Below are 72,089 nucleotides of genomic sequence, written 5' to 3' on the forward strand. Positions count from 1 at the left end.
ACAAAATTTTCTATAGAAATAGAATTTTGCAAAAAATTTCTATAGAAAAGCATATCCTATGCAACTAAAATGTTGACAAAATTTCTATAGAAATACAATTTTCACAAATTTTTCTATTGAATTAAAATTTTGACAAAATTGTCTATAGAAACAAAATTTAGCAAAAATTTTCTGTAGAAACACAATTTTGCAAAAATGTTCTATGGATATAACATTTTGTAAAAATTTTCTATAGAAACAAAATTTTGCAAATATTTCCTATAGAAACAAAGTTTTACAAAAATTTTCTATAGAAATAAAATGTGATAACATTTTCTATAGAAATAAAATTTTGACAAAATTTTCTATAGAAATAAAATTTTGGCAAAGTTTTCTATAGAAATAAAATTCTGCAATAATTTTCTATAGAAATAAAATTTTGCAATTTTTTCTATTGAAATAAAATTTTGACAAAATATTCTTTGCAATTAAAATATAGAAAAAATTTTCTATAGAAATAAACTTTTGAAAAAATTTTCTATAGAAAAAAATTTCGCAAAATTTTCCTATAGAAATAAAATTTTGACAAAATTTGCTATAGAAATAAAATTTTGATAAACGTTTCTATAGAAATTAAATTTTGACAAAATTTTCTATAGAAATAAACTTTTGAAAAAATTTTCTATAGAAATAAAATTTTTATAAAATTTTCTATAGAAATAAAATTTTGTCAAAATGTTCTATAGAAATAAAATATTGACAAAATTTTCTATAGAGATCAAATATTGACAAAATTTCTCTAGAAATAAAATATTGACAAAATTTTCTTTAAAAATAAAAATTTCATTAAAATTTTCTATAGAAAAAAATTTTGACTAAAAATTTCTATACAAATAAAATGTTGACAAAATTTTCTATATAAATAAAATTTTTACAAAAATTTTCTATAGATATAAAATTTTGATTAAAATTTTCTATAGAAATAAAATTTTGATTAAAATTTTCTATAGAAATAAAATTTTGACAAAATTTCCAATAGAATTAAAATTGTGACAAAATTTTCTATAGAAATAAAATTTTGTGAAATTTTTCTATAGAAATAAAATTTTGCAATATTTTCCAAAGAAATAAAATTTTTCTTTAGAAAAACATATCCTATGGAAATAAAATTTTCACCAAATTTTACAGTTTTCACAAAATTTTCTATTGAATTAAAATTTAGACAAAATTGCCTATAGAAATAAAATTTTGACAAAATTTTCTATAGAAATAAAATTTTGCAAAAATTTTCTGTAGAAACACAATTTTGTAAAAATGTTCCATAGATATAAAATTTTGTAAATATTTTCTATAGAAACAAAATTTTGCAAAAATTTCCTATAGAAACAAAGTTTTGCAAAAATTTTCTATAGAAATAAAATTTTGACAAAATTTTCTATAGAAATAAAATTTGGGCAAACTTTTCTATAGACATAAAACTCTGCAATAATTTTCTATTTTGGTTCTAATCTGGAAAAATTTTATACAGAAACAAAGTTTTGACAAAATTTTCTATAGAAATAAAATTTTGACAAAAAGATATAAAATTTTGACAAAAAAATAGAAATAAAATTTTGACAAAGCTTTTCTATAGAAATAAATTTTTGACAAAATTTTCGATAGAAGTAAACTTTTGAAAAAATTTACTATAGAAACAAATTTTGCAAAAATTTCCTATAGAAATAAAATTTTGACAAATTTTCCTATAGAAACAAAATTTTGTGAATTTTTTCTATAGAAATAAAATTTTGTGAAATTTTTCTATAGAAATAAAATTTTGCAATATTTTCCAAAGAAATACAATTTTGAGAAAATTTTCTATATAAAAAAAATGTTGACAAAATTTTCTATAGAAATAAAATAATGAGAAAATTTTCTATAGAAATAGAATTTTGACAAAATTTTCTATAGAAATAAAATTTTAAGAAAATTTTCTATAGACACAAAGTTTTGACAAAACTTCCTTTGCAAATAAACTTTTGACAAAATTTTCTATAGAAATAAAATGTTGCCAAATATTTCTATAGAAACAAAAATTTGACAAAATTTTTATCGAAATAAAATTTTGATAAAATTTGCGAAAGAAATAGAATTTTGACAAAATTTTCTATAGAAACAAAATTTTGATAAAATTTTCTACAGAAATAAAGGTTGGACAAAACTTTCTATAGAAATAAAAATTTTTGAAAAAATTTTCTACAGAAACAAAATTTTGACAAAATTTTCTATAGAAATAAAGGTTGGACAAAACTTTCTATAGAAATAAAATTTTGCAAATATTTTCTGTCGAAATAAAAATTTTCTATAGAAACAAAATTTTGCAAACATTTTATAGAAACAACATTTTGCTAAATTTTCTAGAGAAATCAAATTTTGCAAACATTTTCTATAGAAATAAAATTTAGCAAAAATTTTCTGTAGAAACAAAATTTTGCCAACAATTTTCTATAAAAATAAACTTTTACAAAAATTTTCCATAGAAATAAAATTTTGACAAAATTTTCTATAGAAATAAAATTTTGACAAAATTTTCTATAGAAACAAAGTTTTGAAAACATTTCCTTTGCAAATAAATTTTGAAAATTTTTTTTATAGAAATAAAATTTTGTCAAAATTTTCTATATTTTCTATAGATAAAACTTTGAAAAAAGTTTTGTACAGAAACAAAATTTTGACAACAGTTTTTATAGAAATAAAGGTTGGAGAAAACTTTCTATAGAAATAAAATTTTGCAAAAAATTTCTATAGAAATAAAAATTTTCTATAGAAACAAAATTTTGCTAAAATTTTCTATAGAAACAAAATTTTGCAAAAATTTTCTATGGAAATAAAATTTTGCAAAAATTTTCTAAAGAAATAAAATTTTGCAAAAATTTTCTGTAGAAATAAAATTTTGACAAAATTTGCTATGGAAATTAAATTTTGACAAAAATTTCTATGGAAATTAAATTTTGACAAAAATTTCTATGAAAATAAATTTTGCAAAAATTTTCTATAGAAATTTTGCAAACATTTTCTATAGAAACAACATTTTGCTAAATTTTCTAGAGAAATCAAATTTTGCAAACATTTTCTATAGAAATAAAATTTAGCAAAAATTTTCTGTAGAAACAAAATTTTGCCAACAATTTTCTATAGAAATAACTTTTACAAAAATTTTCCATAGAAATAAACTTTTGACAAAATTTTCTATAGAGGTAAAATTTTGACAAAATTGTCTATAGAAATAAAATTTTGACAAAATTTTCTATAGAAATAAAATTTTGACAAAATTTTCTATAGAAACAAAGTTTTGAAAAAATTTCCTTTGCAAATAAATTTTGAAAAATTTTTTTATAGAAATAAAATTTTGTCAAAATTTTTGTACAGAAACAAAATCTTGACAACAGTTTTTATAGAAATAAAGGTTGGAGAAAACTTTCTATAGAAATAAAATTTTGCAAAAAATTTCTATAGAAATAAAAATTTTCTATAGAAACAAAATTTTGCTAAAATTTTCTATAGAAACAAAATTTTGCAAAAATTTTCTATGGAAATAAAATTTTGCAAAAATTTTCTAAAGAAATAAAATATTGCAAAAATTTTCTGTAGAAATAAAATTTTGACAAAATTTGCTATGGAAATTAAATTTTGACAAAAATTTCTATGAAAATAAATTTTGCAAAAATTTTCTATAGAAATAAAAATTTTATATAGAAATAAAATTGTGAAAAAATTTTTTATAGAAAAAAAAAATTTGCAAAAATTTTCTATAGAAATAAAATTTTGACAAAATTTTCTGTAGAAACAAACTATGGTAATAAAATTTTGCAAAAATTTTCTAAAGAAATAAAATTTTGCAAAAATTTTCTGTAGAAATAAATTTTTGACAAAATTTGCTATGGAAATTAAATTTTGATAAAAATTTCTATGGAAATTAAATTTTGACAAAAATTTCTATGAAAATAAATTTTGCAAAAATTTTCTATAGAAATAAAAATTTTATAAGAAATAAAATTTTGAAAAAATTTTTTATAGAAAAAAAATTTGCAAAAATTTTCTATAGAAATAAAATTTTGACAAAATTTTCTGTAGAAACAAACTTTTGCAAAAATGTTCTGTAGAAATAAAATTTTGCAAAAATTGTCTATAGAAATAAAATTTTGCAAAAATTTTTTAAAGAAACATTTTGACAAAATTTTCTATAGAATTTAAATTTTGACAAATTTTATATAGAAAAAAATTTTCTCTAGAAATAAAATTTTCTATAGAAACAAAATTTTGCAAAAATTTTCTATAGAAATAAAATTTTGCAAACATTTTCTACAGATACAAAATTTTGACAAAATTTGCTATAGAAACAAAGTTTTGACAAAATTTTCGATAAAATATTGTCAAAATTTTCTATAGAAATAAAATTTTGACAAAATTTTCTATAGAAACAAAATTTTGCAAAATTCTTCTATAGAACTAAAATTTGGACATTTACGATAGAAATCAAATATTGATATAATTTTCTATAGAAATAAAATGTTGACTAAATTTTCTATAGAAATAACATTTTGACTAAATTTTTATTGGTTGACAGAGTTGACAAAATATTCGTTGGAAATAAAATGTTGACAAAATTTTCAATAGAACTAAAATGTTGACAAAATTTTCTGTAGATATAAATTTTTGTTCGGAATAATCATAAAATAGGTCAACAACACTCAGAAATAAATTTTTGGCCAAATTTTTCATAGGAATTAAATTTTAGCAAAATGTTTATCAAAATAAAATGTTGACAAAGTTTTCTATAGAAATAAAATTGTGATATAATTTTCTATACAAAATAAAATGTTCTATGGAAATAAAATTTTCACCAAATGTTCTTTGGTTGACAAAGTTGACAAAATATTCTTTGGAAATAAAATTTTTAGAAATTAAATTTCTATAGAAATAAAATTTTGAAAAAATTTTCTATAGACAAAAAATTTGACAAAACTTTATATAGAAATAAAATTTTGAAAATGTTTTTAAGGAAATAAAATTTTGATAAAATATTCTATAGAAATAAAATTTTGAAAAATTTTCCATAGTAATAACATTTTGACAAAATTTTTTATAGAACTAAAATTGTGTAAAAATTTTCTATAGAAATAAAATTTTTTGCAACATTGTCTATAGAAATAAAATTTTTTACAATAGATATAATTTGTTGACAAAAATTTCTATAGAAAATAAGTTTTGACAAAATTTCATATGCAAATAAACTTTTGAAAAAAATTTCTATGGAAATAAATTTTTGAAAAAATTTTCTTTGGAAATAAAATTTTGACAAAGTAAGATTTTTTGATTGGTAATTTTTGTGTAAAATTTTCTCCAAATTTTAGTAGAGTATTTATGACTTGATTGACAACAGTGGTTGGGTAGCCAATAGCTTCAAACAATGGTAATGTGGTGATGTATTTTTAGTAACGCTTTAGCATTTATGGGTAGGCTGTTTGCCAATATATTCCACCAGAGAATAATGTGGCAGGAAAAAATCACGTGCAGCCATGAAAGGAACCTAAGTCGAGTCGAGCCATAAGCAAAATATTTTTGCCAACACGCATACAAATCACATAGGAGGGATAATAAAGCGCGCGCATCAGCCAGCTAGTCAGCCATCCATCTGTCTGCCCGTCTGTACACCCGTCTGCTGTCTGTCTGCATGTTGGCTTACAAGAATATTATAAGCCTTGGCAAGGTACATCCTGGTACGGCACCTATTATAGTGCCTCCTTAACTTCATACACATACACACATACATGATTATCCAAGGAGTTTTCTTAACAACATCAACAAACCAGCTGGCTGGCTGATTTGATTTCCAATGACTTGAAATGCCTTTGCCAATTCTTGTTGGTAGGAGATTTGCCAGCAGACTTTAGTTTCGAACAACTACTTGAACGTAACACTCACTCTTCCACTTCCGGTAAAATTATCCTTGACAATAACAAGTCGTCCTCATAGACCAAACACACAATAAAATCTCATATTTTTATTTTCCAAGGATATTTCTTGATTATAATATTAATAATAAAAATCGCTTGATTGGATGGAGTGAAGGAGAACGGTTTCTCATCTGCAATATCCTGCCAGTGTTTTTCGAAAAAAATTGTTTCGTACCAATGGTCTGAGACCATCACATAAATGCATTACAAAGTAAAGTGATGATATAGTGAAAAAGAAAAATCAAATACAAGAAAAATACATGGAAAGGATCTAGGATGGGAATCAAGGACTTGTAATGTAACCTTTTTCAGTTTTGTCACCACAAAACCAAAAGAAGTGAAAAAAAACAGTTTCAGTTACAACCACAATGACGACCAGCGATGAAGCCTTCTGCCATGACCACATTCAACATCCCTTGATGTGGTGCGATGAGAAGCGCCGTCTTGTTGAACGTAAAAATGCTGAGGAGAGTATGCGTATGTGGCGTAGAAGGAAAACCGAAGAGATAGCACGCAAAGAAAAGGATAAACAGGAAGTGAGTATGAGCAACTTTTTATTGGCCATTGTGTGGGATTGTATCTATGCAAATGCGATGTAAGTGTTTGGATTAGTGTGTGTGTGAGTTATATGCATTATGCTGTGAAGAGATTTATACTTTTTGATGGGTGAAACTCGGGTAGGGAGATAATGTGGTTAGAGCATAAAGGTGTTAGCTGAAGACATATTTATTTTTAACAGGATAATTAAAAATACGATTTCCTAAGTGTAAGTTTGTGGTTGTGCATAATCACGCTTAGGAAAAAAGTACGATCATATTCATTGGCAATTTTCGAAACGATCGTATACAACGATTAACGAGATTCTTAGTGGGTGTTCTTCCCACGTCATTACTTTTGGTGTATATCACAAATGCTCGTCTTGAGATGAACGTAATGTTCACTCCATAAAATTTCTTTCGAAATGTTGTCACAAATTTTATATCCATAGAAAACTTTGTTCTTTGAAAATGTTGTCAACATTTTATTTCTATAGAAAATTTTGTCAAAATTTTATTTCCTAGAAAATGTTGTCAAAATTTTATTTAAATTCTATAGAACATTTTGCCAAAATTTTATTTCTGTAGAAAATTTTGTCAAAATTGTAGTCCTATAGAATATTTTGTCAAAATTTTATTTCTATATAAATTTTGTCAAAATTTTATTTCTATTGAAAATTTTGTTAAAATACTTTTCTATAGAAAATTTTGTCAAAATTTTATTTCTATAGAAAATTTTGTCAAAATTTTATTTCTTTAACAAATATTGTTGTCAATTTTGTTTCTATAGAAAATTTTGTCACAAATTTTATATCCATAGAAAATTTTGCCAAAATTTTATATCTGTAGACAATTTTGTCAAAATTTTATTTCTGTAGAAAATTTTGTCAAAATTTTAGTCCTATAGAGAATTTTGTCAAAATTTTATTTCTATAGAAAATTTTGTCAAAATTTTATTTCTATAGAAAATTTTGTCAAAATTTTATTTCTATAGAAAATTTTGTCAAAATTTTATTTCTATAGAAAATTTTGTCAAAATTTTATTTCTATAGAAAATTTTGTCAAAATTTTATTTCTATAGAAAATTTTGTCAAAATTTTATTTCTATAGAAAATTTTGTCAAAATTTTATTTCTATAGAAAATTTTGTCAAAATTTTATTTTTATAGAAAATTTTGTCAAAATACTATTTCTAAAGAAAATTTTGTCAAAATTTTATTTCTATAACAAATATTGTTGTCAATTTTGTTTCTATAGAAAATTTTGTCACAAATTTAATATCCATAGAAAACTGTGTTCTTTGAAAATTTTGTCAACATTTTATTTCTGTTGAAAATTTTGTCACAAATTTTATTTCTCTAGAAAATTTTGTCAAAATTTTATTTCTTAGAAAATGTTGTCAAAATTTTATTTCTTAGAAAATGTTGTCAAAATTTCATTTCTATAATAAATTTTGTCAATATTTTATTTCTATAACAATTTTTGTCAAAAATTTATTTCTATAGCAAATTTTGTCAAACTTTTATTTCTATAGCAAATTTTTTCAAAAATTTATTTCTATAGCTATAGAAAGTTTTGCCAAAATTGTATATCTATAGAAAATTGTCAAAACTTTATTTCTATAAAAAATTTTATCCACATGATGTAAGAAGAAAAAAAAACAAGTAAGTTCGGCCAGGCCGGATCTTATGTTCCTTCCACCATGGATTGCGTAGAAAATTCTACGAAAGAATGTCATCCAAATTTTATATCCATAGAAAACTTTGTTCTTTGAAAATGTTGTCAACATTTTATTTCTATAGAAAATTTTGTCACAAATTTTATATCCATAGAAAATTTTGTTCTTTGAAAATGTTGTCAACATTTTATTTCTATAGAAAATTTTGTCAAAATTTTATTTCCTAGAAAATGTTGTCAAAATTTTATTTAAATTCTATAGAACATTTTGCCAAAATTTTATTTCTGTAGAAAATTTTGTCAAAATTGTAGTCCTATAGAATATTTTGTCAAAATTTTATTTCTATATAAATTTTGTCAAAATTTTATTTCTATTGAAAATTTTGTTAAAATACTTTTCTATAGAAAATTTTGTCAAAATTTTATTTCTATAGAAAATTTTGTCAAAATTTTATTTCTTTAACAAATATTGTTGTCAATTTTGTTTCTATAGAAAATTTTGTCACAAATTTTATATCCATAGAAAATTTTGCCAAAATTTTATATCTGTAGAAAATTTTGTCAAAATTTTATTTCTGTAGAAAATTTTGTCAAAATTTTAGTCCTATAGAGAATTTTGTCAAAATTTTATTTCTATAGAAAATTTTGTCAAAATTTTATTTTTATAGAAAATTTTGTCAAAATTTTATTTCTATAGAAAATTTTGTCAAAATTTTATTTCTATAGAAAATTTTGTCAAAATTTTATTTCTATAGAAAATTTTGTCAAAATTTTATTTCTATAGAAAATTTTGTCAAAATTTTATTTCTATAGAAAATTTTGTCAAAATTTTATTTTTATAGAAAATTTTGTCAAAATACTATTTCTAAAGAAAATTTTGTCAAAATTTTATTTCTATAACAAATATTGTTGTCAATTTTGTTTCTATAGAAAATTTTGTCACAAATTTTATATCCATAGAAAACTGTGTTCTTTGAAAATTTTGTCAACATTTTATTTCTGTTGAAAATTTTGTCACAAATTTTATTTCTCTAGAAAATTTTGTCAAAATTTTATTTCTTAGAAAATGTTGTCAAAATTTTATTTCTTAGAAAATGTTGTCAAAATTTCATTTCTATAACAAATTTTGTCAATATTTTATTTCTATAACAATTTTTGTCAAAAATTTATTTCTATAGCAAATTTTGTCAAACTTTTATTTCTATAGCAAATTTTTTCAAAAATTTATTTCTATAGCTATAGAAAGTTTTGCCAAAATTGTATATCTATAGAAAATTGTCAAAACTTTATTTCTATAAAAAATTTTATCCACATGATGTAAGAAGAAAAAAAACAAGTAAGTTCGGCCAGGCCGGATCTTATGTTCCTTCCACCATGGATTGCGTAGAAAATTCTACGAAAGAATGTCATCCACAATCGAATTACTTGGGTTGTGGTATCTTAAAACTTCTTAACATCGTTTTCTAAATTGTGAGTTAGTCCATACGTGGTATATATTAGACAAAAAAGTTATGTATAGGTAAGTCTACAAATAATTTCGAATCGATATGGACTTTTTGCACGATATGTAGAGAGCCAGAATTGAAATATGTGGGGCTATACATAATTATGAATTGGTATGGATCAATTTTTGTGTGATTGGGATCGATTTATCTGAGGGCTATGTATGACTATAGACCGATATGGACCTAGTTAGGCATGGTTGTTAACGGCCATATACTACCACAATGTACCAAATTTCAACTCACTCGGATGAAATTTGCTCCTCCAAGAGGCTCCAAAACCAAATATCTGAATCGGTTATATGGGGACTATATTATGGGCTGATATGGACAACTTTTGGCATGGTTGTTAAATATTATATACTACCACCACGTACCAAATTTCAACCAGATCGGATGAATTTTGCTTCTCCATAAGGCACCGGAGGTCAAATCTGGGGATCGGTTTATATGGGAGCTATACATAATTATGGACTGGTATGAACCAACAACCTGCATGGTTGTTGGATACAATATACTAACATCACGTACCAAATTTCAACCGAATCGGATAAAGTTTGCTCTTCGAAGGGGCTCCGGAGGTCAAATCTGGGGATCGGTTTATATGAGGCCTATATATAATTATGGACCGATGTGGACCAATTTTTGCATGGTCATTAGAGACCATATACTTATACCATGTACCAAATTTCAGCCTGATCGGATGAAATTTGCTTCTCTTAGAGGCCCCGCAAGCCAAATCGGGGGATCGGTTAATATGGGGGCTATATATAATTATGCACCGATGTGAACCAATTTTTGCATGGTTGTTAGAGACCATATACTAACACCATATACCAAATTTCGGATCGGATGAAATTTGCTTCTCTTAGAGGGCCTGCAAGCCAAATTTGGGGGTTCGTTTATATCGAGGCTATACGTAAAAAAGGACCGATATGGCCCATTTGCAATACCATCCGACCTACATCAATAACAACTATTTGTGCCAAGTTTCAAGTCGATAGCTTGTTTCGTTCGGAAGTTAGCGCGATTTCAACAGACGGACGGACGGACATGCTTAGATTAGAGGTGTGCACGTGAGTTATATTTTGCTCACGCTCACGCACACTCACGACGGAGAAATCTTATTCACGATATTTTTGGTTAGGACTCACGCTCACGCACGCTCACGAAAAGAAAATTTGTACTCACGCACACTCACGCACGAACATCTTTTACATGTCGTGACTCACGAAAAATATCGTGACTCACGAACAATGTTGTGACTCACGAATAATTTTATGGGTAATTTACCTATAGAACCTGATTGAAAACATGAGTATGATTAAAATCGAGGGCGTTATAAAACTCTTTACACCTAGGGTGTCACTAAAATTATAAATGAATTCAACTCGTAAGCATTTTATGTTCGTACGCGGAATTAATTTTGTGAGTGTGTTTTTCCGAATTTCGTTACTCACGCACACTCACGAAGATATTATTTTAGTGACTCACGCTCACGCACGACATTTGGTTGGTTAATCACGCACACTCACGCCGTTGACGTCAGCGTGAATCACGACTCACGCGTGAGTCACGAAAATTTTCGTGAGTCACGACAATTTCGTGTCACGTGCACACCTCTAGCTTAGATCGACTCAGAATTTCACCTCGAACCAGAATATATATACTTTATGGGGTCTTAGAGCAATATTTCGATGTGTTACAAACGGAATGACAAAGTTAATATACCCCCCATCCTATAGTGGAGGGTCTAAACACAAAGCAAAGGCCAACAATCATAAAACTGTTTTCGGAAAGTTCAAGTGTGGTTCACTTTGGGTTTAGTCAACTACCCGAATTTATTCTGATAATTGGTTGATAGTTTTGATGCAAGTAGAGGATGTTGATGAGGAATGTGGTAATTCCGAAACGTGCGTCCATCCAATCATCTTGCAGTCTATAGGGCTTTGCCCAAATAAATTTGACAAACATTATTTCCTATGTTACAAGAGAAGTTTAGTCAACGCAAAGCTGATATCAAAACAACAAATTTTATTTCTATAGAAAATTCTATTTTTATAGAAAATTTTCTCAAAATTTTATTTCTATAGAAAAATTTTCCAAAATTTTATTTCTATAGAAAAATTTTCCAAAATTCTGTTTCTATAGAAAATTTTGCCAAAATTTTATTTTTTATAAGAAATTTTGGCAAAATTGTATTTTTATAGGAAATTTTGCCAAATTTTTAGTTCTATAGAAAAATTTTCTTTCTATAGAAAAGTTTTCTTTCTATAGAAAATTTTGTCAACATTTTTTTTCTATAGAAAATTTTACCAAAATTTTCTTTCTATAGAAAATTGTACCAAAATTTTATTTCTATGGAAAATGTTGCCAAAATTTTATTTCTATGGAAAATTTTGCCAAAATTTTATTTCTATAGAAAATTTTGGCAAATTTTTATTTCTATAGAAAATTTTGGCCAAATTTTATTTTAATAGAAAATTTTGCCAAAATTTTATTTTTTATAAGAAATTTTGCCAAAATTGTATTTTTAGTGGAAATTTTGCCAAAATTTTAGTTCTATGGAAAAATTTTCTTTCTATAGAACATTTTTTCAACATTTTCTTTCTATAGAAAATTTTGCCAAAATTTTCTTTCTATAGAAAATATTTGCCAAAATTTTATTTCTATGGAAAATTTTGCCAAAATTTTATTTCTATAGAAAATTTTGTCAAAATTTTATTTCTATAGAAAATTTTGTCAAAATTTTATTTCTATAGAAAATTTTGTCAAAATTTTATTTCTTATTTTATTTTATTTACCTACCACAAAAAATACCATTTTTGGTAGAATTCTATCTATCTACGTAATTGTAAGCCAAAACATGTGCAAAAATTCTACATCGTAATATATATTTCCAATACATTATTGATTAATCTTTATACCAAAGGGGGCACATAGCACAAAATGTCTAGACTAATTTGCCATTGCAAGGGAAAAAAATATTAATCTCTTGTATAAAATCAGATAGCATTCGATAAACAAATTTACATGTAGTTGATAGACTTCTAGTATTTCAGATTTCTGTTTCCGCTTTACCAAACATCTAAGCTCATTTTACAGGCAAGGAGGTTAATAACCCCATTTCTGTCTCAAATAGAAAAAAAAAACATTCTAGTCATAGGACAATATTTACGATTTCTTAGAGACAAAATTCTTAGAAGAGAAAAATAAAACATAGAAATGCTGCAGGAAGCAAAAACCCTAAACCTTCAAGCACATTATGCCAATTCAGCCATGGTTCTAACATACATGCCCCTGCCCAATATCAAATCGCATAAATACAAGGAAATTCCTTGGCAATGCCATACATTTCAACACTGACAATTTCCCTTAGTGGGTGTGGAGCTTTGGGAGACGAATGACTTTCCTCCTATCCTAACTTGTTCCACTTTTTATAAATTTTTGGCAAATTTGCGTGACTTGTGTTTATTCTATGAAAAGAAAAAAAGAAAAACGAAACAAAAATAACTAACTGGCGGTGAAAGCTTGTCTAGGTCGTATAGTAGAAACACTACACCATGAATTGTCGTCATGAAATTCGTGGAGGGTTAATAATGTTATTGCCAAATTTTTTGGAAAAGCAGATTCAACACTCCTGATTTTGCAAAATATTTCTCTCCAACAAAGACTCAACTACATCGACTCAGGGACACGGTTGCCACAGTCGGTAGAATTCTATCAAAAATCGTAGATTTTTTACTGTATGGTATATTGGTAGAATTTTCGATGTTTGGTAGATCATAAATAGAAATTGTCTACAGAAAAAAAAATTTGCCAAAATTTTCCGTGGAAAAAATTTTGAGAAAATATTCTATAGAAATGAAATTTTGAAAAAATTTTCTATAGAAATAAAATTTTTAGAACATTTTCTATAAAAATAAAATTAAAAAAAAAAAATTTCTATAGAAAGAAAATTTTGAAAAAAATCTATAGAAATAAAATTAAAAAAAAAAAAATTCTATAGAAATTAAAATTTGAGAAATTTTTCTATAGAAATAAAATTTTGAGAAAATTTTCTATAGAAATAAAATTTTGAAAAATTTTCCATAGAAATAAAATTTTGAGAAAGTTTTCTATAAAAATAAAATTTTGAGAACATTTTCTATAAAAATAACATTTTGAGAAAATTTTCTGTAGAAATAAAATTTTGAGAAAATTTTCTATAGAAATAAAATTTTGAGAAAATTTTCTATAGCAATTAAAATTTGAGAAAATTTTCTATAGAAATAAAATGTTGACCAAATTTTCTATAGAAATAAAATATTGGAAAATTCAAGCTAATCGGATTGAAATTATGACTTCCGGAAGGTCATACGAGTTTAAATCGGGCGAAAGATATATATGGGATATATATCTAAATCTGAGCCGATTGCAACCAAATTTGGCATGCATAGTAAAAATGTTAGATCTACTTCTTGTGCAAAATTAAGCAAGCCTGAGTAAAACTCTGGCCTTTGGGCTCATGGCTAGATCGACTCACGGACACATTTGCCACAGTCGGTAGAATTCTACCAACAATTTTAAAATTTTTTGTGTTTAGTAGATTTTGCAAAATATTTCTCTCCAACTAAGAGTTAATTCATAAATAGAAATTTTCTATAGAAATAAAATATTGACCAAATATTCTGCAGAAATAAATTTTGTGAACATTTTCTACAGAAATAAATTTTGAGAAAATTTTCTATAGAAATAAAATTTTGAGAAATTTTTCTATAGAAATTAAATCTTGACAAAATTTTCCATATAAAAAAATTTTGACAAAATAGAAATAACATCTTGACTAAATTTTCTATAGAAATAAAATTTTGACAAAATTTTCTATAGAAAAAAAATTTGGGAAATTTTTTGTAGAAATAAAATTTCGACAAAACTTTCTATAGAAATTAAATTTTGAGAAAATTTTCTATACAAATAAAATTCTGGGAAAATTTTCAATAGAAATAACATTTTGAAAAAATTTTCTGAAGAAATAAAAGTTTGACAAAATTTTCTATAGAAATAAAATTTTCTGCAGAAATAAATTTTGTGAAAATTTTCTACAGAAATAAATTTTGAGAAAATTTTCTATAGAAATAAAATTTTGAGAAATTTTTCTATAGAAATAAAATCTTGACAAAATTTTCCATAGAAAAAAATTTTGACAAAATAGAAATAAAATTGTGACAAAATTTTCTGTAGAAATAAAATTTAGGGAAATTTTTCAATAGAAGTAACATTTTGAAAAAATTTTCTGAAGAAGTAAAAGTTGGACAAAATTTTCTACAGAAACAAAATTTTAACACAATTTTCAATAGAAATAAAATTGTGATACAATTTTCTACACAAATAAAATTTAACCAAAATTTTCTATAGGAATACAATTTTCAGAGATTTTTCCATTGAAATAACATTTTGAGAGCATTTGCTATATATACTTTCTATAGAAATAAAATTTTGAGAAAATTTTCTATACAAATAAAATTCTGGAAAAATTCTCAATAGAAGTAACAGTTTGAAAAAATTTTCTGAAGAAATAGAAGTTTGACAAAATTTTCTACAGAAACAAAATTTTGACACAATTTGCAATAGAAATAAAATTGTGACACAATTTTCTACAGAAATAAAATTTTGCCAAAATTTTCTATAGAAATACAATTTTCAGAGATTTTTCCATTGAAATAAAATTTTTAGAACATTTGCTATACAAACAAAATTTTGAGAAAATTTTCTGTACAAATAAATATTTGAAAAAAATTTCCATTTAACTAAAACTTTGAGAAAGTTTTCCATAGAAATAAAATTTTGAGAAAATATTCTATAGAAATAAAATTTTGTTAAAATATTCTATAGAAATACAATTTTGATAAAATTTTCTATAGATATCAAATATTGACAAAATTTTCTACAGAAATAAAATTTTGAGAAAATTTTCTATAGAAATAAAATTTGAAAAAAATTTCCATAGAAATAAAATTTGAAAAAATTTTATATAGAAATAAAATTTTTAGAAAATTTTATATAGAAATAACATTTTGAGAAAATTGTATATGGAAATGATATTTTGAGAAAATTTTCTATAGAAATAATATTTGGGAAAATTTTCTATAGTGATACAATTTTGACAAAATTTTCTATAGAAATAAAATTTTGACACAATTTTTAATATAAATAAATTTTTGACACAATTTTCTATAAACATAAAATTTTGACACAATTTTCTATAAACATAAAATTTTGACAAAGTTTTCTATAGAAATAAAATTTTGACACAATTTGTAATAGAAATAAAATTTTGACACAATTTTTTATAGACATAAAATGTTGACAAAATTTTCTACAGAAATAAAATTTTGAGAAAATTTTCTATAGAAATAAAATTTGAAAAAATTTTCCATAGAAATAAAATTTGAAAAAATTTTATATAGAAATAAAATGTTGAGAAAATTTTATATAAAAATAACATTTTGAGAAAATTTTATATAGAAATACAATTTTGAGAAAATTTTATATAGAAATAAAATTTTGAGAAAATTTTCTATAGAGATAAAATTTTGACAAAATTTTATTTAGAAATAAAATTTTGAGAAAATTTTATTTAGAAATAAAATTTTGAGAAAATTTTATATAGAAATGAAATTTCGATAAACTTTTCTATAGAAATAAAATTCTCGCAAAATTTTCTATAGAAATAAAATTGAAATTTTGACAAACTTTTCTATAGAAATAAAATTCTCGCAAAGTTTTCTATAGAAATAAAATTTTGCGAAATATTTCCTATAGGAATAAAACTTTGAGAAACTTTTCTGTAGAAATTAAATTTTAGTAAATTTTCTATAGAAATAAAATTTGGACAAAATTTTCTATAGAAATAAAATTTTAACAATATTTTTCAATAGAAATATAGTATTGAGAAAATTTTCCATAGAAATAAAATTTTGAGAAAGTTTTTTATAGAAATAAAATTTTTTCATAGAAATAAAATTTTGATTAAATTTTCCATACAAATAAAATTTTGATTAAACTTTTTATAGATATTAAATTTTTGAGAAAGTTTCCTATAGAAAAAAAAAATTGTTTTTGAGAAAAATTTCAATTGACACTTTGTTAGATTATTTTTGGCTCGAGTGGCAACCGTACTCATGGTCCAACCCTGAGTATTATTGTCAAAGACAGCCTATGTCTATTTCGTTTCTTCTGGGTGTTGCAAACTTATGCACTTATTATACCCTGTTCCAGAGTATGGAGTGAGTGTTTGACAACAAGTCGATTATTTTTGTCCGTGCTGGTTGGTATCCTTTTTTGTGATAATTGGGCCAATACAGAGTTCTTCCAAATATTGAAATTTTAAGTCAAAATTGGCATGTCTGTGACTTGGAAATAAACATCTTGGGATTGTACAAACGATATGATAAAGTTAATACATCGCCTTTTTGTTAAGCATACAATTCGAAAAATAGTTCTCATTCTCATTTTGCCAAAGTCAGTGGGAAGAAAATAAAAAGTTTCAATCGAAACTGATTTGCAACTATAACAACAACCTATAAACGATAACAAACGATGCATGGATAAATTTAGTAACTTTTGCAACAATTATTTTTGGTCGGGAAGACCACTCAGCAGAAATTGGTGGCATTCAAGAAATATATGGCAGTAGAGTTGAAATGAACCACTCTTCACCCATATCCAATTTTCCATTGGCAAAAGAAAATAATAAAATAAAATAAAATAAAATGTTTTCTTCAGGCACTTGGCAAACGGAAAAGGAAGAAATGAAATCAATGATTTCCTCATAAAATGTTGCGCTACACGTTTTACCCATTTAGGCAAATAATTTTTGCCATCCTTTAACCTGGCAATGAACGATTAGGTCGGGATCGAGTTAATCAGATGGGAGTTTATTTTGAATAATGATTTTTGGTTGTTATTTATGAATTATTGCTTATAAATAAATTCTTAATTTAACGATAACAAATCGCTTATTTATTGCTCTTTGGTAATTTCTTGTGTTTTTGTTTTGTTTCCAGTACTTTGAGTTAATGGTTAAACACTGCCCATGGGGAAGACCGGGCGGAGGAGCCCCCAATGTTGATGTTCGACGTAAGGATATTACAGCTGCTGGTCTACATTCCACACAACCTATAGTAAGTAAAACCTTTTGGATTTTAGAAAGTTATGTGGGAATTTGTTGGAAAAGAAACTTTTTGTTTTTCATGAAAAGGATCCTCATTGAGACATTGAGGGTAGAAATTTGTGAAATAATTACACCCTAATAGAGTAGATCTCTAAATAGTTATTAAATACTTATAATTATTATAATTTTATTCAAAATAATTTAAAATTATTATATAAAAATTATTCATTTTTATACCCTACGACACACTGTGGAACAGGGTATTATGGGTTAGGTTAGGTTAAAGTGGCAGCCCGATTAAGATTCAGGCTCACTTAGACTATTCAGTCCATTGTGATACCACACTAACTAAAAGTATCTATATCATATGGGCACTTCTAGTTATAACCGTTGAACCTTCTCGATTATTTTCTTCTGTTGAACCAACCAGATTGTTCCAAAAACTTTAGCAGACTGCTTAAGTTAACGTTTTCCAGGTCCGCCAGTCATCTGAAGCTATATGCCCCTAAAATTTGCTTAAGCCTTACACAAAATGCAGGACACTCACACAAGAGGTGTTTTATTGATTCCTTTTCCTCCGCATCATGGCAGCTCATACAATAGTCATTATACTTCGCGACAATAGTTTTTGCAAAATCGCCTATCAGGCAGCGACCCGTTATAGCAGATATCAGGAGTGATATCTGGCGTCTCGAGAACACTAGCATATCTAGTGTGCGGTTTAAGTTTAAATGGGGCCATATTTGCTTGGTGTGTAACGACGAGTTTCCTCCGGTCGCTGGGTATTGCTCGCGGGGGAAGGGTCCGTCACAGAAATTTGTTTGTGTAGTGACAGAAAAGGAAAAGTGATATTAAAGTTTTATTTATGGTAAGTCGTCTATAGTATAATATATAATTATTTGGGCTACGGGTGAGGTGCGTACGGGGTACTGCTTCGATGGGGCTGGATGAGCTTGATATGGTGGCCTGGTTAAGCACACCGGGCTGGACTGACCACGGGTTTGGTCTGGTCGACGGTATTGTCGTATCTTGGTAAGGGGTCTGGGTGGGATCTTGCACTGGCGAATTTGGGTGATGAAATGGCGACCTGGGTAAGTACGCTCTGGAAGACTGGGTGATTAAATGGCGACCTGGTTAAGTACGCTCTGGAAGGCTGGACGGGATAACGCGTTGGCGAATGCGGGTGACTAACTGGCGACCTGGCTAAGTGCTTCGGAAAACTGGGCGATTAAATGGCGACCTGGTTAAGTACGCCCTGTAATCCGGAGAGACGTATGTAGACGAGTCAGTGGTGAGTCAAAGGTGGTCCCGTGAAACCTGATGTGGAGCGAGTAGAGCTAGAATAATACTAAGCGACGGAAAGCAGCGAACGAACAGTGCTCTAGAGACGAGTAACGACGGAATGGATAGATGCGACGACACTAGGAACGGTGACCTTGGTAAGAACAGCGTTAATGGGATCGTGTAGATCTGGAGTGACTGCGACCTGGGTAAGTACACAAGTCAACCGAAGGACAGAGACGATGGGATCGTGTAGATCTGGAGTGACTGCGACCTGGCTAAGTACACAAGTCAGATGTACTGCGGGCTGTTCGTCTACGGTGTGTCGTGAACACGTGGTGCAACCTAAAACGGTGACCTTGAATAGAGGTCAAGCTAGGACAAAGTCTATGAGATCGTAAAGATCGAAAGTGACTGCGACCTGGGTAAGTACACAAGCCAAATGAAGGTCAAAAAAAAGAAGGAAAAAAATTAAGGGGTCGTGTAGATCTGGAGTGACTGCGACCTGGGTAAGTACACAAGTCAACCGAAGGACAGAGATAATGGGATCGTGTAGATGTGGAGTGACTGCGACCTGGGTAAGTACACAAGTCAACCGAAGGACAGCGGCAATGGGATCGTGTAGATCTGGAGTGACTGCGACCTGGGTAAGTACACAAGCCAAATGAAGGTTAGAGACAATGGGATCGTGTAGATCTGGAGTGACTGCGACCTGGGTAAGTACACAAGTCAACCGAAGGACAGAGACGATGGGATCGTGTAGATCTGGAGTGACTGCGACCTGGATAAGTACACAAGTCAAATGCGCTGTGTCCTACTCGTCGGTGGCGTGGAGAAAACACGTGGTACAACATAAACCGATGACCTTGAATAGAGGACAAATCTGGACAAAGTCAATAAGATCGTGAAGATCGAGAGTGACTGCGACCTGGATAAGTACACAAGTCAAATGTGCTGCGTCCTATTAGTCTGTGATGTGGAGAAAACACGTGGTACAACATAAGCTGATGACCTTGATTAGAGGACAAATCTGGAGCATAGTCAATAAGATCGTGAAAATCGAGAGTGACTGCGACCTGGATAAGTACACAAGTCAAATGTGCTGCGTCCTATTAGTCTGTGATGTGGAGAAAACACGTGGTACAAAATAAGCTGATGACCTTGATTAGAGGACAAATCTGGAGCAAAGTCAATAAGATCGAGAGTGACTGCGACCTGGATAAGTACACAAGTCAAATGCGCTGCGTCCTATTAGTCTGTGATGTGGAGAAAACACGTGGTACAACATAAACCGATGACCTTGAATAGAGGTCATGAGAACTATGCGAAACACGATTTTACTTTCACTCACTAACAACTCCACTACCAAGCTTTCCACACTAAATCTTATTTCTCACTATACTTACCACCTGTTGACTCGTCCACGTGCGATCTTCAACTCCCCGCATTTACCTTTGACGCTTCCTTTTATAGGTGGCGAGGCTGCAGTCGACGTCACCTTAATGCCGTTACATACCTATTGCACGTATGCCCGGACAACGATGTATATGCTGAACCTTACTTTGTTAACTGCCTGTTGTCGCTGCTGCAACCGATAACGGTATCGTGTTTATTCTTATGTATACTCATAGGAAAAATAGTTAGAAATCAATGCAATGGGAATTCTGGTTGTAACTTAAAAGTAATAGGTATTTAATTCAGTTTCTTAAAAAAAAATAACAATTCATAATAAAAAATAATAAATTGAATTCATAACAATTCAAAATACGAAGAAAGAAGTAAAATAAAAATAATTCCTATAACAAACAAAACCAAATTCATGAGATCAACAGGCAGGATAATAGGATGTTGGCGAAAACGAACGTCGGTGACTTTCGCCGTTACAGGTGTCGTTACAACCCTTACAATTCTCCCATCGAACATTTGCCATCATGACAGCTTTCTCACGCAGTAAGAGCTTGCAGGTAGCCAGAGGCATACCAACAGATTCTAGTTCCCCTGGAATATGAAAGGTAGTTCCTAGTAGTCTTGGGCAAAATCGTTCACCGTAGTGATTCGGACTCATCGTTCCTTTTGTACAAAGGAACTAGTTCCTTCAAATCGGTCCATCGTTCCTTTTCGTTCCGGATTTGTATATTTGTCATCACTGTCATCTACTAAAGACAGACATTACATTGTTTGTTTACTTTGTGTAACGAAGTTCGTGGTCAATTGAAAGATACAAAAATATGGAAAAATTGAGTGAAATTACTTCAAATAGTTTATAGTAATATAAAAAATTTTAAGGAAGTAACTAAATTCAGGAAGCCAAACTCTTTGGATGGATTTTTGGATTGAATAATACTATACTCTGTGCAAAATTATTCATTGCAAGAAATTACGATTTTTTGGTCGTTTGTGAAGAGTCTGAGATGGAATTAAAGATTCTATTAAATAGCAGCATATCAATCAATGGTTTAAATACATACGCGCCAAAATGAATGAATTGGCAAATGGCTCAAACAGAAGTAAAAAATCAAACTGCGATCCGAGGAACGATGGAGCGTAAATTGAAAATAAAACTAAATGACAAAAGGAACTATGAGAACGAAAGAGATGGAACTAGTGACAGTCGTTCCTTTTAGTGAACCGTTCATTGGAACTAGTTCGTTCCGGAACGACACAAGACTAGTTCCTAGCCTTGCTAGCTCATCTGCTTCGCAGTTCCCCGGTATGTTCCTATGGCCAGGCACCAGGGATGGAAAATGCAGTACTATAGTATAGTATAGTATAGTAGTATAGTATAGTAGTATAGTATAGTACCCCCGCGAATGATTTAGTACCTTTTGTGTAGACATTTTTGAGCCGATATCAAATGTATGGTACAATAGATGATCTATTGTACCAAATTTGGCAAAGCAGACAAATTCATGCGGGAAGTAAATCTCGATTTTTATAAAAGCCATTACAGTCACGGTCGAAACTTGAGAGAAAAATAATCTACCAACATATGGAGAAAATCTTACCAAAAACTATCAAAAAAATATTATTTTGCAAAAATTAATTTCTTCAGAAAGTTTTGTCAAAGTTTTATTTCTACAGAAAATATTGTCAAAATGTTTTCTTTTGGAAAATTTTGTCAAAAATTAATTTTTTTTTTATTTTTTGTCAACATTTTATTTCTATAGAAATTTTTCTATAGAAAATTTTGTCAAAATTTTATTTTCAAAGAAAATTTTGTCAAAATTTTATTTCTATAGACAATTTTGTCAAAATTTTATTTCTATAGACAATTTTGTGACAATTTTATTTCTATAGAAAATTTTGTAAAAATTTTATTTTCATAGAAAATTTTATGAAAATTTCATTTCTATAGAAAATTTTGTCAAAATTTTATTTCTAAAGGAGCCCTTGACAATAATTATACCCTTCACCACTACTGCGGTACAGGGTATAATAAGTTTGTGCATTTGTATGTAACGCCAAGAAGGAAACATCTGAGACCCATCGTTTAGTATACCGATCGTCTTCGAATTAAATTCTGAGTCGATTTAGCGATGTCCGTCTGTCTGTCTGTCTGTCTGTCCGTCTGTCTGTCTGTTGATGTATTTTTGTGTGCAAAGTACAGCTCGCAGTTTTAGTCCGATTGTCCTAAAATTTGGTATGGGGTCCTGTTTCGGCTCAAAGACGATCCCTATTGATTTTGAAAAAATCGGTTCAGATTTAGATATAGCTGCCATATATATTTTTCACCGATCTGGTCATAATTGGCGTGTATATCAACCGATCTTCCTCAAATTCCGTACATCCCAATATTTTTTGAGTCTCGAACAACTTGCAAAATATCATCCAAATCGGTTCAGATTTAGATATAGCTCCCATATATAGCTTTCGCCCGATTTACACTCCTTTGTCCACAGAGGCCAATTTTTTGCTCCGATTTAGTTGAAATTTTGCACAGGGAGTAGAATTAGCATTATAGCTATGCGTGTCAAATTTGGTGGAAATCGGTTCAGATTTAGATATAGCTCCCATATATAGCTTTCGCCCGATTTACACTAATATGACCACAGAGGCTAATTTTTTGCTCCGATTTAGTTGAAATTTTGCACAGGGAGTAGAATTAGCATTGTTGCTATGTGTGCCAAATTTGGTTGAAATCGGTTCAGATTTAGATATAGCTCCCATATATATGTTTTTCTGATTTCGACAAAAATGGTCAAAATATCAACATTTTCCTTGTAAAATCGCCACTGCTTAGTCGAATAGTTGAAAAAATGACCCTAATTTTCTTAAACTTCTAATACATATATATCGAGTGATAAATCATAAATAAACTTTTTGCGAAATTTCCTTAAAATTGCTTCAGATTTATATGTTTCCCATATTTTTTTACTAACATTGTGTTCCACCCTAGGGCATTAGCCGACTTAAATTTTAAGTCTATAGATTTTGTAGAAGTCTATCAAATTCTGTCCAGATCGAGTGATATTTAAATGTATGTATTTGGGACAAACCTTTATATATAGCCCCCAACATATTTGACAGATGTGATATGGTATCGAAAATTTAGATCTACAAAGTGCTGCAGGGTATAATATAGCCGGCCCGCCCGACTTTAGACTTTCCTTACTTGTTTTCCAATAGAATTTTATTTGAAATTTAGCGAAAAGTATCTTTTCGCTCAAAAAATACCTTTTTCGTACTTTCTTAAAAATTGTATTTCCATCACTGCCAGGCACCCATATTAGGTGAATATTGTGCTGATCAGCCATCTCATTGAGAGATTTGCGGCAGTCGATGGCCGTTTTCGAGTTGCGGAACACAGATTCCAAGGATTTTATTGCAGGTTGACTGTCTGAGTATATATTAATGCCAATATTGCTTGGAGCATTACTTCTCCACCAATTCACCACCTCTCTTATTGCTAATATTTCAGCCTGAAAAACACTACAGTGATCAGATAATCTTTTCGCTATTCGAAGTTCCAGATCTTTAGAATATACTCCGAAACCCACTTGGCCATCCAATTAGGAGCCATCAGTGTAGAAATCTATATATCCTTTATTCCCCGGGGTCCGTGTACACCACGCCTCACTGTTGGGAATTAGAGTCTCAAACTTTTTGTCGAAAAGTGGACTCGCCAAAGTGTAATCCACTACCTTAGGCACATCTGGCATTATTTTGAGGACCGAACTGTGACCGTAACTTTTTTCCGACCACAGCGATAGCTCACGCAACCGCACAGCCGTTGTTGCAGCTGACTGTTTGGCCAAAATGTCTAAAGGCAATAGATGCAGCATGACATTAAGGGAGTCTGTTCCTGTCTTACTAAATGCGCCTGAGATACATAAGCTCGCCATACGCTGAACTTTATCGAAACAAGTCGGTTTCTGAAGTGCCGGCCACCAGACTACAACACCATATAGCATTATAGGTCTAACCACTGCCGTGTATAGCCAATGCACAATTTTTGGTTATAGTCCCCACTTTTTCCCTATTGCCTTTTTGCGCGAGTACAAAGCTACCGTGGCTTTTCTCGCTCTTTCTTCAATGTTAAGCCTAAAATTCAGCTTCCTGTCCCAAATAACGCCAAGGTATTTTGCACACTCACCAAAGGGAATTTCAATACCCCCTAAGGAAATGGGCCTAACCGTGGGAGTTTTGCGATCTTTGCAGTACACCACTAGTTCTGTCTTTGCTGGATTTACCCCAAGACCATTATCTTTCGCCCATTTCTCAGTCATCCGGAGAGCTCTCTGTATAATATCTCTGATTGTGGATGGAAATTTTCCCCTGACTGTTAGCGCCACATCATCTGCGTATGCCACCACTTGTATCCTTTCTTTTTCTAGGGAAACCAGAAGGTTGTTTATAGCAACATTTCAAAGAAGAGGTGATAGAACTCCTCCTTGGGGAGTGCCTCTGTTCACATACCTTTGTATGTTTGCTTGTCCTAGTGTGGCTGAAATACGTCTCTTTATTAAAAGTTCGTCTAACAGCCTAAGTTTACCTGGATCAACATTCACAGTTGTCAATCCATTTAATATCGAGAATCCACGCTAGTTCTAAGATACATGTCTATCATCCTCTCCAGGGTCTTAAGTAGAAATGAGGATAAGCTGATTGTTCGGAAATCCTTCGGACTCGAGTGAGAGGCTTTTCCCGCTTTAGGTATGAATACGACTTTTGTTTCCCTCCACTTTTCTGGAATATATGCTAAGTTTACATATTGTTTATATATCACCGTCAACCAGGGGATAATTCTTTCAGCCATTGCTTGTAATTCCGCCGGAGTAATTCCATCAGGTCCGGGGGATTTGAATGGTCCAAAGATATTTAAAGCCCATTTTATTCTAGATTCCGACACAATTTCCTCGATAGGAAATGACCGCTGAGCCTCTGTTACACCGCCAGAACATGGTTCAACCGTCTGATTTCCAGGGAAGTGTGTGTCCAAAAGTACCTCCAACGTCTCCTCACTGGACGTTGTCCAATTTCCCTCCGATGTTTTAATGAAACCTGGAGCGGTGTTATTGGATGCTAGTACCTTCCGTAGTCTGGAAGCCGTATTCTGACGTATACTCAATACTGCTACAGTAATCATCCCAAGAGTTTTGTTGAGACCTTCTCAGTTCTCGTTTATATGCTCTCAGATTCATCTTGTAAGTGTCCCAATCCTCCGGAGCTCTTGTGGACTTTGCTTTGTTAAAGAGCTTCCTGCAGGATTTCCTCGTATTACTTAACTCCGTAGTCCACCATGGCGGCAGATTTTTTCCCCTTGGCTTTCCTCTAGGGCAAGCAGCTTTCAGTGACATGTTGAAGGACTTAGTAATCCGCTCAACTGCGTGTTTGATATCTTGCACAGTGCTCATATTTGTCTCTGGCATTTCCGGTATCATCAAATTGAACGATTCCCTATACCTATTCCAATCAGCTTTCCTAATATTTGGCGGAAATATGGTCTTTGAAGTACGAACAGCCAATCTGAAACTGATGTAGCGATGATCTGAGAAGCTATGTTCCCTCAAAACTTGCCACTCAGATATCTTATCATTCAGTTCCGGAGAGGTCAACGTGACGTCCAAAACCTCTTGCGACTCTATGTTTAATATAAACACCGCATGTCGTCTTGGTCCATCCACCTCATCCAAACGACCAACCTTCCAATCGGCAGTTGGAAGATCTGGGTTACATTCTTTTAGTCGCTCTAGAATTGACTCAGGATCAGGAGGGTTTGCCGATATCCATGCATGTGCTCTAGGTTTAGCCGGTATGTCTTTTTTATCGACTAACTCCAGCTTTAAACAGCTTTAAAGCAATCCATAGACCTCTGGTCTGCAAAAGCTATTAACTTATATCGTCCTTGATACCATCCAGCATCTTGCCGTCGAGGACTTGGTCCGGGAAACTTTTTTCGCACCTCTGAGTAGACACCAGACATCGCGTTCTCAATTTCCCCCCATTTTTGCCTTGGAATCATACGTTCCAATGCTCCTTTATTAATGATAGCCATCACAAGGCTATCTTTTGCAACTGAGGCAAACGATCTTTGATCCCGTTTAGAGGATGGTAGCTCATCCGGTGATCGTTCCCTTTTTCCAGCTTCAAGAATTCCTTGAGCCCATTTTAAGGAATCGCTTTGCTTAGCCGACAACGTGCTTGGGTCGACTGATCCTAATTTCTTTAGGATAAACAAAACATTTCTTCGTTCCTTGAATCTTTTTCGAGAGGGATTGCCTCCTTTTGATGTCGTCACCTTAGAAAAGGTTCGATTTTTTGTCTTAAAAGACAAAATATCTATAAAATGTTCATTACGGACAGAATTTTCATAAAATTTCTCCGGAGAAACATTTGCATGAAATGTTATCTAGCGTGAAAGCTTCTATGGAATGAATCTTAAACGATAAATTTTTTATGGAATTTTCTATAACGACAAAATTTCTATACAATTTTTTCTAAGAAAAACTGAAAAAAAACAAGTATATACGGCCGTAAGTTCGGCCAGGCCGAAGCTTATGTACCCTCCATCATGGATTGCGTAGAAACGTCTTCTAAACACTGCCATCCACAATCGAATAACTTAAGTTGCGGTAACGCTTCCCGATGGCAACGTATCTTAAAACATCCTAACACCATCTTCTAAATTGTATGTAAGTCCATACGTGGTATATATTAAATCAAAAAAGATCGATCCAATACGTATATAATTCAGTTTGACAAAGTAGACATAAAATTTTGACAAATTTTTCTACAGAAATAAAATTTTAACAAAATTTTCTATAGAAATAAAATTTTCACAAAATGTTCTATAGAAATAAAAATTTTGACAAAATTTCTATAGAAAGAAAATTTTGACAAAAATTTCTACAGAAATACAATTTTAACAAAATTTTCTATAGAAATAAACCTTTGACAAAATTTTCTATAGAAATAAAATCTTGGTAGATTATTTTTGCTCGAGTGGCAACCATGATTATGAACCGAATAAAATTTGAACAAAATTTTCTATAGAAATAAAATTTTTACAAAATTTTCTATATAAATAAAATTTTGACAATGATGAAAATTTTGTTATGAACCGAATAAAGTTTTAACAAAATTTTCTCTAGAAATAAAATGTTGACAAAATTTTCTATAGAAATAAAATTTTGGTAGATTATTTTTGGCTCTAGTGGCAACCATGATTATGAGCCGATATGGACCAATTTTTGTGTGATTGCACCAATTTTGGTATGGTTGTTAGCGACCATATACTAACTCCACGTTCCTAATTTAAACCGGATCGGATGAATTTTGCTCCTCCAAGAGGCTATATATAATTATGGACCGATATGGACCAATTCTGGCACGGTTGTTAAAGATCATATACTAACACCATGTTCCAAATTACAACCGGATTGGATGAAATTTGCTTCTCTTGGAGACTTCGCAAGCCAAATCTGGGGATCGGTTTATATGGGGGCTATATATAATTATGGACTGATATGGACCAATTTTTGCGTGGTTGTTAGAGACCATATACTAACATCATGTACCAAATTTCAGCCGGATCGGATGAAATATGCTTCTGTTAGAGGCTCCACAAGCCAAATCTGAGGGTCCCTTTATATGGGGGCTATACGTAAAAGTGGACCGATATGGCCCATTTTCAATACCATCCGACCTACATCAATAACAACTACTTGTGCCAAGTTTCAAGTTGATAGCTTGTTTCGTTCGGAAGTTAGCGTGATTTCAACAGACGGACGGACGGACGGACGGACATGCTTAGATCGACTCAGAATTTCACCACGACCCAGAATATATATACTTTATGGGGTCTTAGATCAATATTTCGATGTGTTACAAACGGAATGACAAAGTTAATATATCCCCATCTTATGATGGAGGGTATAAAAATAATTTAATCTAATTTTATTTTTAGCAAATTTTTATTAAATTTTCTAACGAAAAATTTTCTATTGGTTCTAAGGAAAATTTTTTCTATGAAATTTTCGGTAATGACAAATATAAAATTTCTTCGAAGAAAAAGGTCCATTAAGTTTTTCTAAAGTTAAAATTTTTATGATTTTTACAACAAAAAATTCTTACAAATTTTGTCTAATTTTTTTTTTTGGAAAATTTCTATTAAATTTTCTAAAGATAAAATTTCTATTGCTTCTAAGGAAATTTTTTTCTATGAAATTTTCGGTAATGACAAGTATAAAATTTCTTCGAAGAAAAAGGCCCATTAAGTTTTCTAAAGATAAAATTTTTATGATTTTTACAACAAAAAATTCTTACAAATTTCGTCTTTAAAGACAAAATATCTATAAAATTTTCAATACGGACAGAATTTCCATAAAATTTCTATGAAATTTTCTCTAACGACAAAATGTCGATGAAATTTTTTCTAACGACAATATATGGAAATTCGTTAGAAATTTCTATGGAATTCGTTAGAAATTTCTCTTAAGACAAAATTTTCTCCAAAGACTAAATTTCTATGAAATTTTCTCTAACGAAAAAATTTCTATGAAAGCAATATTGAGGTTAGTGGCATTTTTATGGCGATAAGCTTTTAAAAGAATCGGTCATTTTTATGCTGGTCAATAAAAAAATCTTAGTTATCCACTAGGGTATTATTAAGGCCACCTGATTAATTTTTTTGCATTTTGTATATTGATTCAATTGTACTGCATTGGCCACAATTGAAAATTTTTAATGTTCCCTTCTCGTTTTAGAGTACCACACATCGTTTAGCATCACTGCCACCATGTCGATTTAGCGAGTACTTTACCAAACACAAAAAATGCTTTGATCCTGCCATGGCCTATACGCCTCATCATTATCACCATCATTCGGTGCCGCGTGTAACCACTCACACCCATACAGTACAGCATGTGCCTGACCGACCACCACCAATTGGAGGAACTACCAGTATGATCAATTTATGTGATCGCGATATACCCACTGCTGCCACCAGTGTAGGCGGTGGTGGCGGTGGTGGGCCTGGTGCCGGTGGTAAGAATGCTGAAAGTTTGCATATCACTTTAAAAGATCATCCCTCAATGTCGTTTCGTAATAAAGGTCATGTTGACATTGAGGTTCGCTATAAGCCTACACCTGTCGGTAAGGGTAAACCCATGCTGGAGAAAATTGTGGTTACAGAAAGTGATAAATGTCCCATTATAGAGGAGAAACATTGTCATGCAGCGGTGGGACCACATGGCCTAAAGCATAAAAAGGTCTTGGAGAAAATTGAAAAGCCGGTGAGGATGGGTACTTACATTATGATGGCTAGCCACTTTATATGTTTTCCTTGTTGTCTCTTCCCGTTTCTTTTTGTCTATTTGTTGTTGTTGTTTCTTTCTTTCTTTGAATTCATATAGCCTTGTAAGGATCCTTGGGGGAAACCGGGACCAGGAGGAAAACCTTGGCGTAGTCCTAAGTCGGTGGGAACAACATTTATGAAGTCGTTGGTAAGTTGTGGGATAAAATTGACTTTAAATACAATCGTATGTACATTTCTATTAAATCTTCTTTAACGAAATGAAATTTTTTATCAAATTTCATAGATTTTTCTATAATGAAACAATTTCAAACATTCTGCGAAATTTTCTCTACCTACAAAATTTCTATAAAATTTTTTAAAGACAAAATTTCTATGAAATTTTCTCTAACGACAAAATTTCTATGAAATTTTCTCTAATGACAAGATTTGTATGGAATTTTTTCTACCAACAAAATTTCAACAACATTTTTTCTAAAAACAAAATTTCTATACAATTTTTTTCTGTAGGCAAAATATCTATGAAATTTACACTACCTGAAAAATTTTTATTAAATTTAATCTAACAATATACTTTTTATGACATTTTCTTTAAAGATAAATTTTCTATGAAATTTTCTCTAAAGACAAAATTTCTATGAAATTTTCTCTAATGACAAGATTTGTATGGAATTTTTTCTACCAAAAAAATTTCAACAACATTTTTTCTAAAAACAAAATTTCTATACAATTTTTTTCTGTAGACAAAATATCTATGAAATTTACACTACCTGAAAAATTTTTATTAAATTTAATCTAACAATATACTTTTTATGACCTTTTCTCTAAAGATAAATTTTCTATGAAATTTTCTCTAAAGATAAAATTTCTATGAAATTTTCTCTAATGACAAGATTTGTATAGAATTTTTTTCTACCAACAAAATTTCAACAAAATTTTTTCTAAAGGCAACATTTCTATACAATTTTTTTCTATAGACAAAATATCTATAAAATTTACCCTACCTGAAAAAATTTTATTAAATTTAATCTAACGATATAATTTTATGCTATTTTCTCTAAAGATAAAATGTCTATAATATTTTTTCAAAGTACATTTTTTTATGTGAAATTGTCTTTAAAGACAAAATTTCAATTAAATTTTCTCTAAAAGCAAAATGTCTACGAAATTTTCTCTAATGACAAAATTTGTATGAAATTTTCAATTGCCACATTTTTTTAAGACAAAATTTTTATGAAATTTGCTATAACTGAAAAAATTTTATTAAATACGTTAAATTGTATTTAATAATTTTTAAAATTTTTTTTTAAAGATAAAATTTCTATGATAGTTTTTCTAAGGAAATAAATTTTCTTTAACGAAATGAAATTTTCTATTAAATTTCATAGATTTTTCTATAATGAAACAATTTCAAACATTCTGCGAAATTTTCTCTCCTACCAAATTTCTATAAATTTTTTTAAAGACAAAATTTTTATGAAATTTACTCTAACTGAAAAAAAAAATTAATTAATTTTATCTAATTTTATTTTTAGAAAAATTTTATTAAATTTTTTAACGATAAAATTTCTATTGCTTCTAAGGATTTTTTGCTATGAGATTTTCGGTAAAGACAATATTTCTACGAAAATTTCTTTATATACAAAATTTCTATAAAATTTTCTCTAAAGACAAAATTTCTATGAAATTTTCTCTAACGACAAAATTTCAATTAAATTTTCTCTAAAAACAAAATATCTACGGAATACGAAATCTCTAATGACAAAATTTGTATGAAATTTTCACTTCCGGCAATTTTTTTAAAGACAATTTTTTTTAAGACAAAATTTTTATGAAATTTACTCTAACTGAGAAAAATTTATTAAATTTAATTTAACGACATAATTTTTATAAATTTTTCTCTAAAAATAAAATTTCTATGATATATTTTCTAAGGAAATTTTTTCTATGAAATTTTCCGTAATGACAATATTTCTATGAAATTTTCTCTAAAGAAAAAATTTCTATGAAATTTACTCTAATTGAAAAAATTTTATTAAATTTAATTAAACGACATAATTTTTATAAATTTTTCTCTAAAAATAAAATTTCTATGATATTTTTGATCCTGCCATGGCCTATGACAATTTTCCGTAATGACAATATTTCTATGAAATTTTCTCTAAAGAAAAAATTTCTATGAAATTTACTCTAACTCAAAAAATTTTATTAAATTTAATTATACAACATAATTTTTATAAATTTTTCTCTAAAGATAAAATTTCTATGATATTTTTTCCAAGGAAATTTTTTCTATGAAATTTTCCGTAATGACAATATTTCTATGAAATTTTCTCTAAAGACAAAATTTCTATGATTTTTCTCTAACGACAAAATTTCTATGAAATTGTATACATCGACAACATTTTTATGAAATTTTCTCTAATGACTTAATGTCTATAAAATGTTCGCTAATGACAAAACATCGGTGACATTTTTCTAACGACAACAGTTTTATGAAATTTACTCTACCGACAAAATTTCTATGGAATTTTCGCTACCGATAAAATGTTTATGATTTTTTTACAGGCTCCTTTTCTATGAAACTTTCTTTACCGACAAAATTTCGATGATTTTCTCTGTCGATAAAATTGCAAAAAAATGTCTACCGACAAATTTCCTATAAACTTTCTCTAACGGAGAAATATTTAAGTAAGTTTTTTTTAAAGACAAGATTAGTAGAAATTATTCTCTTAAAAAAATATGAAGTTTTCTCTAAAGACAACATTTCTAAGAAATTGTCTCTAAAGCCAAAATTTCTATGAAATTTTCTCTGTCGATAAAATTTCTATTAAAATTTTCTCTAACGATAAAATTTTTAAGTACTTTTTTTTAAATGACATTTCTAGAAATTATTCTCTCGAAAGACTATATTTTTATGAAATTTCGTTTGTCAATTGTTATACCCTGCGCCACACTGTGGAACAGGGTATTATAAGTTAGTGGATATGTTTGCAACACCCAGAAGGAGACGAGATAGACACATTGTGTCTTCGGCAAAAATGCTCAGGGTGGGCTCCTGAGTCGATATAGCCATGTCCGTCTGTCCGTGAACACATTTTTGTAATCAAAGTCTAGGTCGCAGTTTAAGTCCAATCGACTTCAAATTTGGCACAAGTATGTGTTTTGGCTCAGAATAGATCCCTATTGATTTTGGAAGAAATCGGATCAGATTTAGATATAGCTCCCATATATATCTTTCGCCCGATATGCACTAATATGGACCCAGCAGCCAGAGTTTTATACCGATTTGCTTGACATTTTGTACAAACATAACACTTAGTCGTATAGTCAAGTGTGCAAAATTTGATTGAAATCGGTTCAGATTTAGATATTGCTCCTATATATATCTTTCGCCCGATATGGACTAATACGGTCCCAGAAGCCATAGTTTTACCCCAATTTGGTTGAAATTTTGTACAGGGAGAAGAATTAGCATTGTAGCTATGCGTGCCGAATTTGGTTGAAATCGGTTCAGATTTAGATATAGCTCCCATATATAGCTTTCGCCCGATTTACACTCATATGACCACAGAGGCCAATTTTTTGCTCCGATTTAGGTGAAATTTTGCACAGGTAGTAGAATTAGCACTGTAGCTATGCGTGCCAAATGTGGTTGAAATCGGTTCAGATTTAGATATAGCTCCCATATATAGCTTTCAACCGATTTACACTCATATGACCACAGAGGCCAATTTTTTGCTCCGATTTAGTTGAAATTTTGCACCGGGAGTAGAATTAGCATTGTAGCTATGCGTACCAAATGTGGTTGAAATCGGTTCAGATTTAGATATAGCTCCCATATATAGCTTTCGCCCGATTTACACTCATATGACCACAGAGGCCAATTTTTTGCTCCGATTTAGGTGAAATTTTGCACAGGTAGTAGAATTAGTATTTTAGCTATGCGTGCCAAATTTGGTTGAAATCGGTTCAGAGTTAGATATAGCTCCCATATATATGTTTTTCTGATTTCGACAAAAATGATCAAAATACCAATATTTTCCTTGTAAAATCGCCACTGCTTAGTCGAAAAGTTGTAAAAATGGCTCTAATTTTCCTAAACTTCTAATACATCTGTCTGTCTGTCTGTCCGTCCGTCTGTCTGTATATGTAATTTTGTGCACAAAGTACAGCTCGCAAAGTAAGTCCGATCGTCCTCAAATTTGGCATAGGGCCGTTTCTTGGGACAGAGACAATCGCTATTGGTTTTGGAAAAAATCGGTTCAGATTTAGATATAGCTGCCATATATATTTATACCCGATTTTGTCATAGTTAGCGTGTTTATCAACTGATTTTCTTGAAATACCGTACATCCAAATATTTTATGAATCTCGAAAATCTTGCAAAATATCAGGTAAATCTATTCCGATTTAGATATATCTCTCATATATATCTTTCGTCCGATTTAGACTCATATGACCACAGAGGCCAAAGTTTACTACCGATCTTCGTGAAATTTTGCACAGAGGGTAGAATTGACATTCTACCAATGCTTGGTAAATTTGATTGAAATCGGTTCAAATTTAGATATAGCTCCCATATATATCTTTCGTCCGATTTGAACTTATATGGCCACAAAAGCCAGAGTTTTGCCGTGATTTGCTTCAAATTTTGTACAAGAGGTACGTTTAATAGTATCGTTAAGTGTGTCAAATTTTGTTAAAATCGGTTCAAATTTAGATATAGCTCATATATATATATATATATATATATATATATATATATATATATATATATATATATATATATATATATATATATATATATATATATATATATATATATATATATATATATATATATATATATATATATATATGTATATATATATATATATATATATATATATATATATATATATATATATATATATATATATATATATATATATATATATATATATATATATATATATATATATATATATATATATATATATATATATATATATATATATATATATATATATTTATTTATATATATATATTTCTTGGGACAGAGACAATCGCTATTGGTTTGGAAAAAATCGGTTCAGATTTAGATATAGCTGCCATATATATTTATACCCGATTTTGTCATTGTTAGCGTGTTTATCAACTGATTTTCTTGAAATACCGTACATCCAAATATTTTATGAATCTCGAAAATCTTGCAAAATATCAGGTAAATCTATTCCGATTTAGATATATCTCTCATATATATCTTTCGCCCGATTTGGACTTATATGGTCTCAAAAGCCAGAGTTTTGCCCTGACTTACTTCAAATTTTGCACAAGCGGTTCTTTTAACGATACTATTGTATGTACCAAATATGGTCAAAATCGATTCAGATTTAGATATAGCTCCCATATATAACAAAATTTTTCTACAATTTTCTCTATTGACAATATGTCTATAAAATTTTCTCTAATATTTTTGATATTCTATGAGTTTTTCTCTAGAATTAAAATTTTTATAAATTTTTTTTTAATGACAAATTTTATAAAATTTTCTAGTATAGCAAAACTTTTATGAATTTTTCTCTCGAGTTCTATGAAATTTTTGTAATGGAAATATTTCAACAAAAATGTCCTTAAAGACAAATTTACAATGGAATTTTCTTAAATAACTTAATTTCTATTAAGTTGACAAATGACAAAATATTTATAAATTTGAGTGTAATAACAAAATTTCTATGGATTTTTTCTTATACCAAAATTTATATGCAATTTTCTCTACTTTTTATGAATTTTTTTTTAATGAAAAAAATTTTGTAATATTTTCTGTTACACCAAAAATTCTATGAAATTCTTTCTAAATGCCAGTATTAAGTTGGCATTATCTCACTAAAATAGCCATATTTGGCGCGGTTACTTTTCTTTAATAATTCATTTTTTTTCAATTTCTACAAGTTTGAAAAAAAATTGCCAAAAAAGTTACAACGTTGTTCTGCTTTTACATATTTAGTTTGATTTTAGCGGCTAAACTTGAACTTAATTTCTATGAAATTTTTTGAATGGCAAAATTTCTATTAAATTTGAAGAATTTCTATGATATTTTCTCTAAATGAAAAAAACAAAACAAATTCATGGTAATTTTATCAAATCACAAAATGTCTATGAAATTTTTCTCCAGCGACGATAATTTTTCCAATGACAAAATATGATAGACATCTTCCTAAAACAAACTTTTTTTTTTTATCAAATCTTCTCTAAGAATAAAATTTCTATAAACTTTTGTTTACCAATTTTTTATCAAAATCTAATTTAAGTCATTTCCTCTCTCTCTCTCCTTCTTTCAGGGTTGGACCAACAAGGAAATGCTTAAAGAACTCGACCAGGACAATCCCGCCACACCAGCTGAAAAACCAACCTTCCGTAAGGCACGACCATCGCGTAAACCAACAAGATGCTGTAACAATTGCACATGTAAATGTGGAGGACCAGGAGGAGTAGCAGCACCGATGACTACAAGTCCCATTAAACCAATGCATAAACCGCCGCCACCACCTAGTGTGCCAGTATCAAATCCTTGTAAAGCTGAACCCAAGCCGAAAATTTGTCCACGTTTGCTGCGACACAAATAAGGTGCCAGCCGATATTCCAACAACCGATAATAGTGCAAATCCTACAACAAGACACTGTAATGATGCAATTGCCACAGGTAGCGGTGTGGAGTTGGTGCCATTGTTGGCACGTCGTCGTGCCTATAATCGACCCATAAGTCTCTCAACAACGGACATAACGAAACATACACCGTCGTCGCATGATAGGTACGCATGTAAACTGCCCCAACACTGCCACCACCATAGCAACATCTGCCTTAACAGCAGCCGCAATCATAAAATTCCCAATCCCCTTGGCACATGTTGCTTGAAAAGTTCACTTTGCATATTCGTTAGAATGTTAGAGATTTAGATTGATTTGAGTCTCGATGGTCAGTCAGTTAGTGTTTGCATGTTAAAGACATTTTGCCTCCCTCATACATACACTCATAGCATTTCGTCTTTTGTTATAGTCTTCAAAATATTTAAATTTATCTTAAATTAAAAAAAAAACTAAAATTTAACAAAAATAATAATTACGATTTGTGAAGAAAAAGAATAATTTATTAAAATATTTTATGTTTAGAGAGATTGGCTTTAATTATAAGAGCATGTTTTCCATCCATTTTTGATGACATTGTAGTTAGTTGTAATTATTTGCTATTTTCATATTCATTATTGAGGTCTTATCATTTCCTTTAAATTTAGCAACGGCAACCTGGTTTCGTAATGGAATAATGAAAATAATATTTTCTAGAATAATTAACACTTAAAACGTGTTTCAAAATTTAAAAAAATGGACTCATCAAAGTTTTCTAGACCAACCATGACCATAAATAATATTTTCTAGAATTATTTTAAAATTTAAAATATGTTTCAAAATTTTATAAAAATTAAAAAAAAATTGAGTCATCAAAGTTTTCTAGGCCAATCAGGTATACTATCGCCACTACTATGGATAACAACCACTCAAGATCTACTAAGGATTCTAGCTAAGGACCTGTCTGTTACGCAAGCGAACAGAGTTGCCATTTTGGTCCGATCGACCAAATTTTCCATAGAAATAGAATTTTGACAAAATTTTCTATAGAAATAAAATTTTGCGAAAATATTCTATTGAAATAAAATTTTGACAAAATTTTCTATGGAAATAAAATTTTGACAAAATTTTCTATAGAAATAAAATTTTGACAAAATTTTCTATAGAAACAAAATATTGACAAAATTTTCTATAGAAATAAAATTTTGACAAAATTTTCTATAGAAATAAAATTTTGACAAATTTTTCTATAAAAATACAATTTTGACAAAATTTTCTATAGAAACAAAATATTGACAAAATTTTCTATAGAAATAAAATTTTGACAAAATTTTCTATAGAAATAAAATTTTGACAAAATTTTCTATAGAAATAAAATTTTGGGAAAATATTCTATTGAAATAAAATTTTGACAAAATTTTCTATGGAAATAAAATTTTGACAAAATTTTCTATAGAAATAAAATTTTGACAAAATTTTCTATAGAAATAAAATTTTGACAAAATTTTCTACAGAAATAAAATTTTGACAAATTTTTCTATAAAAATACAATTTTGACAAAATTTTCTATAGAAATAAAATTTTGACAAAATTTTCTATGGAAATAAAATTTTGACAAAATTTTCTATAGAAATAAAATTTTGACAAAATTTTCTATAGAAACAAAATATTGACAAAATTTTCTATAGAAATAAAATTTTGACAAAATTTTCTACAGAAATAAAATTTTGACAAATTTTTCTATAAAAATACAATTTTGACAAAATTTTCTATAGAAACAAAATATTGACAAAATTTTCTATAGAAATAAAATTTTGACAAAATTTTCTATAGAAATAGAATTTTGACAAAATTTTCTATAGAAATAAAATTTCGGGAAAATTTTCTATAGAAATAAAATTTTGGGAAAATATTCTATAGAAATAAAATTTTGGGAAAATTTTTTACAGAAATAAAATTTTGGGAAAATTTTCTATAGAAATAAAATGTTGACAAAATTTTCTATAGAAATAAAATTTTGACAAAATTTTCTATAGAAATAAAATTTTGGGAAAATATTCTAAAGAAATGCAATTTTGACAAAATTTTCTATAGAAATAAAATTTTGACAAAATTTTCTATAAAAATAAGATTTTGACAAAATTTTCTATAGAAATAAAATTTTGACAAAATGTTCTATAGAAACAAAATTTTGATAAAATTTACTATAGAAATAAGTAAATTTTGATATAGAAGTAAAGTTGTGACAGTAGAAATAAAATTTTAAAATAGTTTTCTATATAAATAAAATTTTGAAAAAATTTTCTATAGAAATAAAATTTTGACAAAATTTTCTATAGAAATAGAATTTTGACAAAATTTTCTACAGAAATAAAATTTCGTTAAAATTTTCCATAGAAATAAAATTTTGGGAAAATATTCTATAGAAATAAAATTTTGGGAAAATTTTTTACAGAAATAAAATTTTGGGAAAATTTTCTACAGAAATAAATTTTTGACAAAATTTTCGATAGAAATAAAATTTTGACAAAATTTTCTATAAAAATAAGATTTTGGCAAAATTTTCTATAGAAATAAAATTTTGACAAAATTTTCCATAGAAATAAAATTTTGACAAAATTTTCTATAAAAATAACATTTTGACAAAATTTTCTATAGAAATAAAATTTTGACAAAATTTTCCATAGAAGTACAATTTTGACAAAATTTTCTATAAAAATACAATTTTGACAAAATTTTCTATAGAAACAAAATATTGACAAAATTTTCTATAGAAATAAAATTTTGACAAAATTTTCTATAGAAATAAAATTTTGATAATATTTTCTATAGAAATAAAATTTTGACAAAATTTGCTATAGAAATAAAATGTTGACAAAATTTTCTATAGAAATAAAATGTTGACAATATTTTCTATAGAAATAAAATTTTGACGAAATTTTCTATAGAAATAAAATTTTGACAAAATTGTCTATAGAAATAAAATTTTAAAAAAGTTTTCTATCGAAATAAAATTTAGAAAAAAATTTCTCTAGAAATAAAATTTTGAAAAAATTTTCTATAGAAATAAAATTTTGGGAAAATTTTCTATAGAAATAAAAATTTGGCAAAATTTTCTATAGAAATAAAATTTTGACAAAATTTTCTATAGAAATAAAATTTTGACAAAATTTTCTATAGAAATAAAATTTTGACAAAATTTTCTATAGAAATAAAATTTTGGGAAATTTTTCTATAGAAATAAAATTTTGGCAAAATTTTCTATAGAAATAAAATTTTGACAAAATTTTCTATAGAAGTAAAATTTTTACAAAATTTTCTATAGAAGTAAAGTTGTGACAATAGAAATAAAATTTTAATAAAAATTTCTCTAGAAATAAAATTCTGACAAAAATTTCTATAAAAATACAATTTAACAAAATTTTCTATAGAAATAAAATTTTGACAAAATTTTCTATAGAAATTAAATTTTGACAAAATTTACTATAGAAATAAAAGTTTGACAAAATTTTCTATAGAAACAAAATTTTGACTAAACTTTCTATTGAAAGAAAATTTTATTCGTTTTGTTTATTATTGTTGGCTTCTCTTCAATCGTTATTCTTGTTTTTGATCTCAGCTTAAAGCCATGCATTGACTTAACTACAAGTGTAGCTTAACCAACAGAGGAAAAGTAGTAGTAGTAGAGGAAGCACGCTCAAAAACAAACCCAGCCAACTAAATACAAATCGATGATTTGAGTTTGGCAAAGGAAAAGAGATATGCTTGCAAATTTGTTTAGGCAGTAGCCGACTATTAAACCCTTTTTCGGAAGGTTCAAGTGTATTTCACTTTGGGTTGAGTGAATTACCCGAATTTATTCTGATAGTTGGTTGATAGTTTTGCTGCAAGTAGAGGATGCTGATGAGGAATGTGGTAATTCCGAAACAGCTGTACATCCAACCATCTTGCAGTCTATAGGGCTTTGCCCAAATAAATTTGACAAGCATACTTTTCCTCTGTTGGTTAAGCTGCACTTGTAGTTTAGTCAATGCATGGCTTTAAGCTGAGGTCAAAAACAACAATAACGAAACAAAATGTTGACAAAATTTTCTATAGAATTAGATAGAAATAAAAATTTTAAGTAGAATTAAATATTTGATAACATTTTCTAACAAAGTAAAATTTTGGAAAAATTTAAACTTTTAAATGATAATAATTTAATTTCGAAAAGTGGTCCGCTGGTATGAATTTTGGTCCAATTTTGGAAAAATGTTGGTCCACAATAAAAATTTATTGTGGCAACGTTGCAAGCGATATTATTATAACACTTCTGCAGAGAACAGAAGTGTAGAAAAAAATCCTGAGGATGGCATATCAATTTACTGGAACGACTAACATTGTCCAGTATGTCGAACCGAGTACTTAGGAGTATCCTTAGAAATGAAACTGAATTGAGAGAGACACATCATAGAGAGGACTGAGAAAGCCTGCAGATGTTGGCCGCTGTGCAGGGAAACAGTGGGTTCTAAATGGGGCCTCAATCTAAAGGAGGCGTCCTGGATATACGTGGACATCCCAGCAAAAAAAGCGTCGCCAAAAAAGTAATGAGTCCTCCCTTTCAACAGACGTTTCACTGAATTTGCATCACTTCTTTAGGTGTGATCCGAATTCAATGTTTTGGATGTAAATAAAAAAATTCTGCGATATTTTGTCAAATAAATAATTTTTATAATTTTTTATAATTTTTAATGGATTCTAACGCTTGTCGGAAACATTTGACTTCAAATATTTTCAAAAATTCACATTTTTCCAGATTGGATTTAGCATTTCCTTCGACAAAATTTATGAATTCTTACTCTGTTTTTAACCTATTTGAAACAAAAAAAGTTAAAATTTCCCATTAAAAATATGAAAAACCCAAGTTATAAAAAACTGAATTAAAAGAACTTCCTTGGTTGTTAAAATAAATAACATCATTGGGAGTGCATCTTCAGGAAGTGCTTTTAACGTTGTGCCTTTAGAAGAACTTCCAAATTTTTTTGCTGGGATGTTGTCTTGGCATAACTGGGAAAAGTAAGACCACGTCAACATTTGGACTTAATATCTATAAAGGTTCGGATCAAAAGAGTAGCCATCATGGCTGCGATGAGATTGTTGCGATGTTGGGAGAATGAATGGAAACTCGAAACATAACGAACCATCAAATGATAATAGGGATGACGGTGTGTGAAATGGTGGATGTCGCTATAATCTATGAGCCACCGTGTTGCAATGGTTAGCATGCCCGCCTTGCATACACAGGTCGTGGGTTCGATTCCTGCTTCGACCGAACACCAAAAAATTTTTCAGCGGTGGATTATCCCACCTCAGTAATGCTGGTGCATTTCTGAGGGTTTCAAAGCTTCTCTAAGTAGTTTCACTGCAATGTGGAACGCCGTTCGGACTCGGCTATGAAAAGGAGGTCCCTTGTCATGGAATCGGGCAGCACTCAGTGATAAGAGAGAAGTCCACCAATGTGGTATCACAATGGACTGAATAGCCTAAGTGAGCCTGATACATCGGGCTGCCACCTAACCTAACCTAACCTATAATCTATGATCGTATACTTGTGATAGCCATACATGCCGAGTGTGACGCCAGAAAGATGGTCCCGGGAGAATGAAACCCCAGACAATATACCAGAGGGAAATAACTGCTAACTGATGGATCGAAGAATGGTGAGATTACGCGTATGCATGAAGGACCCAGACACTGTGATCCTATTCCGATTACAGGGTCTACAGCACAATCCTGCAGGCAGAACTGTGTGCAATAATGAAATGTGAATTTTCACAGATTACCGGAAGGCAATAGCATTCCAATACGGTTCAATCGCGAATCGTATTGGAATGCAAAAGTATAATCAAAGAATACTGGGAATACAGCAGGGTGCGCATCATATGGGTACAGGGTAATCAAATTAACGGGCAATAATTGCTAGGACTGATACACATCATATTCGGCACACTTCTTTGTGGACCTAAAGTACCTCCAGAATTGCAATTTCAAGCATTTCGTATAAATATTGCTGTGTGGAGATCGGTCTATATGGGACTATACAAAACCATGGATCTATAAACACCATGTTTGGCGCACCTCTTTGTGGATATAAAGTATCTCTAGATTTCCAATTTCGGGAAAATCGGATGAAATTTGCGGTGTATAGATGCTCAAGATGCCGCAAATCGGGGAATCGGTTTATATGGGATATATAGTAAAACCTGAACTGATATAGTAAATCTTCGAACTTGATCTGCGTACAGTGGAAAGTCGAATCTGTGCCAAATTTCAGGAAGTTAGCGCTATTAGTGAAGTCTGTAGCGGTACAAGAGATGGCCGGAAGGACAGACAGACCTGGTTATATCTCCCTAATAGAGAATATATACCTTAGGTTAGGTTGTAGAGGATGACATCAATTTGGTGTTGAATTGATTTCCACTTAGACCAGTATAGGTCCATTGTGATTCCTCGATGTGATCCTTCCATCTTCTTCCATCCGATGCGGTCCCTTTTGGAATAGTCCCAGAACTTCAACCTGCACACCTATTTGTTGTCCCAAAATACATCTAGATTTCCAATTTCAGGCAAATCGGGTAATAAATACAGTTTATAGAAGCCTAAGAATAAAAATCGGGACAAACCAAAATATGGACCGATACACCCCATTTTCGACACATCTCTTTAAGGTCCAAAAATACTTCCAGGTTTTCAATTTCAGGCAAATCGAATAGAAAATACAGTTTCTAGACGCCCAAAAAGCAAAATCGGAAGATCGGTCTATATGGGGGCTATATCAAAACATTGACCGATGGGCACCATTTTCGGCACACCTTTTTATGGTCCTCAAGTACCTCTAGATTTTAAATTTCAAACAAATTGGATAAAAACTACGGTTTTTATAAGTCCCAAATCGGGTAGTCGATTTATATGGGGACTATATCAAAACTTGGACCGATATGGCCCATCTTCGAACATGACCTGCCTGCAAACAAAAAACGAATCTGTGCCAAATTTCAGGACGATAGTGCCATTATTGAAAGCTGTAGGTTGATTACAACAGACAGACAGACGGACATGCTTATATCGTCTTCGAATTTCTCCCTGACCAAAAATATATATACTTTATATAGTCGGAAATCGATATTTCGATGTATTACACGCGGAATGACAAACCTATTATACCCCCGTCACCATTCTATGGTGTGTATACAAATGTTGAGAACATTTTCCATAAAAATAAAATTTTGGAGAAAATTTTCTATGGAAAGAAAAAAAAATTTTTTTCTAAAGAAATAAAATTTTGGAAAATTTTTCTATATTAATACAATATTGACAAAATTGTCTATAGAAATGAAATTTTGGAGAAAATTTTCTATGGCACAAAATCCAATAATGTTGTACAAATATTGCAAAAACGCGGATGGACCGGTTTCTTCCTAGGTTAGGTTAGGTGGCAGCCCGATGTATCAGGCTCACTTAGACTATTCAGTCCAGTGTGATACCACATTGGTGAACTTCTCTCTTGTCACTGAGTGCTGCCCGATTCTATGATAAGCTCAATGACAAGGGACCTCCTTTTTATAGCCGAGTCCGCACGGCGTTCCACATTGCAGTGAAACCACTTAGAGAAGCTTTGAAACCCTCAGAAATGTCACCAGCATTACTGAGGTGGGATAATCCACCGCTGAAAAACTTTTTGGTGTTCGGTCGAAGCAGGAATCGAACCCACGACCTTGTGTATGTAAGGCGGGCATGCTAACCATTGCACCACGGTGGCTCCCGGTTTCTTCCTATATTGGTCTTACACAATCCCTCGAAAAGCTACCCAGCAAAAAAAGCGTCGCCAAAAAAGTAATGAAAATGTTCTTTTTGGATCCGGAAGTGGTGCAAAATTGACGCAGTAGCGATGAATTTAACATGGGCTTGTCATAGGACGGAAGCCCTCCATTTCAACAGCCGTTGCACTGAATTTGCATCACTTCTTTAGGTGTGATCCGAATTCAATGTTTTGGATATAAATTAAGAAATTCTGTAATATTTTGTCAAATAAATAATTTTTATAATTTTTTATAATTTTTAATGGATTCTAACGCTTGTCGGAAACGTTTGACCTCAAATATTTTCAAAAATTCACAATTTTTTCAGATTGGATTTAGCATTTATTTCGACAAAATTTAAATGATTTGTACCATTTTATAAATGCTTACTCTGTTTTTAACCTATTTGAAACTAAAAAAGTTAAAATTACCCATTAAAAGTATGAAAAAACCAAGTTATAAAAAATTGAATTCAAAGAACTTCCTGGGTAGTTAAAATAAAGAACATCATTGGGAGTGCATCTTCTGGAAGTGCTTTTAAAGTTGTGCCTTTGGAAGAACTTCCAAATTTTTTTGCTGGGTAATAGACTATTAAATTGTGGTCTGCATGATTTTAATTTTAATTTAATTAATATTCACATGAAAATCGCATATGCACTTCATTGTATTAAAATATTAATAAGCAATATTATTGTCATTTATATAAATAAACTTAAAATTCGATAATATGAAAATACATATATGTTTGTTAACACAATTAAATATAATAATTGTTGTGTAATACAATAAATAATTTTAATATTTGTTCTTTGTTATACCATAAGCCACTGTACATAAAGCTTTGCACTATGGCTTGCTATGTGTTTTGTCTCTCGTTCTTGTCACATATTGTCGTCGTCATAAGATCAATAAATGTTAATGTCTCTCTATTAAATTTGTATCTGTTATATTAGTTACATACTCTTCTCTACTCTACTCTATTTTTCTCTTCTATCCCAATTCTCTTTTTTTATTTCTGACTGTATGTATGAATCTTTCTCGATATATATACTTTTGCTTAAACATATGTGTGCTTTGTAATTTAATGAAAAAAAAAAAAAAAACAAATAATTATAATATTTAATTAGAATTGTGACAATTGTAATACAATTAAAGTTGAAAAAAGAACTAGAAGCGCCACAAAAAAAGAAATAGAAATAGCAAATGGAAACAGCAAATAACAACAACTAACAGCAATCATCAATTAACATATGCTCTATGCTGCTCTTTAGAAATTACTCTCTTTATGTTAAACTCTTACTCTTTTCATCTATGCTAAATACGATTATTTTGATTTTATAGATATTTTTCTAAGAAGAAGAAAACTAATTTATTAAATATTTAAATATTAATAATTATTCATAAATTTAAAAAAAAAAAACAAAAAATACTATGTAATTTAATTAATACAACTAACATTTACTTCAATTTATTCAATGTGAAAATAATGAAAACTACCACTCAAATCATCACTGCCCATCATCATCAACATCAATGTTGGTAATCATTGACCACCCTGTCAATATATGCTGCTGTCCACAAATTATGGTCATCGTTTAATCTGTCGAAATAGACTCCATACATCTGATGGTATTGGAGTGGCTTCAAATTTACTTTATCGTCATGATCTCAACACCCAGGTAATGATGAAGCGACGTTCCATAAGTTTGGCCCGCCAGCAAGAGAAGGACTTATGTACTCAACATTTTAATACTTTCGATACATTCTGGGGCCGTCCAGGTCATGGGGCTCAAGATATCAAGACACGAAAACTCAAATTGAATAATTTGCTCTATGGCACACCAGGTTGCACTTCTGACTAGCAATAGAAAATAAATTTTCTCTCTCATAAGAGTAATACTCACACACACCCACTCACACATGAACACAGGCAAACTCTAAGCCTTGTTCTCTTATAATTTAAATACTTTGTACTTTGATTTTTGTTGTTATTGTTGCCTCTCGATAGCCTAGAGGTGGGCTCCTTGTGTAATAGTGTTGAAATTTTAACACATTTTGGTTATTTTATTTTATTGTCTTTCTGTTCATATTAAAGTCCAAACTATTTGGAAAACTTTTATCAACTTTCCTCGTAGAAAGACGGTAAAAAGTTTTGCCCTATACCTGCAATATTTATTATGCTAGACCACCATAAGAATACGAGAAAAAACAAAACAAAATTATGAAATAAAAACAAAAAAACCCGGAAACATTAGTTAATATCTGTTAAACTTTAAGAGGAAATAATTCATATCTGTTGCAAAAAAGCAAAGGAATAAAATAAAATAGAAAAACAAAATTGTTATGTATTTTTTGTTATTATAGTTTTACTCTATATATACGGTCTCTTTATCACCATTAAATTATGTATCACTAGAAACAATAGCGCAGTCAACTTTAATGAATTTTGATTTAGTACAATCTGAAATGTAAATAGCATAATATATTAGATGAATAATTACAATAAAATAAATACTGAATATTTGATATGTAATCTACCAGCATAAATGTTTCTTTAATGAACGCTTAAGGGATGAATAGAGCTAACAAATATTTAATGAAATAAGAGTGAATGTTAAACAGCTAGGAAATGTCACAAGCGCCAATCTTGGTATTGCAAAGTTTCAAAGGTGAATTTGGGAATAGCTGATAAACCACTGTGTGTAGACAGAGTGGTCAGATATGTATTCACAGTTGACACTCGAGACAAAAATAATCTACCAAAATTAAGAGCATATAAAATAAAAAAAAAAAATTCCATAAAAAATTTTGTCAAAATTTCTATAGAAAGTTTTGTCAAAATTTTGTTTCTATAGAAAATTTTGTCAAAATTTTATTTCTATAGAAAATTTTGTTAAAATTTTATTTCTATAGAAAATGTTGTCAAAATTTTATTTCTATAGAAAATTTTGTCAAAATTTTATTTCTATAGAAAATTTTGTCAAAATTTTATTTCTATAGAAAACTTTGTCAAAATTTTATTTCTATTGAAAAGTTTGTCACAATTTTTTTTTCTATTGGAAATAAAGTCAAAATTTTATTTCTATAGAAATAAAATAAATTATTTCTATAGAAAATTTTTAAAAAATTTTATTTCTATAGAAATTTTTTTAAAAATTTTATTTCTATAGAAAATTTTTTCAAAATTTTATTTCTATAGAAATAAAATAACTTATTTCTATAGAATAGCTTTGTCAAAATTTTATTTTTATAGAAATAAAATAAAAAACAAGTAAGCAAAGTCTAAAGTCGGGCGGGGCCGACTATATTATACCCTGCACCACTTTGTAGATCTAAATTTTCGATACCATATCACATCCGTCAAATGTGTTGGGGGCTATATATAAAGGTTTGTCCCAACATTTAAATATCACTCGATCTGGTAGAATTTGAAAGACTTCTACAAAATCTATAGACTCAAAATTTAAGTCGGCTAATGCACTAGGGTGGAACACAATGTTAGTTAAAAAAACATTGGAAACATTTAAATCTGAAGCAATTTTAAGGAAACTTCGGAAAACTTTATTTATTGTCCAAATCAGAAAACCATATATATATATATATATATATATATATATATATATATATATATATATATATATATATATATATATATATATATATATATATATATATATATATATATATATATATATATATATATATATATATATATATATATATATATATATATATATATATATATATATATATATATATATATATATATATATATATATATATATATATATATATATATATATATATATATATATATATGGGAGCTATATCTAAATCTGAACCGATTTCAACCAAATTTGCCACGCATAGCTACAATGCTAATTATACTGCCTGTGCAAAATTTCAACTAAATCGGAGCAAAAAATTGGCCTCTGTGGTCCTATGAGTATAAATCGGCCGAAAGATATATATGGGAGCTATATCTAAATCTGAACCGATTTCAACCAAATTTTGCACGCATAGCTACAATGCTAATTCTACTCCCTGTGCAAAATTTCAACTAAATCGGACCAAAAATTTGGCCTCTGTAGTCATATGAGTGTAAATCGAACGAAAGCTATATATGGGGAGCCACCGTGGTGCAATGGTTAGCATGCCCGCCTTGCATACACAAGATCGTGGGTTCGATTCCTGCTACGACCGAACACCAAAAAGTTTTTCAGCGGTGGATTATCCCACCTCAGTAATGCTGGTGACATTTCTGAGGGTTTCAAAGCTTCTCTAAGTGGTTTCACTGAAATGTGGAACGCCGTTCGGACTCGGCTATAAAAAGTAGGTCCCTTGTCATTGAGCTTAACATATAATCGGGCAGCACTCAGTGATAAGAGAGAAGTTCACCACTGTGGTATCACAATGGACTGAATAGTCTAAGTGAGCCTGATACATCGGGCTGCCACTTAACCTAACCTAACCTAACCTATATATGGGAGCTATATCTAAATCTGAACCGATTTCAACCAACTTTGGCACGCATAGCTACAATGCTAATTCTGCTCCTTTTGCGAAATTTCTATTAAATCGGGGTAAAATATTGGCCACTGTGGTCATATGGATGTATATCGGGCGAACGATATATATATATATATATGGGAGCTATATCTAAATCTGAACCGATCTCATTAAAATTTTGCACACTTGACTACACTACTAATTGTACTCCTAGTGCAAAGTTTCAACCAAATTGGGCTAAAACTTTGGCTTCTGGGACCGTATTAGTCCTTATCGGGCGAAAGATATATGGGAGCTATATATAAGTCTGAACCGATTTCAATAAAATTTGGCTCACTTGACTATAGTACTAATTGTTTTTCTTGTGCAAAATTTTAAGCAAATTAGGGTAAAACTCTGGCTTCTGGGGCCATATAAGTTCATATCGGGCGAAATATATATATGGGAGCTATATCTAAGTCTGAACCGATTTCTTCCAAAATCAATAGGGTTCTACTTTGAGCCAAAAGACATACTTGTGCCAAATTTGAAGTCGATTGGACTAAAACTGCGACCTAGACTTTGATTACGGACGGACATGGCTAAATCGACTCAGGAGCCCACCCTGAGCATTTTTGCCAAACACACCATGTGCACTAACTTATAATACCCCGTTCCACAGTATGGCGCAGGGTATAATTATGTCAACATTTTATTTCTATAGAAAATTTTGTTGAACTGAATTATATACGTCTTTAATCTGCCTTTATTTTTGTTTAATATATCCCCCGTATGAACTAACGTACAATTTAGAAGACGGTGTTAAGGATCTTTAAGATACTTTACCGCAACCCAAGAAATTCGATTGTGGATGACAGCCTTAGTATAAGTTTCTACGCAATCCATGGTGGAGGGTACATAAGATTCGGCCTCGCCGAACTTACGGCCGTATATACTTGTTTTATATATTTTTGTCAAAATTTTTATTTTTATAGAACAATTTGTCAACATTTCATTACTATAAAAATTTTGTCAAAATTTAATTTTTATACCCACCACCATAGAATGGTGACGGGTGTATAATAAGTTTGTCATTCCGTTTGTAACACATCGAAATATCGATATACGACTATATAAAGTATATATATTCTTGATCAGAGATAAATTCTAAGACGATAAAAGCATGTCCGTCTGTCTGTCTGTTGTAATCACGCTACAGCATTCAATAATGGCGCTATCGTTCTGAAATTTGGCCTTTTGTTTGCAGGCAGGTCAAGTACGAAGATGGGCTATACGGCCCAAGTTTTGATATAGTCCCCATATAAACCGAACTCCCGATTTGGGGTCTTAGGCTCATAAAAACTGTAGTTTTTATCAAATTTTCCTGAAATTGGAATCTAGAGGTATTTTAGGACAATTAAAATGGTGCCTATCGGTCCATGTTTTGGTATAGCGCCCATATGGACCGATTTCCCGATTTTGCTTCTTGGGCGTCTAGAAAGTGTATATTCTATTGGATTTGCCTGAAATTGGAAATCTAGAGGTATTCTAGGACCATAAAGACCTGTGTCGAAAATGGTGAGTAGCGGTCCCATATAGACCGATCTCCCGATTTTACTTCTTGGGCTTCTAGAATCCGTAGATTTTATCCAATTTGCCTGAAATTGGAAATCTAGAGGTATTTTAGGAAAATAAAGAGATGTGCCGAAAATGGTGATTATCGGTCTAGGTTTTGATATAGCCCCCATATAGACCGATCTCCCGATTTTATTTCTTGGGCTTCTAGAATCCGTAGTTTTTATCCAATTTGCCTGAAATTGGAAATCTAGAGGTATTCAAGGACCATAAAGAGGTGTGCCGAATATATTGAGTATCGGTACAGATTTTGATATAGCCCGCTTATAAACCGGCCCTCCGATTTGGTGTCGAGATTCTACAATTAAATGTGCGGAATACTGTGTGTATCTTTCTATGCTTTGGTATAGCCCCCATTACACCGAACTCGCGATTTGACTCCTAGGGTTTCTAAAAACTTTAGTTTTTATCCGATTTGCCACAAATTGAAAATATACTGGCATTTTAGACCCATAAGAAAGTGTATATGATTTAGTTTTATCGGTCCATTTGGTAAGGCCTCCATATAGACCGATTTCACTTATTGAGGGTATAGAAGACGCACTAATCATGACAATTGCTTGAAACTGAATGCACAATTTCCAGGTTTTACTTCTCGTAGTCATTTAAATAATTGGGATGAAAATTCGCAGATTTTAGATTTCAAATCAATGCGCTATTTCATCATTTTCTTGCATTTACAAGAGATGTTTATGATTCGTCTAGAACTCAAACAAAAAAATGGTTTTTATAAATTCAGAACGTGATCTAGTCTTCATAGGTAAAATCTTTACATTTATCTGTGGGAAGCTTGAGAAAATATCTGTCATCAAACCCCCCTGAAATTTTCAAAGGAAACTATTATATTTGATTCATGGTGGTGGATATTTAAGATTCGGCCCGGCCGAACTTACTACTGTATATACTTGTTTCAATGTACTATCACAATTTAAGTAGTGAAAGCCTTCTCCAAATGATTTTATCGTAATGTGAAATGCAATGTTTTATCTCTTCCCAATATTGTAGTATACCCTATTTGATTCATTAAATTTAATATTGTCTTTTATTGGTAAATTTTAGAAGAAGGCATGTTATTTGTTAGATTTTTAAAAAGTCATAGCCTATTTTTAGGCTGTATTTGTAAAAGAAACCAGTGTGACCAAATAACATGGAGTTACAGTTTGAGAACTAGTGACTTTTGTAACTGAAAAAGCTTTCTGTTAAAACCATAAGTTATAACAGAGTGTGGATTCCATACAAACAAAAATGAGAACAGAGTGTTAATGTATATTAACAGTAATCTGGTAATAACCATCAATATTTGGGTAAAATGTTAAAATATTGCAATCAATGTAAATATATTCATGTGTGTGAATGTTAAGATTGTCGACGAAATACATGAACATCATTATGAAGTTGTTTTTGCACTTCACAAAACTAAAGAAGAAATCAGCAACACTACTACATAGAACTATTAGTGGTCACACACTTACTTACACTAATACAGCATTATATGACCATGTGACGATGTTAACTAATGACCAACCAACCTACCGACCAACTCACTCTCTCCTGATGAAATGAAAGCAAAAAACAACACCAAAACAACAACGCGAAAAGGCCTTACGAACAATGTCTCCTCCTCGTCATGGTGAGGAAATCGTGTCATCATCATTGTTAGTTAGTAACGGTTGTTTGCCGAATGCCTTCTTTGAGTTTATGGTTGGTATTGCAGATGGTAGATGCTGATGTTGTCGGTGATGATGGTTGATGGTGATGCTGATGGACCAAACAAACCAAAAAAAAAAACTTAGCCTGCCGCCGACGGAAGATGGTAAATTCGACTGTAAATGAAAGATTTTTTTTAGGCTAAATCCTAGGAAAATTTAGGTCCCTACAAACACAAAGGGCATACTGCCTCAAGGATTAGATGCACACACACACACATATATCGACAATCACTGTCATGTAATGACGTTGCAGATGGCTTGAACGGTGTTGCCATGTAGCATAAATAAATGTAATATAATAGAATGAGAAAAGAGGATTTTGGGTACATTTCCAATTTCAGGCAAGTCGTATAAAATTTGCGGTATCCACAAGCTCTTTAAAACTAACCCGGAGATCGATTCAAAATGTGGACCGATACGCAAAAAAAAATTATGATTCAATCACAAAATTAATTGATCTAATTAATCATTCAATTGAAATGTCTTCAATCACGATAGTATTAATCACAATTTTAATATTTGATTTGAAAAATATTTGACTAAAAATTAATTGATTTTATTTGCAGATTTCATTGATGTTGATTGCAATAATCAATTATTTTTTTAATTGTTTCAATCAAAAATTTAAATGACGTCGATTGGAAAACTCAATCAGTTGTTTAATTGATTGAAATAAATATTTAGTTAAACTTCAATCCAGTTTCTAATCAAAATTTTTAATTAAATCGATTAACAATTGATTGAGTTTTGCAATTGACATCAATTAAATTATTTTTTAATTAGATTGATAATTGAAAAAATTAATTTGTTAATAAAATCTCGAAAATGTTCACTAATTTTCTTAACTAACATTGTATTCTTAATTTGATTAAAAACAAAGATTGTTTCAATTTTTTTTTAATTGAAGACTTTTCTTAGAAATACAATTTTGACAAAATTTTCTATCAAAAAAAAATTATTTGTAGAGTTTGTAAGGCTTGAGGTCATGTTGTAATAAAGCAAAATAAAATCTTAGTTTTTTATAGTATTTTAATTTGAATTCTTTTGACAAAACTTTCTATAGAAACAAAATTTTGACAAAATGTTCTTTAAAAATAATATAAATAAAAAAAAAATTACAAAATTTTATATAGAAATAAAATGTTAACAAAATTTTCTACAGAAATTAAAATTTTGACAAAATTTTCTATAGAAATTAAAATTTTGACAAAATTTTCTATAGAAATAAAATTTAGACAAAATTTTCTATAGAAATAAAATTTGGACAAAATTTTCTATAAATATAAAATTTTGACAAAACTTTCTATAGAAATAAAATTTTCTATAAAAATAATTTTTTTACAAAATTTTCTATAGAAAAAAACATTGACAAAATTTTCTATAGAAATACAATTTTGAAAGAATTTTCTATAGATAAAATTTAGAAAAAAATTTTTATAGAGATAAAATTTTGCAAAAAAATTTTATAGAGATAAAATTTTGAAAAAAAATTATAGAAATAAAATTTTGACAAAATTTTCTGTAGAAATAGAATTTTGACAAACTTTTCTATATAAATAAAATTTTCCAAAAACAAAAAATAAACAAAAAATATGATTGAAAACTTCAAAGATTTTTTAACTTGTGGTAATAATTATTTGAGAGATCTCCTTTACAAGCCATTATTGTGTGACGCGTACTGAGTACGGTTGCCAAAATTGGTAGAATTCTACAAAAAATGGTAGATTTTGTAATGTTTGGTAGATTGACGTACCAACTAAGAGGTACTTCAATTTTTCTATAGAAATAAAATTTTTACAAAATTTTCTATAGAAAACCTTTTTGATAATATTTTCTATAGAAATAAAATTTTGACAAAATTTACTATAGAAATAAAATTTTGACTAAATTTTCTATAGAAATAAAATGTTGACAAAATGTTCTGTAGAAATAAAATGTTGACAAAATTTTCTATAGATATAAAATTTTGACAAAACTTTCTATAGAAATAAAATTTTGACAAAACTTTCTATAGAAATAAAATGTTGACAAAATTTTCAATAAAAATAAATTTTTTACAAAATTTTCTATAGGAAACAAAATTGACAAAATTTTCTATAGAAATACAATTTTGAAAGAATTTTCTATAGATAAAATTTGGACAAAAATTTTTATAGATATAAAATTTTGAAAAAAAAAATTATAGAAATAAAACTTGGACAACATTTTCTGTAGAAATAGAATTTTGACAATCTTTTCTATATAAATAAAATTTTCCAAAAAAAAAAAAAAAAACAAGTCTATACGGCCGTAAGTTCGGCCAGGCTGAAGATTAAGTACCCTCCATCATGGATTGCGTAGAAACTTCTTCTAAACACTGCCATCCGCAATCGAATTGCGGTAACGCTGGCAAGGTATCTTACAACCTCCTAACACCGCCTTCTAAATTATAAGTAAGTCCATACATGGTATATATTAAATTAAAAAAGACCGATTAAATACATATATACTTCAGTTTGCAAAATTTTCTATAGAAATAAAATTTTGACAAATTTTCCTATAGAAATAAAATTTTGACAAAATTTTGTATAGAAATAAAGTTTTGACAAAATTTTCTATAGAAATGAAATTTTAACAAAATTTTCTATAAATAAAATGTTAACAAAATTTTCTATAGAAATAAAATTTTGACAAAATTTTCTATAGAAATGAAATTTTGACAAAATTTTCTATAGAAATAAAATTTTTAGAAAATTTTCTATAGAAATAAAATTTTGAGAAAATTTTCTATAGAAATAAAATTTTGAGAAAATTTTCTATAGAAATAAAATTTTGACAAAATTTTCTATAGAACTAAAAACAGGGAGACAAATTTCGGTTAATTTTAGAAAGTTTTGAATATTTTTAGAAAATTTTAACTAAACAGTATTACAAACGCTGGCATCACGCGGTTGTAATTAAAACAAGTATATATGGCCGTAAGAGCGGCCAGGCCGAATCTTATGTATCCTCCACCATGGATTGCGTAGAAACTTTTACGAAAGACTGTCATCCACAAATTTCAACTCACATGGTTGTTAAATATCATATACTACCACCACGTACCAAATTTCAACCAGATCGGATGAATTTTGCTTCTCCACAAGGCACCGGAGGTCAAATCTGGGGATCGGTTTATATGGGAGCTATATATTACTGTGGACTGATAGGAACCAATTCCTGCATGGTTGTTGGATACCCTATGCTAACATCACGTAACAGATAAATTTTGGTCTTCCAACAGGCTCCGAAGGTCAAATCTGGTAATCGGTTTATATGGGGGCTATATATAATTATGGACCGATATGGACCAATTTTTGCATGGTTGTTAGAGACCATATACTAACACCATGTACCAAATTTCAGCCGGATCGGATGAAATTTGCTTCTCTTAGAGGCTCCTCAAGCCAAATCGGGGGATCGGTTTATATGGGGGCTATATATAATTATGGACCGATATGGACCAATTCTGGCACGGTTGTTAGAGACCATATACTAACACCATGTTCCAAATTTCAACCGGATCGGATGAAATTTGCTTCTCTTAGAGGTTCCGCAAGCCAAATCTGGGGATCGGTTTATATGGGGGCTATATATAATTATGAACCTATGTGGACCATATTTGCATGGATGTTAGAGACCATATACAAACACGACGTTCCACATTTGAACCGGATCGGATGAATTTTACTCCTTCAAGGGGAAACGGAGGTCAAATCTGGAGAACATTTTATATGGAGGCTATATATAATTATGGACCGATGTGGACCAATTTTAGCATGGTTGTTAGAGATCATATACCTACACCTTGTACCAAATTTCAGCCGGATCGGATGAAATTTGCTTCTCTTAGAGGCTCCGCAAGCCAAATCTGGGGATCGGTTTATATGGGGGCTATATATAATTGTGAACCGATGTGGACCAATTTTCCCATGGTTGTTAGAGACCATATACCAACATCATGCACCAAAATTCAGCCGGATCGGATGAAATTTGTTTCTCTTTGAGCCTCCGCAAGCCAAATCTGGGGATCGGTTTATATGGGAGCTATATATAGTTATGGACCGATGTGAACCAATTTTAGCATGGTTGTTAGAGATCATATACCTACACCATGTACCAAATTTCAGCCGGATCGGATGAAATTTGCTTCTGTTAGAGGCTCCGTAAGCCAAATCTGGGGATCGGTTTATATGGGGGCTATATATAGTTATGGACCGATGTTAATCAATTTTGGCGTGGTTATTTGAGACCATATACCAACACCATGTACCAAATTTCAGCCGGATCGGATGAAATTTGCTTCTGTTAGAGGATCGGCAAGCCAAATTTGGGGGTCCGTTTATATGGGGGCTATACGTAAAAGTGGACCGATATGGCCCATTTGCAATACCATCCGACCTACATCAATAACAACTACTTGTGCCAAGTTTCAAGTCGATAGCTTGTTTCGGACGGACGGACGGACAAGCTCAGATCGACTCAGAATGGGGTCTTAGAGCAATATTTCGATGTGTTACAAACGGAATGACAAAGTTAATATACCCCCATCCTATGGTGGAGGGTATAAAAATATGAGTGAAAACTTCAAAGATTTTTAAATTGTGGTAAAACTATTTGTGGCGAGAAATCTCCTTTACAAGCCATTATTGTGTGACGCATACTGAGCACGGTTGCCAAAGTTGGTAGAATTCTACCAAAAATGGTAGATTTTGTAGTGTTTTTCTATAGAAAAAACATTTTTACAAAATTTTCTATAGAAAAAAATGTTTGACAATATTTTCTATAGAAAAAAATTGTTGACAATATTTTCTATTGAAATACAATTTTGAGAAAATGTTCTATAGAAATAAAATTTTGAGAACATTTTGTATTGAAATAAAATTTTGACAAAATTTTCTATAGAAATAAATTTTTTTTTCAATCGTTATTGTTGTTTTTGAACTCAGCTTAAAGCCATGCATTGACTAAACTACAAGTGTAGCTTAACCAACAGAGGAAAAGTATGCTTGTCAAATTTATTTGGGCAAAGCCCTATAGACTGCAAGATGGTTGGATGTACAGCTGTTTCGGAATTACCACATTCCTCATCAGCATCCTCTACTTGCAGCAAAACTATCAACCAATTATCAGAATAAATTCGGGTAACTCACTCAACCCAAAGTTAACTATACTTGAACCTTCCGAAAAAGGGTTTGATAGTCGGCTACTGCCTAAACAAATTTGCAAGCATATCTCTTTTCCTTTGCCAAACTCAAATCATCGATTTGAATGTATTTGGCTGGGTTTGTTTTTTTCGGAAGGTTCAAGTATAGTTCACTTTGGGTTGAGTGAAATACTGAACTATTTTGTGGAAGACACGAATTTAGATAATCTTTATGCTTCATATGTGTATATTGTTTTCCTCGGTTTAAGTTAGTTTAACTAACTGACTCAAAAAATTTTTAGAGTAAAGGAAACTTTCTCCAAACATAATAATTCGATGAACTAAAATAAAGTTAAATTGGCTTTAGTGAAATAAAGAGTTCACTTTTTTTTTGAGTGTAGAAATAAAATTTTGACAGAATAATAGAAATAAAATTTTGACAAAATTTTCTATAGAAATAACATTTTGACAAAATTTTCTATAGAAATAAAATTGTGACAAAATTTTCTATAGAAATGAAATTTTGGTAAAATTCAAAAACAACAACAAAAAAATTAAAATAAACACAAAAATATGATTGAAAATGTCAAAGATTTTTTAAATTGTGGTAAAATTATTTGTGGCCAGAGGCCTCCTTTACAAGCCATTATAGTGTGACGCGTACTGAGCACGGTTGCCAAAGTTGGTAGAATTCCACCAAAAATGGTAGATATTGTAGTGTTTGGTAGATTTAAGTACCAACTAAGAGGTACTTCAATTTTCTATAGAAATAAAACTTTGACAAAATTTTCTATAGAAAAAAGTTTTTGGCAATATTTTTTATAGAAAAAAACATTTTTTTGACAAAATTTTCTATAGAAATGAAATTTTAAAAAAATTTTCTATAAAAATAAAATTTTAACAAAATTTTCTATAGAAATAAAATTTTGACAAAATTTTCTATACACTGAAAAAAACAGTAAGAAAAATTTCGGTTAATTTTAGAAAATTTTGAATATTTTTAGAAAATTTTAACTAAACAGTATTAGGTTAGGTTAGGTGGCAGCCCGATGTATCAGGCTCATTTAGACTATTCAGTCCATTGTGATACCAACATTTTAGAGTAAAGGAAACTTTCTCCAAACATAATAATTCCATGAACTAAAATAAAGTTAAATTGGCTTTAGTGAAATAGAGAGTTCACTTTTTTTTTGAGTGTAGAAATAAAATTTTGACAGAATAATAGAAATAAAATTTTGACAAAATTTTCTATAGAAATAAAATTTTGACAAAATTTTCTATAGAAATGAAATTGTGACAAAATTTTCTATAGAAATAAAATTTTGGTAAAATTCAAAAACAAAAAAAAAAAAAAAACAAGTAAAGAAAGTATAAAGTCGGGCGGGGCCGACTATATAATACCTGCACCACTTGGTAGATCTAAATTTTCGATACCATATCACATCCGTCAAATGTGTTGGGGGCTATATATAAAGGTTTGTCCCAAATACATACATTTAAATATCACTCGATCTGGACCGAATTAGATAGACTTCTGCAAAATCTATAGACACAAAATTTAAGTCGGCTAATGCACTAGGGTGGAACACAACGTTAGTAAAAAAATATGGGAAACATTTAAATCTGAAGCAATTTTAAGGAAACTTTGCAAAAGTTTATTTATGATTAATCGCTCGATATATATGTATTAGAAGTTTAGGAAAATTAGAGTCATTTTTCCAACTTTTCGACTAAGCAGTGGCGATTTTACAAGGAAATTGTTGGAATTTTGACCATTTTTGTCGAAATCAGAAAAACATATATATGGGAGCTATATCTAAATCTGAACCGATTTCAACCAAATTTGGCACGCATAGCTACAATGCTAATTCTACTCTCTGTGCAAAATTTCAACTAAATCGGAGTTAAAAATTTGCCTCTGTGGTCATATGAGTGTAAATCGGGCGAAAGCTATATATGGGAGATATATCCAAATCTGAACCGATTTCAACCAAATTTGGAACGCATAGTTACAATGCTAATTCTACTCCCTGTGCAAAATTTCAACTAAATGGGAGTTAAAAATTGGCCTCTGTGGTCATATGAGTGTAAATCGGGCGAAAGCTATATATGGGATATATATCCAAATTTGAACCGATTTCAACCAAATTTGGCACGTATTGTTACAATGCTAATTCTACTCCCTGTGCAAAATTTCAACTAAATCGCAGTTAAAAATTGGCCTCTGTGGGCAAATGAGTGTAAATCGGGCGAAAGCTATATATGGGAGATATATCCAAATCTGAACCGATTTCAACCAAATTTGGCACGCATAGCTACAATGCTAATTCTACTCCCGGTGCAAAATTTCAACTAAATCGGAGTTAAAAATTGGCCTCTGTGGGCAAATGAGTGTAAATCGGGCGAAAGCTATATATGGGAGCTATATCTAAATCTGAACCGATTTGCTGATATTTTGTAAGTTTTTCGAAAACCATAAAATATTCGGATGTACGGAATTTGAGGAAGATCGGTTGATATATACGCCAATTATGACCAGATCGGTGAAGAATATATATATGACAGCTATATCTAAATCTGAACCGATTTTTTCCAAAATCAATAGGGATCGTCTTTGAGCCGAAACAGGACCCTATACCAAATTTTAGGACAATCGGACTAAAACTGCGAGCTGTACTTTGCACACAAAAATACATCAACAGACAGACAGACGGACATCGCTAAATCGACTCAGAATTTAATTCTAAGCCGATCCGTATACTAAAAGGTTGGTCTATGATTACTCCTTCTTGGCGTTACATACAAATGCACAAACTTATTATACCCTGTACCACAGTAGTGGTGAAGGGTATAATTAAAATAAACACAAAAATTTGATTGAAAATTTCAAAGATTTTTTAAATTGTCGTAAGAATATTTGTGGCGAGAGACCTCCTTTACAAGCCATTATAGTGTGACGCGTACTGAGCATGGTTGCCAAAGTTGGTAGAATTCTACCAAAAATGGTAGATTTTGTAGTGTTTGGTAGATTGACATATCAACTAAGAGGTACTTCAATTTTCTATAGAAAAAACATTTTTACAAAATTTTCTATAGAAAAAAAAATTTGACAATATTTTATATTGAAATAAAATTTTGACAATATTTTCCATAGAAATAAAAATTGTACAAAATTTTCTATAAAAAAAATTTTTGGCAATATTTTCTATTGAAATAAAATTTTGACAAAATGTTCTATAGAACTAGAATTATTACAACATTTTCTATAGAAATAAAATTTTAACAAATTTCAAAAACAAAAAAAAAAAAAATAAAATAAACACAAAAATATGATTGAAAATTTCAAAGATTTTTTTAAATTGTGATAAAATTATTTGTGGCATGAGTGGCAACCGTGATGCTGAGTCCTGAAATGGTATGTGAATGGTTTGAGGCATGGTCTTGTCATAGGACGGATGTCCACCATTTCAACAGCCATGGCATTGAATTTGCGGTCACAGTTCGGTCCTCAAAATAATGCCAGATGTACCTAACGTAGTGGACTACACTTTGGCGAGGCCACTGTTCGACAAAAAGTTTGAGACTCTAATTCCCAACAGTGAGGCGTGGTGTACACGGACCCCGGGGAATAAAATATGTATAGATTTCTACACTGATGGGTCCAAATTGTATGGCCAAGTGGGTTTCGGAGTATATTCTAAAGATCTGGAACTTCGAATAGCGAAAAGATTACCTGATCACTATAGTGTTTTTCAGGCTGAAATATTAGCAATAAGAGAAGTGGTGAATTGGCTGAGAAGTAATGCTCCAAGCAATATTGACATTAATATATACTCAGACAGTAAATCTGCAATAATATCCTTGGACTCTGTGTTCCTCAACTCGAAAACGGCCATCGACTGCCGCAAATCTCTCAATGAGATGGCCGAGCAGCACAATATTCACCTAATATGGGTGCCTGACCATAGGAACATACCGGGGAACATCGAAGCAGATGAGCTAGCAAGACTAGGAACTACCTTATATATTCCAGGGGAACTAGAATCTGTTGGTATGCCTCTGGCTACCTGCAAGCTCTTACTGCGTGAGAAGGCTGTCATGATGGCAAATGTTCGATGGGAGAATTGTAAGGGCTGTAACGACACCAAGCAAATATGGCCCCATTTAAACTTAAACCGCACACTAGATATGCTAGTGTTCTCGAGACGCCAGATATCACTCCTGATATCTGCTATAACGGGTCGCAGCCTGATAGGCGATTTTGCAAAAACTATTGTCGCGAAGTAAAATGACTATTGTATGAGCTGTCATGATGCGGAGGAAAAGGAATCAATAAAACACCTCTTGTGTGAGTGTCCTGCATTTTGTGTAAGGCGTAAGCAAATTTTAGGGCCATATAGCTTCAGATGACTGGCGGACCTGGAAAACGTTAGCTTAAGCAGTCTGCTAATGTTTTTGGAACAATCTGGTTGGTTCAACAGAAGAAAATAATCGAGAAGGTTCAGTGGTTAAAACTAGAAGTGCCCATATGTAATAGGTACTTTTAGTTAATGTGGTATCACAATGGATTGAATAGTCTAAGTGAGCCTGAATCTTAATCGGGCTGCCACTTTAACCTAGCCATCTTAAGATGTGATCCGAATTCAGTGCTTTTGATGTGAATTGAAAAGTTTTGTAATATTTTGCCAAGTACATTTTTATACCCACCACCATAGAATGGTGACGGAATGACAAACTTATAAACGGAATGACAAACTTATAATAAGTTTGTCATTCCGTTTGTAACACATAGAAAAATCGATTTCCGACTATATATAGTATATATATTCTTGATCAGGGAGAAATTCTAAGACGATATAACGATGTCCGTCTGTCTGTCTGTTGTAATCACGCTACAGTCTTCAATAAGAAGCATACGTGCTGAAATTTTGCACAAAATCGTCTTTTGTCTGCAGGCAGGTCAAGTTCGAAGATGGGCTATATCGGTCCAGGTTTTGATAGAGTTCCCATATAAACCGACCTCCCGATATGGGGTCTGGGCTTATAGAAATCGTAGTTTTTATCCAATTTGCCTGAAATTTGAAATCTATAGGTATTTTATGACCATAAAGAGGTGTGCCAAAAATGGTGAGTATCGGTCCATGTTTTGGTATAGCCCCCATATAGACCGATCTCCCGATTTTACTTCTTGGGCTTATAGAAACCGTAGTTTTTATCCAATTTGTCTGAAACTGGAAATCTAGAGGTATATTAGGACCATAAAGAGGTGTGCCGAAAATGGTGAGTATCGGTCCATATTTTGGTATAGGCCCCATATAGACCGATTTCCGATTTTACTTCTTGGGCTTATAGAAACTGCAGTTTTTATTCAATTTACCTGAAATTGGAAATCTAGAGGTATTGTAGGACCACAAATACGTGTGCCAAAGATTGTGAGTATCGGTCCATGTTTTGGTATGGTCCCCATATAAAACGACCTCCCGATTTGGGGTCTTGGGCTTAATGATACCGTAGTTTTTATCCAATTTGTCTGAAATTAGAAATCTAGAGGTATTTTAGGACCATTGGTATAGCCCCCATATGGACCGATTTCCCGATTTTATTTCTTGGGCTTCTAGAATCCGAAGTTTTTATCCAATTTGCCTGAAATTGGAAATCTAGAGGTATTTTCGGGTCATAAAGAGATGTGCCGAAAACGGTGAGTATCGGTCCATATTTAGTATAGCCCCCATAAGAACCATCTCCCGATTTAACTCCTTGGGTTTCTAGAAACCGTAGTTTTTATCTGATTTGCCTGAAATTGTAAATATTCTGGTATTTTAGGCTCACAAAAACGTGTATCGGATTAATTTTTTTTCGGTCCATTTGGTAATACCTCCATATAGACCGACTTCACTTCTTGAGGGTGTAGAAAGCGCACTGATCATGAAAATTGCTTGAAACTCAATGTAAAATTTCCAGATTTTACTTCTACAGATTTAAGATTTCAAATCAAGACGTTATTTTATAGTTTTCTTGCACACTTACAAGAGATGTTGATGATGCCTCTAAAACTCAAACAAAAATGGTTCTTATAAATCCAGAATCTGATATAGTCCTCATAGGTGAAATCTTTAAATTTGTCATCGGGAAGTGTCCTCAAGTCCTCAAGCCCTCCTGAAATTTCAAAGGAAACCCTAATAATTGGTTCATGGTGGTGGGTATTTAAGATTCGGCCCGGCCGAACTTACTGCTGTATATACTTGTTTTTATTATTTTTGTATAATTTTTAATGCATTCTAACGCTTGTCTGAAACATTTGACCCGGAAAAAATTTCAAACATCAGCATTTTCTTTTTTTTTAACCCATTTGAAAGAAAACAAGTATATACAGCAGTAAGTTCGGCCGGGCCGAATCTTAAATACCCACCACCATGAACCAAATATTAGGGTTTCCTTTGAAATTTCAGGAGGGCTTGATGACTTGAGGACACTACCCGAAGATAAATTTAAAGATTTCACCTATGAGGACTATATCAGATTCTGGATTTATAAGAACCATTTTTGTTTGAGGTTTAGAGGAATCATTAACATCTCTTGTAAGTGTGCAAGAAAATTATAAAATAACGTCTTGATTTGAAATCTTAAATCTGTAGAAGTAAAATCTGGAAATTTTACATTGAGTTTCAAGCAATTTTCATGATCAGTGCGCCTTCTACACCCTCAAGAAGTGAAGTCGGTCTATATGGAGGCATTACCAAATGGACCGATAAAAACTTAATCCGATAAACGTTTTTGTGAGCCTAAAATACCAGAATATTTACAATTTCAGGCATATCAGATAAAAACTACGGTTTCTAGTAACCCAAGGAGTTAAATCGGGAGATCGTTCTTATGGGGGCTATACTAAAATATGGACCGATACTCACCATTTTCGGCACACCTCTTTGTGACCCGAAAATACCTCTAGATTTCCAATTTCGGGCAAATAGGATAAAAACTTCGGATTCTAGAAGCACAAGAAGTAAAATTGGGAAATGGGGGCTATACCAAAATATGGACCGATACTCACAATTTTTGGCACACGTATTTGTGGTCCTACAATACCTCTAGATTTCCAATTTCAGGTAAATTGAATAAAAACTGCGGTTTCTATAAGCCCAAGAAGTAAAATCGGGAGATCGGTCTATATGGGGGCTATACCAAAATATGGACCGCTACTCACAATTTTTGGCACACGTATTTGTGGTCCTACAATACCTCTAGATTTCCAATTTCAGGTAAATTGAATAAAAACTGCATTTTCTATAAGCCCAAGAAGTAAAATCGGGAGATCGGTCTATATGGGGGCTATACCAAACCATGGACCGATACTCACCATTTTTGGCACACCTCTTTATGGTCATAAAATACCTCTAGATTTCAAATTTCAGGCAAATTGGATAAAAACTACGATTTCTAGAAACCCAAGGAGTTAAATCGGGAGATGGTTCTTATGGGGGCTATAGTAAAATATGGACCGATACTCACCGTTTTCGGCACACCTCTTTATGACCCGAAAATACCTCTAGATTTCCAATTTCAGGCAAATTGGATAAAAACTTTGGATTCTAGAAGCCCAAGAAATATAATCTGGAAATCGGTCCATATGGGGCCTATACCAATGGTCCTAAAATACCTCTAGATTTCCAATTTCAGACAAATTGGATAAAAACTACGGTATCTATAAGCCCAAGACCCCAAATCGGGAGGTCGTTTTATATGGGGACCATACCAAAACATGGACCGATACTCACAATCTTTGGCACACGTATTTGTGGTCCTACAATACCTCTTGATTTCCAATTTCAGGTAAATTGAATAAAAACTGTGGTTTCTATAAGCCCAAGAAGTAAAATCGGAAATCGGGCTATATGGGGCCTATACCAAAATATGGACCGATACTCACCATTTTCGGCACACCTCTTTATGGTCCTAATATACCTCTAGATTTCCAGTTTCAGACAAATTGGATAAAAACTACGGTTTCTATAAGCCCAAGAAGTAAAATCGGGAGATCGGTCTATATGGGGGCTATACCAAAACATGGACCGATACTCACCATTTTTGGCACACCTCTTTATGGTCATAAAATACCTATAGATTTCAAATTTCAGGCAAATTGGATAAAAACTACGATTTCTATAAGCTCAAGACCCCAAATCGGGAGGGCGGTTTATATGGGGACTATATCAAAACCTGGACCGATATAGCCCATTTTCGGCACAACTTTTTATGGTCCTAAAATACCTCTAGATTTCCAATTTCAGACAAATTGGATAAAAACCACGGTTTCTATAAGCCCAAGACCCCAAATCGGGAGATCGGTCTATATGGGGGCTATACCAAAATATGGACCGATACTCACAATTTTTGGCACACGTATTTGTGGTCCTACAATACCTCTAGATTTCCAATTTCAGGTAAATTGAATAAAAACTGCGGTTTCTATAAGCCCAAGAAGTAAAATCGGGAGATCGGTCTATATGGGGGCTATACCAAACCATGGACCGATACTCACCATTTTTGGCACACCTCTTTATGGTCATAAAATACCTCTAGATTTCAAATTTCAGGCAAATTGGATAAAAACTACGATTTCTATAAGCCCAAGACCCCAAATCGGGAGGTCGGTTTATATGGGAACTCTATCAAAACCTGGACCGATATAGCCCATCTTCGAACTTGACCTACCTGCAGACAAAAGACGATTTTGTGCAAAATTTCAGCACGATTGCTTCATTATTGAAGACTGTAGCGTGATTACAACAGACAGACAGACAGACAGACGGACAGACGGACATCGTTATATCGTCTTAGAATTTCTCCCTGATCAAGAATATATATACTATATATAGTCGGAAATCGATTGTTCGATGTGTTACAAACGGAATGACAAACTTATTATACCCCCGTCACCATTCTATGGTGGTGGGTATAAAAAAGCGAAAATTGAATCAAAAGAATTTTCTGTGTATTTAAAATAAAAAACATCTGTTGGAGGACATTTTTGGAAGTGCTTTTAAAGTTGTGCCTTTGGAACAACTTCCAGAATTTTTTGTTTGCTGGGAAGTGAGGCAAATTCAGTACAACGGCTGTTGCCATATTAAATTCATCGTTTATTTTTTGCCAATTTCCGGATTTACTACTTTCACCAATTATTTGGTGACGCTTTTTTGATGGGATATTGATATTTTAATTAAAATTTCATTATTTTAATGAAATTTGTCTTTAATAGTTTTTTTTTTAAATTTCGCATCCTGAAATTTATGTTGCGAAATCTTTAATATCACGTAAATATTTTTTTCAGTGTATGTGCGAAAATAAACCTTTATGTATGGCAACCTTTATATATGGCAACAAATATGAAGGATTTGAGATGGTATCGAAGATGTAGATCTACAAAGTGGTTTAGGGTATAATATAGTCGGCCCCGCCCGACATTTTACTGTTCCTTCGGTTTTTTATTAAATTAGAAAATCGCTGAAATTTGTTCATCTTCCTGAAAGTCGTATATCTTGTAAGTAAGTAAAATTATCCGAAAAACGAAGAAATCCATATTTGATTTATATAAATAATCTTGAAATTAACTAAAAGTTTGAATCTTTCGATTAAAGAAAAAAACACCTCAATTTGTTTTCTATGTGGCAACTCTGGTTGAATAAGTTACAAATGAAAAACAGGAAATGGCTAAACCAAAATGAAGAAAGAACATGATGTTAAAATTTTAAGTTATCGTAACACCACACCGCCAACAACATTTCAATATTATCAAAAATAGTTCACCAGGTTGTCGTAGCAACTTTGGCACATATAAATATAAGGGGAGATTGCCAGTATTCTCTAAAAGGCCATCGTTATAACAAAAAAAGTTTGAGTTGCATAGCTGTTGGGTCTAGTTGCTCACAACGGAGTAGTGCCATGAGTAGATTGCATTGACTACCAACATAAAATTCTGAATTTATTTATTTTTAATAAAACTTCAAGTAACTGGTACGGGGAGGGGGTTGGAGGGGAATACCCCAAAGTTCTTGAGTCCTCTGCATCCAATAAACTCAAGAATATCCACCAGGAGGAATACCCAATACAATTGTGCAAATGTGAAAAGTTAATATAGCTCTACGGAAGAGGGTGGGAACTGGCGGGGTCGGGGTAACTGGTGAAGGGTAATGGGAGTAAAGTTGTGGCCAGTAAAATTCTTGGCCATAAAACAAATGATGAAATGGAAATTAGTTTATTTTAGTCTTTATGTGATAATGTGTGTGTGTGTGAGTATTTGTGTGTCTCCTGTCTCTCTCTCCCCCTCTCTGCCTCTCTCTGAAAGAGTATAGGGTTTGTTTGCTTGTTTGTGTATTATTGCTATCCCTTGGCCATTGCTAATCAATGAATGTGTTTAACATTAGGAACAATCTTTTAGTCAATTTGCAAAATGATTTTATTTTCATGGAAATTCTGTTTAAATATGAAAAAGGTTAAATGTCTAACTAATGGTTGAACATCACAATTTCGACATATTCTCTTCAAAAGGACTAAAGAAGGATGTGATTTTTTTCTTGGTTTTGTATGGAGTATGATGAATTTATTACGGATGTAATTTTTTTGGAATAATGGTTTAAATTTCAAATTGAAATAAATTGGTTTTCTGAAATCGTTAAGGGTAGGGTAGATATTAATTATATCTGAAGGGATTATATACGGTCATATATTTGTTAGCTTATTAGAATTGGACGATATGTGAATGAAAATTTCACTTCATTAAATTTGTGGAAAAACAAATAAGGGAAGTCTAAAGTCGGGTGGGACCGACTATATTATGCTCTATTCCGTTTCGTCGATTTACGTGTCAAATGTAAAAAGTATTTACCCACAATACACAAATTGGGGTTTTGTCTAAATTTGAGCCGATTTGGGACCAAAAATTTCAAAAATTTCGAAAAGAAACCTTGGGGTCCGCGACCATATGAATTTAAATAGGGCAAAATATATACATACTTTGCAACACTATAAATTGTACTCCTTGTGTAAAATTTAAAGAGTAAAATCAGGGTAAAATTCCTGCTTGTATAAAACACATCAAAGATGAGCAATAAAATGACAATTTCCAAGAAATATGTGAAAACTGTGTTCATCCTTTTCTCAATAGACGGGGAATTTGCGACAAAATTGTTTGCTAGTATTTTTCAAAACGCCTCTACATTGCAAGAAGAGTTTTCTTTTCTGAGGAACGAAATTTTAGACAAACAAATTTTTATTTTACTACTAAAACATTTTCATGTAAAGCAAATAAAAATGATTATAGACAAACGTTGAATTGATTGTTAAAAATTGGCATTATTAGTTGCTAAAGAAAATACTTTATAAGTATAAAATTTCTTTTTTTTTTCTTGTGTATGTAGAGATGAAAGTAAAACCAGTGAGTAATGTAGAAAGTCGGACGGGGCCGACTATATCATACCCTAAACCACCCCTACTGAATTAGTAAACATAAGCAATTGTGGGGTATCATTGGTATAGGTTTTGGAGAACATAAAGGAGGGGGGGGGGGGGTACATGTTTATGGGTGTCTTGTCACAATCTGAGCAGAAATGTCTAATATTGGGAGCTATAGTTTATTTTGCACCAAAAGAGTTAGTATGCCACTAATATTGAGTCCATTATTAAAAAAGAGGAAATCAATTAGTTGTGGGGTAATAAATCCAAATTTCTGCAAATAGGGCAATAGATTAATGTAAGAGCTACATGTAAGTCTAAATAGGATCGGCTAGTACATCACAATTTGAAATTTGAGTAACATTGGTTAATAAATAAGAGTACTATGGCCAAATTTGGGAAAATCGAGCGATGCATATATATGGAAGCTATATCTAAATCTGAACCAATTTGCATAATATTTTGCTGGTTTGATTAATACCACAAAAGGTTACCTTGTGCAAGATTTGAGTAAGATCAGTTAAGAAATGAGGCCTGTATGGTCAAACATAAGGTTATTAGGGGCGAATTTTTCAAAATCGGGTGATACATATATGGGAGCTATATCTACATCTGAACCGATTTCGATGAAATTTTGCACATATAGTTAGTACTATAGAGGACAGGATCTAGCCAACTTTTAGTAAGATCGGTTAATAAATAAGGGTTCTATGGCCAAATTTGAGAAAATCGGGCTATACATATATATGGGAGCTATATCTAAATCTGAACCGATTTCGATGATTTTTTGCACATATAGTTAGTGGTATAGAAGACTATATTTAGCCAAATTTGAGTAAGATCGGTTGATAAGCAAGGGTTTTATGGCCAAATTTAGAAAAATCGGGCGGTACATATATATGGGAGCTATAGCTAAATCTGAACCGATTTCGATGATATTTTGCACATATAGTTAGTGCTATAGAAGACTACATTTAGCCAAATTTGAGTAAGATCGGTTGATAAATAAGGATTTTATGGCCAAATTTAGAAAAATCGGGCGATACATATATATGAGAGCTATATCCAAATCTGAACCGATTTGGATGAAATTTTGCAGACTTGAAGGGCGATGGAAAAGATTACCTTTTGCCAAATTTGGTGACGATCCGTTTGAAAAAAGCGCAACGTGACCCCATTTGTCGAAATCGGGCGATACATATATATGGGAGCTATATCTAAATTTGATCCGATTTCTTCCAAATTAGCGTTCCAATAGCGTTCGTCCTTGTGCCTAAAAAACTCCCAGTAACAAATTTCATCAAAATAGGTTAATAATTGCGACCGGAATCCTGTGAACAACAAATACATGGACAGACGGACGGACGGACGGACACCAAGCGCTAGATCGACTCACTAGGTGATTCTGAGTCGATCGGTATATATTTTATGGGGTCTAACATCAATATTTCTGGTAGGCACATTTTTTGGCCGATCAAACTTATTATACCCTGACCACTATGTGGTTTAGGGTATAAAAAAAGAAAAGAAAAAATTCTCCAGAGTTTTTTAATTTTTGTTTTTGGTGTAATCCGAAATAGTGATATAGAATCACATCTGAAGAACTCATGAGAAAACATTGCAGCTACGGTTGCCATAGTTGGTAGAATTCTACCACAAATGGTGGATTTTTCCTGTTTGGTAGATTGGTAGAATTCTTGATGTTTTGCTAGATTTTGCAAAATACTCCTCTCCAACTGAGAGGCACTTCATAAATTGTCTATAGAAATACAATTTTGACAAAAATTTTCTATGAAAATAAAATTTTGACTAAATTTTTTATAGAAATAAAATTTTGATAGAATTTTCTATAGAAAGAAAAAATGATAAAATGTTCTATAAAAATTAAGTTTTGAAAAAATTGTTCTATAGAAATAAAAATTTTTAAAAACTGTTCTATAGAAATACAAATTTCAACAATATTTTCTATGGAAATAATATTTTGACAGATTTTTTTTATAGAAATAAAATTTTGACAATATTTAAAAAAAAGTTTTCGATAAAAATAAAAATTTCTATAAAAATAAATTTTCACAAAATTTTCTGTAGAATTAAAAGTTTTATAAAGTTTTCTATTAAAATAACATTTTAACAAAATTTTCTATAAAAATAAAATGTTGTCAAATTGTTTTATAAAAATAAAGTTTTGACAACATTTTCTATAAAACTAAAATTTTGATAGGATTTTATACAGAAATAAAAGTTTGCCAAAATTTTCTATAAAAATAAAGTTATGACAGCATTTTTTTTTATTAAAATATAATTTTGACAAAATTTTCTATAGACCGTTAGCAGTTTTACTTATTTATTTAAATTTTTCGTTGGTGTCAATAAACGAAAAAAAAAATTCTATAGAAATACAAGTTTGACAAAATTTTCCATAGAAATACAATTTTTATAAAAATTACTATAAAAAAAATTTACCAAATTTTCTATAGAAATCAAATGTTGACAAAATTTTCTATAGAAATAAAATGTTTACAAAATTTTCTATAGAAATAAAATGTTTACAAAATTTTCTATAGAAATAAAATTTTGACAAAATTTTCTATAGAAATAAAGTTTTGACAAAATTTTCTATAGATGTAAAATTTTGACAAAATTTTCTATAGAAATAAAATTTTGAGAAAATTTTCTATAGAAATAAAATTTTTACAAAATTTTCTATAGAAATAACATTTTGACAAAATTTTCTATAGATATAAAATTTTTACAAAATTTTCTATAGAAATAACATTTTGACAAAATTTTCTATAGAAATAAAATGTTGACAAAATTTTCTATAGATATAAAATTTTGATAAAATGTTCTATAGAAATAAAATTTTGATTAATTTTTCCACAGAAGTAAAATTTTGACAAAAATTGCTATAAAAATAAAATTTTCTATAAAATTAAAATTTTGACAAAATTTTGTATAAAAATAAATATTTGACAAATTGTTCTATTGAAATAACATTTTGACAAAAATTTCTATAGAAATGCAATGTTGACAACATTTTCCACAGAAATAAAATTTTAATAAAATTTTCTATAGAAACAAATTTTTACAAAATTTTCCATAGAAATAAAAATTTTGATAAAATTTACTATAAAAATAATATTTTGACAAAATTTTCTATAGAAATAAAATTTTGATAAAATTTTCCATAGAAATAATATTTTGACGAAATTTTCTATAAAAATAAATTTATGCCAAATTTTCTATATAAATAAAGTTTTTAAAAAATTTCTATAAAACTACAATTTTGACAACATTTTTTATAAAAATAAATATTTGACAAA

The 72,089-nt window shown here is 30.4% G+C and overlaps 1 protein-coding gene across 1 annotated transcript; it reads left to right on the forward strand.

Annotated features, from left to right (window-relative positions):
- The first annotated feature begins 5,934 nt into the window (after positions 1–5,934).
- LOC142235771 (uncharacterized) lies at positions 5,935–46,711 on the forward strand. Its single transcript, XM_075307032.1, is given in 7 exon segments — positions 5,935–6,511; positions 17,738–17,854; positions 29,331–29,858; positions 29,979–30,068; positions 36,202–36,456; positions 36,458–36,804; positions 45,872–46,711. Coding segments are annotated over 7 exon segments (1,818 nt in total). The 5' UTR covers positions 5,935–6,343; the 3' UTR covers positions 46,185–46,711.
- Positions 46,712–72,089: the final 25,378 nt, after the last annotated feature.

Source organism: Haematobia irritans, chromosome 1, assembly GCF_050003625.1.
Source record: "Haematobia irritans isolate KBUSLIRL chromosome 1, ASM5000362v1, whole genome shotgun sequence".
Lineage (NCBI taxonomy): Eukaryota > Metazoa > Arthropoda > Insecta > Diptera > Muscidae > Haematobia > Haematobia irritans.